The sequence below is a fragment of the Neolamprologus brichardi genome, chromosome 13 (genome assembly GCF_056152115.1).
Source record: "Neolamprologus brichardi isolate AB-2024 chromosome 13, ASM5615211v1, whole genome shotgun sequence".
In the NCBI taxonomy this organism is placed as follows: Eukaryota; Metazoa; Chordata; class Actinopteri; order Cichliformes; family Cichlidae; genus Neolamprologus; species Neolamprologus brichardi.
Window position 1 is genome coordinate 13,809,385 of NC_142116.1, and position 69,632 is coordinate 13,879,016.

The 69,632-nt window shown below is 40.3% G+C and overlaps 7 protein-coding genes and 1 pseudogene across 8 annotated transcripts; 4 read left to right on the forward strand and 4 right to left on the reverse strand.

Annotated features, from left to right (window-relative positions):
* Positions 1-3,498: 3,498 nt before the first annotated feature.
* LOC148099911 (uncharacterized) lies at positions 3,499-6,813 on the forward strand. Its single transcript, XM_087849703.1, has 4 exons — positions 3,499-4,023; positions 4,066-5,047; positions 5,474-6,092; positions 6,186-6,813. The coding sequence occupies exons 1-4, from the start codon at positions 3,736-3,738 to the stop codon at positions 6,547-6,549; spliced, it is 2,253 nt and encodes a 750-aa protein (XP_087705829.1). The 5' UTR covers positions 3,499-3,735; the 3' UTR covers positions 6,550-6,813.
* A 576-nt stretch (positions 6,814-7,389) lies between these two features.
* On the reverse strand, positions 7,390-8,950 carry LOC102779548 (polymeric immunoglobulin receptor-like; annotated as a pseudogene).
* A 7,039-nt stretch (positions 8,951-15,989) lies between these two features.
* On the forward strand, positions 15,990-20,441 carry LOC118453717 (polymeric immunoglobulin receptor-like). The gene is made up of 10 exons (XM_087849704.1): positions 15,990-16,035; positions 16,235-16,555; positions 16,800-17,099; positions 17,290-17,311; positions 17,446-17,537; positions 17,664-17,698; positions 17,796-17,852; positions 18,184-18,240; positions 20,161-20,229; positions 20,406-20,441. The coding sequence occupies exons 1-10, from the start codon at positions 15,990-15,992 to the stop codon at positions 20,439-20,441; spliced, it is 1,035 nt and encodes a 344-aa protein (XP_087705830.1).
* Positions 20,442-29,562: 9,121 nt separating this feature from the next.
* On the forward strand, positions 29,563-33,138 carry LOC148099912 (polymeric immunoglobulin receptor-like). The gene is made up of 6 exons (XM_087850499.1): positions 29,563-29,608; positions 29,831-30,157; positions 30,337-30,636; positions 31,182-31,216; positions 32,342-32,416; positions 33,073-33,138. Exons 1-6 carry the CDS (start codon positions 29,563-29,565, stop codon positions 33,136-33,138), a joined length of 849 nt encoding a protein of 282 aa, XP_087706625.1.
* A 791-nt stretch (positions 33,139-33,929) lies between these two features.
* Positions 33,930-40,156, reverse strand: LOC102797902 (histone-lysine N-methyltransferase SETDB1-B-like). Of its 2 annotated transcripts, none has more exons than XM_006783778.3 (8): positions 39,654-40,156; positions 38,575-38,730; positions 37,984-38,343; positions 37,712-37,879; positions 36,796-36,997; positions 36,539-36,612; positions 36,194-36,384; positions 33,930-35,248 (listed from the first exon to the last, which is right to left on the reverse strand). In XM_006783778.3, exons 2-8 carry the CDS (start codon positions 38,723-38,725, stop codon positions 35,144-35,146), a joined length of 1,251 nt encoding a protein of 416 aa, XP_006783841.2. In that variant the 5' UTR covers positions 38,726-38,730; positions 39,654-40,156; the 3' UTR covers positions 33,930-35,143. The 2 variants fall into 2 exon arrangements, with proteins under 2 accessions (XP_006783841.2, XP_006783840.2); XM_006783777.3 differs by having other exon boundaries at positions 33,932-35,251; positions 39,654-40,152.
* Positions 40,032-45,282, forward strand: vdac2 (voltage-dependent anion channel 2). Its single transcript, XM_006783776.3, has 9 exons — positions 40,032-40,177; positions 41,187-41,258; positions 41,360-41,409; positions 41,544-41,696; positions 41,905-41,957; positions 42,558-42,785; positions 42,992-43,142; positions 43,244-43,301; positions 44,272-45,282. The coding sequence occupies exons 2-9, from the start codon at positions 41,192-41,194 to the stop codon at positions 44,361-44,363; spliced, it is 852 nt and encodes a 283-aa protein (XP_006783839.1). The 5' UTR covers positions 40,032-40,177; positions 41,187-41,191; the 3' UTR covers positions 44,364-45,282.
* A 971-nt stretch (positions 45,283-46,253) lies between these two features.
* LOC102797306 (uncharacterized) lies at positions 46,254-49,665 on the reverse strand. Its single transcript, XM_006783775.3, has 3 exons — positions 48,626-49,665; positions 48,420-48,544; positions 46,254-48,013 (listed from the first exon to the last, which is right to left on the reverse strand). Exons 1-3 carry the CDS (start codon positions 49,547-49,549, stop codon positions 46,792-46,794), a joined length of 2,271 nt encoding a protein of 756 aa, XP_006783838.2. The 5' UTR covers positions 49,550-49,665; the 3' UTR covers positions 46,254-46,791.
* A 2,242-nt stretch (positions 49,666-51,907) lies between these two features.
* On the reverse strand, positions 51,908-55,676 carry comtd1a (catechol-O-methyltransferase domain containing 1a). The gene is made up of 7 exons (XM_006783779.3): positions 55,571-55,676; positions 55,366-55,484; positions 53,933-54,038; positions 52,835-52,953; positions 52,477-52,531; positions 52,252-52,385; positions 51,908-52,136 (listed from the first exon to the last, which is right to left on the reverse strand). The coding sequence occupies exons 1-7, from the start codon at positions 55,623-55,625 to the stop codon at positions 51,984-51,986; spliced, it is 741 nt and encodes a 246-aa protein (XP_006783842.2). The 5' UTR covers positions 55,626-55,676; the 3' UTR covers positions 51,908-51,983.
* Between the last annotated feature and the right edge of the window lie 13,956 nt (positions 55,677-69,632).

The window sequence follows — 69,632 nt, forward strand, 5'->3', positions numbered from 1 at the left end:
TACAGTGGTGTAAATAGTTCACAGAATAAACCCCATGTTTTCCCCTTGACTTCCGTGTCGTGTCTTCACCCACAGCTTCGTGCTCCGTGCTCTTCGCTCCAGTGTGTCCCCGCACCCCGTGCTCGCTGCTCTTGTCTTCCCCGCTCCTTCCTGGAGAAAAATAACAAAGAAGCAACTTGTCAGGACACTCGACTACCGCGGGCATGTACTCACTGGACTGGGTACTAATGACACTAACGTGGAGTCAAACTCAATAATCCAGCGTCGGTGGAAGCTCCATCACTCTTCTAAATAGTTCCACCGACGAGCCCAGATGAGGAGCAGGTGTGCGGCAAGGACTTCGGGTGTGGCCAGCCCTCAAGTCAGGCCACGCCCCCAGGGCTGAAGGTGCCTGTAACTTGGCCCCAGAAGACAGGCAACACAGCCACCTGCCTACATACAGATGTGCACAGGGGCAGTGCAGACAACACACCAAATAATAATGATAACGATAATAATAATAACAACAATAACAACAATCCTAGTCCCCACTGCCCACGGACCCCGAGTCCCCAGAGCCGGGTCCGTGACATGTGCATGTTTAAGCCCTGAGTTCGTTTCTTTTCTTTGTCGCATCATCCGTCATATTAGTGTGCTGAGTGTATTTCCTGGTTTTTGTTTGCTTAAGACTAAACTGCAGCACTTTTAATCTAGTTCCCCTTACTGTATGGTTTGTAACATAGGCACTAAAGCTGATCTGCCAGAGTGTCTTACTAAAGAGGATGGTTCTTTGGATAAAAAGGGGGAGCAAGCAAGTCAGTAACCAGGACACAGGGATGATGTAGGTCTGATCAGAAACAATTTATTCCCAGGCCAGGGAGCACAAATAAAATAAAACTCTCAAAAAATGTACTCAATAAAATGTTATCAATATACTAAAATCCCCCAGGAATAAACTCAATTCTAAAACTGCTAGAAATAAAATTTTCTACATTCACTAAAATCCTCTGATGTAATTGTCCCACAAAACCAGATAAATGTTCATTTTTGGTCCACCAGCAGGCCAGAAATTCCCTCTCCAGAGCGGGGTCCACGCCAGCCTCGTCCCAGAGAGGGGTCCACGCCAGCCTCGTCCCAGACAGAGAAGGAGGAGCCTCCTGTCCCCCTCTCGTCCCTTCACTGGGCCCATCACATCCCAGCCCAGCTCGCATTCTACACCGAAGTCCGTCGTGGGATGCCACCACGGTACCCCTCGCGTCAGCACAGATAAGAGCCAGAAAAATCATCCAGGAAGCATATGGTCTTCATTTTAGTTACTTGTAGACTGGGTGTAAAGCCAGGCATCTACAAGATATACAAGTGTTTATTTTTTTGTTTTGGTTTTTTCACCTATGTTTTACGCATAAATTCAGATCATGAAAATAGATGACATGGACAAAAGTACTAGGCCAACAACACATTATGGTAATTTTTTTATTTCAACATGTGAACAATATACAAGTACATTCAGAAAAGAAAATAAGAAAGAAAAAAAATACTATACAAAAAAACCGTTCTGATTAATTTACATGTTGAAAGGGACTTACAGGAGCAGCACAGCCATGGAAAACCATATCATGAAGCTCCAGAAGGCACAGTTTTTATGCTCAGGTTAATACCAGAGGTGTTTCAGAGCTCTGCAGTGACCGGAGAGCAATGGCAACGTTTATGCAGTATATACTTCAGAACTCGGTGAACCTTTTCTATAGATTTACATGGTTTACCACTTCATAGCTGAGACGCTTTAGTTCCTAAAATGCTTCCACATTACAATAATACTATTGTATGATTATGGAATATATACAACTATCTAAGAGTGCACAGTCCAACAGTCTACAAAGCTTCTTTATTACAAGAATGAAAAGATATGTCAATGATCTTGAAAAAGAAGACACAAAAACAGCTCAATGAATAAATTTGCAGCTATGCAGGAATGAACTTGTTTACAAAACAGTTAAAAGGATTAAGGTTAAAAGTTACTACATAACAAGTAAATGAAGGAAGATAACAGAGGAGCAAATACAAATACTCCAGTAATAAAAGGTACAGAAAAAAGAGATACAACTCCAAGAAAAGTTATAACATTAAAACGTTTCAGCTAATGTGCTGTATGTAACTTCCGCAGCTTTTCTGTCACCCTGTTGGAGAACAGAAGCAAATGATAATTAGAGAGAAAAAGCAAAATATGACCAAATTCGAAGTGAAACATGTCATATCAGGACAACAAGTAAAACAATTTGATATCAAGAAAAACACAGGGAGTGAGATACAGCAACTGAACTGTAAATGATTTCCACATCACTTTCAGCAAATGAACTCTGGAAGAGAAGAAATATAGAAATTGGACTATTTACAGTTCTGCTGTGCTTTAACAAAAATAGATTAAACTCTACTTGTATTCTAAAGTGTAAATGTGTAGTTGTAGTATGTTAGGACAACCTCGGGTGATATTTCTTCTGCATTTACAAATCTGGTGTGTACTTCTCTACTATTCTAGTACTTTCACTAGTTTAAGTGCCAGGTATCAGTGTTATTGACAAAATACCAGAATTTAAATGAAAGAGAAGGGGTAGAGGTTTGAATCTTCAGAAGCAAAATACAGCTTTGTGATTCATGATCTAATTTCTTCTGATAGCTGTTGTTGTATTTTGCAAGTTATAAAAAATACAAGAACAGTTTCCCATATGAGGATTCATTTTTCTCAGACATATTAGAAATGAATCTGCAATAGATTACATATCCAATGTACTCTCAGATGACCGGTATGTTCACTGAAAATTCTTAGATTTGAATTGCTTGATGCTGCTGCAGTTGGTTACCTTGGGTGAACGTTTTTTCTTGGGTCTGACTTCAGAGTATGTTACTTCAGCCTGCGTTGAACAACAACACACAGTTCAAACATCTGCCAAACTGTAATTATGAAACTGTTTTACTTTCTCTATTCTTTTAGTATCATGTACGATGCCCACATAGAAATAAATCAGTACAACTTACTATTGCTGTGGCTGATGATTCTGCTTTGTTCTGCTCTAATAAAACAAAATGACTGTTACTGATTCTTTGTAACAATGCACAATAACTTAAATGTTGAACTATTTCTAAAGATTTGTAAATACATTTGAAATGGATTTTAATCAAATTTCTAGTAGACTTACTGTGTGTCACGGTCCTGGGTCGGTGACCCAGCGCTTTGAGTTTTGTTATTAGTATTTTCTAGTTTATTCTGTTTTGTATTGGTGGTTGGGGTTTGGTTGTGTTTATTTTCCCTACCTGCGTCTCCCTCGGTGCTCTGTTCATGTCCCCGTGTTGTTATGTAAAACAGTCTGTGTGTTTCCTGTTTTACTTTGTAGGGTTGTGTCTCGTTATGTCCATTAGTTCCAGCTGTGTCCCCGCCTGTCTGCCATTACCCGATTACCCTGTGTGTGTGTATATATAGTGGGTGTCGGTCTGTGTTGGTGGTCGGCTCGTCTGTGTTTCATGGTGTCCGTTCCTCGTCTGTGTCTCTCTGCCTCCCACCCCATTTGTATGATCCGGTTTGTTATTTAGCTCACCCAGTTTAGGTTTATGTTCTGTCCTGCCCTCAGTTCTGTTATTTGTACACTGTAAATTAAACCCTCACTCATATCATCATATCGGCTGTCTGCATTTTGGGTCCTCCGTTTCCTCCACACCACACGGCTCACCCCGCCAGCCGTGACAGTACGAGCCGACCACAAGATGGATCCAGCAGCTTTGTCTGGGGAGAGCGACCTCGCACGCATCCAACGCCTGATGGACTGGGTAACCCACACCACCAACGCAAGTGCGAAAGTGGTGGGGTTAAAAGCCATCGAGGCAATCCTGGAAAGGAATTCCTACCTCTGCCAGTTCGAGGGACTTTCGGACTTAATTTGCAACCTGCGTAAAGCCCGGGAGGTGGTGCAAGCTCGGGAATCCACAGACTTTGTCCAGCAGCAGCGGACTACGGCCGCCCCGGAACAGCCACGTCAGCTTCTCCCGCCGGAGGTTTTGCCCGGCCCGCCGGAGGTTTTGCCCGGCCCGCCGGAGGTTTTGCCCGGCCCGCCGGAGGTTTTGCCCGGCCCGCCAGAGTCGTCCGCAGGGAGGAGGCGACGATCGCGCCGTCGGCGCGTCACCCCACAGCCGGATACTAGGACTATAGCACTACAGGCTGTGGTGAGTGGACAAGACACTCTTTTGGTTTCACCGGAACTAGTGACTGTTTATACCGGGGCTGTGTTTTTTGAGCCTGCTGCACAGCCGCAAGCTCGTTTAGCTGCACAGCCGCAAGCTCGTTTAGCTGCACAGCCGCAAGCTCGTTTAGCTGCACAGCCGCAAGCTCGTTTAGCTGCACAGCCGCAAGCTCGTTTAGCTGCACAGCCGCAAGCTCGTTTAGCTCAGCCCCCGGTATCCCCACTAGCCCAGTCATCTATGCCATCTTCACCGACTCCCTCTGTACGGGAGGCTGCGTCTGTGCCCCCCGTTTTGGACTCTTTTTCTATTACGTATTTTTTGCAGAGAGACACACCAAACAATCCTGCAAACGTTCCTCAAGAGCTGGCCAGTTCTGAGACTGAGACGCACTCCAGGGCCTCCCCAGAGGCTGGGTTTCAGCCCCCAGCAGACTCTGGACCCCTGGAGGTAAAGAAGCCAGCTGAGGACTGCACCCGGCTGTCGCTGCCTGAGCTGAGTCAATGCTCGGTGCAGTCGGCTTTGTGTTTGCCAGAGGCCACTGTGCCTGCTGGTTCTGATCCGTTCCTGCCAGAGGCCCGTGCGCCTGCTGGTTCTGTTCTGCGCCCGCCAGAGGTCTCCGCGCCTGCTGGTTCTGTTCTGCGCCCGCCAGAGGTCTCCGCGCCTGCTGGTTCTGTTCTGCGCCTGCCAGGGGCCCCTGTGCCCGCTGGTCCCGAGACTCTTCTCGCTGGAGGGCCCGAGGAGCGCGTCCAGCCGCCTGTCTCGTCCGCTGGAGGGCCCGAGGAGCCCATCCAGCCGCCTGTCTCGTCCGCTGGAGGGCCCGAGGAGCCCATCCAGCCGCCTGTCTCGTCCGCTGGAGGGCCCGAGGAGCGCGTCCAGCCGCCTGTCTCGTCCGCTGGAGGGCCCGAGGAGCCCGTCCAGCCGCCTGTCTCGTCCGCTGGAGGGCCCGAGGAGCCCATCCAGCCGCCTGTCTCGTCCGCTGGAGGGCCCAAGGAGCCCGTCCAGCCCCAAGACTCGTCAGCTGGAGGTTCAGGAGAACCCAGCCAGCTTCCTGCCTCGTCAGCTGGAGGGCCCGAGGAGCCCGTCCAGTCTTCTGCCTCGTCAGCTGGAGGGCCCGAGGAGCCCGTCCAGTCTTCTGCCTCGTCAGCTGGAGGGCCCGAGGAGCCCGTCCAGCCGCCAGCTGCAGCCTTATCATCCTCGCCGCCGGCAGCAGCAGCGGCTTCATCCTCGCTAGCTGCAGCCTCCGTGTCTTCATCCTCGCCAGCTGCAGCCTCCGTGTCTTCATCCTCGCCAGCTGCAGCCTCCGTGTCTTCATCCTCGCCAGCTGCAGCCTCCGTGTCTTCATCCTCGCCAGCTGCAGCCTCCGTGTCTTCATCCTCGCCAGCTGCAGCCTCCGTGTCTTCATCCTCGCCAGCTGCAGCCTCCGTGTCTTCACCCTCGCCAGCTGCAGCCTCAGCTTCACCCACGCCGTCGCCTGGTCCAGCTCCGGCTTCTTCGTCGCCTGGTCCAGCTCCGGCTTCATCGTCGCCTGGTCCAGCCTCTGCATCAGCTTCGCCTGGTCCAGCCTCTGCATCAGCTTCGCCTGGTCCAGCCTCTGCATCAGCTTCGCCTGGTCCAGCCTCTGCATCAGCTTCGCCTGGTCCAGCCTCTGCATCAGCTTCGCCTGGTCCAGCCTCTGCATCAGCTTCGCCTGGTCCAGCCTCTGCATCCGCCTCGTCTGGTCCAGCCTCAGCTTCCGCCTCGTCTGGTGCTGCAGGGGCCACGCGACCTTCAGGTCCCAAACTGCCGCCTCGACATCGGCGGTCATCTGCCAGGCCGCTTGTTGGGCGTCATCGTCGATATGGACGTCCTCCCAAACGCCGCCGCTACCTTCCGCGCGGCCGGCCTCCGGACTTGTGTCGCCGCCGCCGTTGCTGTCTGCACGGTCGGCCGCCTGAACTGTTTCCCCGTCGCCGCCGCTGCCGTGTGCACGGTCGGCTGCCTGACCTGTTTCGCCGCCGTTGCTGTCCGCACGGTCGGCCGCCTGAACTGTTTCGCCGCCGTTGCTGTCCGCACGGTCGGCCGCCTGAACTGTTTCCCCGTCGTCGCCACTGCCGTGTGCACGGCCGGCCTCCTGAACTGTTTCCCCGTCGTCGCCGCTGCCGTGTGCATGGCCGGCCTCCTGAACTATGTTTTGGGACCCTGTTCTTGGACTCCAGCATGTGTGTTTGTGTTTTGGACAATTCGCTTGGTTCGCTGGAGCTTGTTTTTGTTCGGTGTTGGTCCCTCCGTCCTGATCCCCCCGCCGCCCGCCCTGGGTTGGTCGTCTGTTTTTGTTTTGGGCTGTCTGGAGCCAGCCCTTGAGGGGGGGGTACTGTCACGGTCCTGGGTCGGTGACCCAGCGCTTTGAGTTTTGTTATTAGTATTTTCTAGTTTATTCTGTTTTGTATTGGTGGTTGGGGTTTGGTTGTGTTTATTTTCCCTACCTGCGTCTCCCTCGGTGCTCTGTTCATGTCCCCGTGTTGTTATGTAAAACAGTCTGTGTGTTTCCTGTTTTACTTTGTAGGGTTGTGTCTCGTTATGTCCATTAGTTCCAGCTGTGTCCCCGCCTGTCTGCCATTACCCGATTACCCTGTGTGTGTGTATATATAGTGGGTGTCGGTCTGTGTTGGTGGTCGGCTCGTCTGTGTTTCATGGTGTCCGTTCCTCGTCTGTGTCTCTCTGCCTCCCACCCCATTTGTATGATCCGGTTTGTTATTTAGCTCACCCAGTTTAGGTTTATGTTCTGTCCTGCCCTCAGTTCTGTTATTTGTACACTGTAAATTAAACCCTCACTCATATCATCATATCGGCTGTCTGCATTTTGGGTCCTCCGTTTCCTCCACACCACACGGCTCACCCCGCCAGCCGTGACAGTACGAGCCGACCACCAACACAGACCGACACCCACTATATATACACACACACAGGGTAATCGGGTAATGGCAGACAGGCGGGGACACAGCTGGAACTAATGGACATAACGAGACACAACCCTACAAAGTAAAACAGGAAACACACAGACTGTTTTACATAACAACACGGGGACATGAACAGAGCACCGAGGGAGACGCAGGTAGGGAAAATAAACACAACCAAACCCCAACCACCAATACAAAACAGAATAAACTAGAAAATACTAATAACAAAACTCAAAGCGCTGGGTCACCGACCCAGGACCGTGACACTGTGTCTCATTATAAACCAGATGAACAGCATCACAATTACAATCAAGGTCAACACACTCAGAGGGATGATAAGGATCTTTGGGTCAAATGAAGATCTACAACATGCAGTTTATAAACAGAATTTAATTGAATAAGTAATAATAGCATCTGTAAAATGTTTGTAGAATCTTTCTTACACAAAACATTTTACTGCATAAAAATATAAAGAAATGAAGAAAAAATTATCTGACCTGTGTTCTTTATTTTCTTCTACTGTAGAAATGTTCCATTGTTCCACTGTAGTAATTGTTCCACTTCCAGTAACAGTATGAGTAGTACTACTGCCAGTAGCAGTTGTAGGGGTAGTGGCTACATTTCCAGAAAGAACATCATCAGTACAGTACTCTAACGATTATTATGCTAATACCTCTTACAGTCCTAACACTTAGAATATGTAGAATTCATGAATTTTTTTTTACATGTATTATTACCTGCAGTAGTAGTACTAGTAATTGGCTTCTCTGTAATATTTAAATAAATTGGTATCTGAATGTCCCCTTCAGCACACCAATACCAGCCACTGTCCTCTGACTTTAGTCCACTCATGGTCACTGTGAAAACATTTTGTTCTCTCATATAAGTGGTCACTGTTGTTCTATCTGTGGATCCAAATGATCCTGTCACACAGTTCCTGTCCAGCCTGCACCACTTCATTGCTCCAGAGTTACTGTGGTGACATCTGATGGTTATCCTGTAATCCTCTGATGAGCGACGTAGACACTAGGGGTACCTTACCGGTAAAACAAATAAAAAATGAACAGATTTTAAAAAGTGCTCAATAAAAAATTCATTGGTAATTCAGACTTCATATCTAATTAATTAATTAAAAATAAGAGCACATTCAGTCTTTCTGAAAAACTTACATTTTTCTGACGGAAATGCTAAACTATTTGAAATGTGCATGAAAATAGGCACTTACCACTGATAAATAACAGTTGAAAATACTGTCCATAATCTGGTCCATTATCAATCTCCACCACACACCAGTAATCAGTGTTTTTATCTGTCAGCTCGTTTATAGTAACGGTGAAAATTTTCTGGTTTTTGTCATCAGAGATTAAATATTTTCCTAAAGGGTCTGCTTCATTCGTTTTTACTACATCTCTGCAGAAGTCCCATATATGTCCTTCACACAAGTACTTCACATGGTCTATATATTGTGACTCATAGAGACATGGGATGGAGATAGATTTTCCAGCTTCAACTGATACTTTACTGACTGTAGTTATGCTGTGAACTCCTGCAACAAGAACAAATAAATAAATATAAACAAATTAATAATCTTCATGTTTATGTTTAATTAAAACATTTTTCTTTCACTTGTCTCTTGTACATGTGCACACTTAGAGTATTGTTAAGTACAAAAGTGAATAATACAAAATGTCTTTAATGTAATAATCTGCTGAGATTAGTCACTGAAACATGAGGTATTTAAATGATTGCTGTGACCGACCTTTGAGCACACTGAAGAGGAGAAGAACGATGAGATGAGCAGCCATGCCTGTGAGTGAGTAGAATTAAAACACATGAACCACAGTCAAGTCTGGATCTATTTTTGAATTCATGCAACGTGCAAATGCAACACTTCAAACTGCCTTCCTTCTAGTTCCTCTACTATAAGCTGTATTTTTTTTCTGCTGCAGACAAGATATAAAAATTATCATCTACAATATTCAAAATCTTTATGGACTCATTTACTAATAAGAATATGCATTCTCATAATATTATAACACTGAATAACATTAAAAGTGCAGGAATTGGGAGTGATATAAAAACAAAAATGTTTAAAATGCGCTATGAGTTGTCACAAAATCTGAAAATAGAAGTTAGGATAATCCTTTGATGCTGATGCTTACAGTTTATTGGGGATAATGAGATTTTTTTATTTATGTTATGTTATCACCTCTTCCTGACTGAGAAAATATAATTTACAGAAAGATTAAACAGTGTCAGCCTGATCTCACTTGCATTACTGAATTACCCCTAAGTGTTAGTTTCAGAGGGCTTCGCAGCACTCAGCATTTTACTCCCAGACATATTTACTTATTGAGTATAATATTTCACATTGTAATTTATTATTCTTTTAGTACCATGCTCACAAGGAAATAATTCGGTGCAATAAACAGAGTGCAGCCCTGTGGGTTTTTGAGAGGCCGTTAATGACTGTTTTGCTGTGTTTTTGGCTTAAAAAAACTAATCAAAAAAAAAAATGTTACTTCTGTTAAAGCTGTAAAGGATTTTCCCTCATTTGCATCTTTTAAGGCTGCCTTGCACCTGGAGAAAGCATGCCCTTTCAGTATTTAATTAAATTTGTATTAACATTTCAATTAAAAGCTACTTATTTTGATGAACTGGTGTTAATTATATTTTTGTAAACTTTGAAGATTGCATTGAATGATTGGCCCAACAAAATGTCAACACCACCTTGTCCAACAAGAACTTTTATGTTTAATCTAAAGATATGCTAATATTTAAAGATTTACTGACCCAGAATTCATTTTTCATAATTTCATAATTTGTAAAAACAGACAAAAACAAAAAAACAAGGGCTTCCTTCAAGTAACTAAAAAGAAATCACAGTATAAACAATGCAAACACAGAATAAAAACTCTGCAGATCTGGCTCTAAATAACTTCCTGGATTGCCATGTGGGCTCCTAATGACTTCATCCTGACTCATTTGAGTGACTCTATCTCTCATGAGAGATACACATACTTTCCCAGTGCTCCCACCCCTTCTGGCCCACAAACATCTTTCTTTAATACTTTTTATACATGATGTTTACTTTGTATTTTTCTTTTCTAGGCTGAAACAGACAGAATACCAGGACTCACAGATAATTGGTTACTAATATTTTTATATTGATTTTTCACAAGGGGTCCACCTGACACTGGAGTTAAATGTGCTGCTACTCTTTAGAATATTTCAATATAAAGTAGTGATCTGACCAGTGGAAAAACCAACACTGCCATCCAGCACATGCGGTGAAAATGTGTACAAAGAACAAACACTTCAGTGTGTGAGAAACAGTGTTGATGAAGCATGTACCCTCTGTGTGGTTTACTGAACTACAATAACCACAGAGCTGTATACCACATCCTCATCATCACATTTAGCAACTTAGCTCTGAGCAGAGGTGGAAAAAGTACAGACATTCTGTGCTTAAGTAGAAGTACAGATATTAGTGTTAAAAAATACGCCATTAAAAGCTGAAGTACTGATTCAATTCTTTACTCAAGTAAAAGTAGAAAGGTACAGACTCTGAGATGTACTCAAAGTTAGAAAGTAAAAGTAGCTCCTTGAAGAACATTTCTAGCACCTTTTATGCAAAGCTAATATACCTTATGCTATATTATTGTAATGATATTAGTACATAGGAATACAAACTTTATTTCAGTCAGACTGTTAAAAACAAAATGCCATATGTATAGATCCAATATCTAATTTAAAAACATGAGGACTTACATGTAAGCTTTAAATTTCCACTTTGTCAAATTCCACTGAGCATCCTTAATTTTAAATCTAACCTCTCTTCTTCCTTTCCTTTCCTGTCTTTCTTATCTTTCTCTGAGTGAAGTTAGCTGTCTTTCTTTTCTCTCCCTGTGAAAAACAGCAGTTGCACCTTTAGCTAGCAACACACAGTGTGACAAACTGCACACAAACACTTTGTATGTTTGTTGATGTTTGTGGTGTCCTCGGGATTCCCACATGCTTGTTTGCCATTCACCTAGGGACCATTTTTGATTCAAGGACACCACAAGGGTTACGCTGATAGAAATGCTGTATTTGAAATTCCCTGGTACTAATATTACTCACTTTATTCGCTCTTCTTCTGTAGGGCTAGCTATAGTTGCTGAAGTACTGCATCTGCAGTTATGGACACCTGCAGTCATTCAGTGTCGTGTCAAAATAATAATTAACCAGCCCACTTTAACCTCTGACCATAGCACACAGTTTGCTTCTTGATGATTAACACACAGGATTGCCTTTCATGTGTTACTGTTTGACCTCAGATTGGTTTGATGTTTGAAGGCCCGCAGTGATGTGAAATAGTAACTCTGCTCAAATGCGTCAAACCAGAAGTAACGAGTCTGTTTTGACAATGTAAGCAGTATATATATATATAATAATGTAGGAGGTAAAAGCAAAAAGTTGTCAGAAAAATAAATACTCATGCAAAGTACAAATACTTGAAAATTCCACTTAAATAAGTAACAAAATATTTGTACTTTGTTACTTCCCGGCTCTGCCTCTGAGAAACAGAAACACGAGAAAGTAGCTAAAGATAAGAAATATTTTTTCTCCATTTTTGTGGTAAAATATGCAATTACTTGCCTAATTATGTCTGAGATATTTTTTAGGGATTAAAGACTTGTTACACTTGACTGAATTATATCAGGATATGCTAATTTACCAACCAATACTTCTCTTTTAAAGGGTAGGTGTGATTTGAGACAATATTGTAACTTTCTATATAAAATTAGCATTTCATATCATTGCACAAGAGAAAATATTGGTCATTTCCTTCACATATTGATCCAGGCAACTACATCACGCATTTGTATGCCTACTTACACCACTTTTTTTCAGAGTTTGTACTGTGAAAAATGATGCTAATGTTTCCTCCATTAATAATAATTTATCATTTCTGTGCCACCCTACTGGGAAGAGCTGAGGAGAGCCCCAGATGAGGGGTCACCCAGCAGCCACGGAGCAGAAGTCAGAGGGGGCTGCAGTGGCTTGCCAGCAGCCAGCTGTGTCAGAGTGAACCGAGCCACAGGCCCAGAGGCCGGAGCCCTTAGGGGCCCCCAAATCCCAGAAGAGGACCGACTGAGCCACAGGCGGCAGGCCCTGCCATGCTGCCACCGGGAGTGAGCAAGGTGTAGTAACTGTTCCAACAACAGTATTAACTGTATGTACTGTAAGCACAGAAACCCATAGTCACACATACCGTTGTAAATGGTAAATGGACTGTATTTGTATAGCGCTTTACTAGTCCCTAAGGACCCCAAAGCGCTTTACACATCCAGTCATCCACCTATTCACCCACACATTCACACACTGGTGATGGCAAGCTACATTGTAGCCACAGCCACCCTGGGGCGCACTGACAGAGGTGAGGCTGCCGGACACTGGTGCCACCGCACCCTCTGACCCCACCAGTAGGCAGTAGGCTCGAACCGGCAACCTTCCGATTACAAGGCGAACTCCCAACTCTTGAGCCACGATCGCCCACAATAGATTTGTTACCCTAACTCTCTTAGCCCTGAGACAGACAGGTGCCCCTGTACTCTGCCAATGTTAACTTGTTTTTTCTCCTTGTTATTATGTGTTGTGGTTTATTGCTGATTGTAATTTGGTTGTTTGCTCTGCGCAAGGATCTGTAGATAAATGCCAGTGTGTTCCTTGGTTTATAGGCCCACTTGTAATATTAGTTGGATTGCAGATAGGGGGCAGGGTTTAATAAGAATATTTTTCTTCTTCCTGCACCTTTTCACGCATGGTTGCAGTGTTATATCAAGGTAACGCATAGTTTTTGTGTATGAAAAGATAAAGCTGTTTCAACTGCTGAACCAAGTTTGAAATAAATAAATACATGAAATGAAAGGCCCTGACAAATGTGCTCTGTACATGAAGGACGTATATCACTGTCAGCACAATTTCCCTATTCATATTTAACTGTTTTCAGTTTGCCAGGACAGCCCTGCGGAGTCACTGTCCACATGGGTCAGTGGGAACAAGAAGCACTCTGCACAAGTGTGCACTCTGACCAGCAACATCCAACCAGACGTAATGCTCCATCTCCATGCCAGAGTTTTTTGTGTGTCTGTGACTGGAGCATCTCACACACACAATCACACACACTAGCTTACATGTAAATATTAGCATATCCTCAGAGAAAATACAAATGTGCTCATTAGACAAAGAGGTCTTTGCTCCTTGCCAGCATAACTAGCATTTAATTCAAATACACACACAAGGGGGCAGGCTTTCTCCCAGTGCCACCCAGCCTGTCTGTGCAAATGACAGAAAATCTTTCACAACTTAAACAATAAAAGTAACCACTGCTTTTCTTATTTCAGCCAAAACCACAGAAAAACCACCAAGTAATGCTATCTATGTGCTAAAAATGTTAATAAATGTAACATAACCAATAAAGACACAGAGCATCACCCATTGTAGCACCAAAGCTACATAATGGTTTACTGGTCATCTCCCTTTTTACTTAACTATCCTATATACTGACACTTTCGATTCTGTTTGTCTCTGTTGCAAAATATACAGATAACAGATTGCAATATTATATCACTGGCTGTCATGGTCCTGGGCCATGTTGGCCCAGTATTCTTAGTTTTCGTGTGTTTTGTATTTTGTTCTTTATTTATGCCTTGGTTCCTAGGTTGTTTAGTTAAGATGTTCCTTATTTGGTTGCCCCCTGTGTGCCCCTCTGTGTATCTGTGAACCCTTGTTTCCCCTCGTGTTTTATTCCATGTTTTCCCCAGCCCGTTATGTCCGTGCTCTCTCTCCTCCTGTCTGAACCTCTGTGTACTTCCTGTTTTACTTTGACAGTCTCCCGTCAGTGTTGCATTTACTCCTGCCGTGTCTTGTTATGATTATCAGCGTCACCTGTGTTCCCCGTGTGCTCCCACTTCCCTCATTAACCCTCTGTGTATTTATGTCTGCGTCTCCCTCAGTTCTGTGTCGCGTTCTCCCTCATGACTGTGTGCCCCTCCTTGTGTTTCCTCGTGAGTCAGTTCCTTAGTACTTCCCAGTTTAGTTTCATATTATTTTGTATCGCCTTTATCCTCTGTCAGCAATAAAGCTGTATTTTGAGTTCAGTCCTGTTTTCCCGTGAGTTTGCGTTTGGGTCCTCTCCTGCCTGCACACAGCCTGATGATGACACTGGCATGCTTGTTCTAGTTGGAGGAATCCACAGCAAGACTACAGTTTGTAAAGGTAATATTGAAGGCAGCACAGAAACCATGAAACAGTCTAATTGTTGTTGGTACACATTTATTTATGCAGTTAACACAAACAAGCCACACATTTCAGGAAAATTATGTACTTTCAAGCACTACTTTGTCAAAAGCAGAAATTAGTGTTGACATTTCAGAACACATATTCATGGAATTATTTTTAAAGAAAAAGCATTAGTCACATTAGCACGCGTACAGGACAGTAATATAACTGTTTCATAATATTATGATTTATTCTTTATATGCCATAATTCAGGAAGCGGCATACTACTGGCCAATGTCTTGTGTAGGCTACTGATGTGTTTTTATTTATTTCTGGGGGCTTTAAACTTTACCTCGATTTCAAATACAGCCTTTGTGTGTTGAAGTATTAGGTTGTTTGGTATTCATTGGCCTCTCAACACCAGACCAGACATTTTAACAAAGGTGGTGGCAGTGTCACCCATTTAATATAAATAAGAAACCTGAGTTCTATCACAGCACCTTTGAGGCCATTTTCATAGACGTTTTGATCTGCCACAGTAGAAAAACTACATGGCTACACTATAAAAAGTTAGTTCCTTATGAGCATGTTACACAACACTAAATGAATAATAAATTACAGTGTGAAATTTTAAATTTAAGAAGGAATTGATGTCTTTGAATAAACTGCTGAATGCTGTGAAGCCCTCTAAAACTGGAACTTAATAATTGGCATCCAGAAAGTTAACATGTGACACAAAGCATTGCTGATTAAACATCTGTGACAAGTTGGACGTGAGATCAGGTAGACACTATTTATTCTTTCTGCCAATTATATTTTCTCAGTCTAGGCAGGAAGAGGAAGTAACTTAAAACAAATGGGTTTAAAATTATCTCAGTTATCATCAATATACTACCACCATAGTTTTGTATTTAACCATAGTGTAGACTTAAAATTACTTTCCACCAAAGTGCAGCATAATAAAACTTTTAAAATGCTTCAAAGTGTAAAGCTTTCGATTTCTGTTCCAACATGAAGGTGATTTAATCAAAATGATGTGGACAGCATGTACAGTTATGCTTCAATCATAAAAGATATGAAAAGGGCAAATATTCAGCTTTCCATTCTAATTTATTAGAATAATAATTATTTATTATTCTTGCAAAGCAGGAAAGTTTATTGCAGAATTTCTTTGTTACCATTTCCTTTCGTTAAGATCACGAGCTTTCTGGTTTAAAAGAAATAAAGAATTATCAAAAGCATCGACACCAAAGGATAATCCTGAACCCTATTTTCAGGATTTGTGAGAACTCATCATGTATAATAGAGTTGTTGTTTTTTTTTACTGTTTTTGCTTCCTGCACTGTCAGTGCTATTATATATTATGAGAATGCATATTATTGTTTACTTGTAGTAATGTTGTGGATGGTAATTTTCATACTTAGTTTACAGCAAAAGACAGCAGAAAAAAACACCTTATTGTATGACGAACTATCAGGAAGGCAGGTTTTAAGTGTTGCATTTGCATGTTGCTTAAATTCAAAAATAGAACCAGACTTGACTGTGGTTCATGTGTTTTCATTCTACCCACTCACAGGCATGGCTGCTCATCTCAGTGTTCTTCTTCTTTTCAGTGTGCTTAAAGGTCAGTCACAGGAATCATTAAAATACTTCATGTTTTTCAAAGGTTAGTGTCAGTAGATGATAAAAATAATGGCTTTTAATAATTTTTAGTTTATTCTGTTTTGTACTTAACACTCTAAGTGTCTACATGTACAAGAGACAAATGAAGGAAGAATGTTTTCATTAAACATAACCAATAAAATACTTTGTTCTTGTTGCAGGAGTTCACAGCATAACTACAGTCAGTAAAGTATCAGTGGAAGCTGGAAAATCTATCTCCATCCCATGTCTCTATGAGTCAAAATATATAGACCATGTGAAGTACTTGTGTAAAGGGTATATATGGAGCTCCTGCAGCTATGCAGTAAAAACAAACAAACCAGACCCTTCAGGAAAATATTCAATCTATGATGACAAAAAAGAACAAATTTTTACTGTGACTATAAAAAATCTGACAAATCAAAATACTGATTACTGGTGTGTGGTGGAGATTAATAATGGACTGGACTGCGGACAGTATTTTCAACTATCAGTAACCAGTGGTAAGTGCACATCTCTAACATTTCAAATTCTTTGCAATGTCGTTTTTTTTTTTTGTTTTTGTTTTTGTTTTTGGAAAAAAAAAAGAAAAAATAACATTTTTTTAAGACTGAGTATGCACTTGTCATTCAAAGCTAATGAGAATCAACATGAAATCTTAATCACATATATATTTTTTATTCAGCACTGAAAAAAGTATTGGCATTTTGGGTTTTTTGCTTTCTTTAAACTGAATTTTACTTGAAGGTACCCCCAGTCTCTATTTGGATCATCAGAAGACTACAGGATATATTGGAGAAAACATAACTATTAGATGTCACCGGAGTAACTCTGGAGAAATGAAGTGGTGCAGGCTGGGCAGGAACTGTGTGACAGGATCATTTGGATCCATAGATGGAACAACAGTGACCACTCATATGAGAGACCCAAATGTTTTCACAGTGACCATGACTGGACTAAGGTCAGAGGACAGCGGCTGGTATTGGTGTGCTGAGGGGGACATTCAGATACCAGTATATTTAAATGTTACAGAGAAACCAATTAACAGTGAGTATTGTAAGTTATCAAAGATTTTACATGTAAATGAATTCAATACTTTTATAAATATTTGTACTCTAAGAGATTTTAGAGAGTTTATAACTGTTACAGTACTCTTGTGATAATGTTCTACTTCTATATCTACTACTCATACTGTTGCCATAAGTAAAACAATTATCAAAATGGAACAAATCTACAGTACAAGAAAATAAAGAACACAGGTCAGATATTTTTTATATTTATTTGCAGTATTTAGACGTAAAATATTTTAAGGGATTATGCATACAAATTTTTACAGACACTATTATTACTTGTTAAAGTAAACTAAATTATGTTCTCAACCTGTATGTTGCAGAGCTTCATATGACACAAAGATCCTCATCATCCCTCTGAGTGTATTGATCTTGATTTTAATTATGGTGTTCATCTGGTTTATACTGAGTCACAGTAAGTCTTAATGAAGCTTGATTTCAATCCACACTAAATGTATTAATAAATATTAAGAACTGAATTAATAGTTAGGTTATTGAGCATTGTTACAGTGAGTCAGTAACGGCAATTTTGTTTTGCTAGAGAAGCGCAAAGTAGAATTATCAGCGACAGCAATGGTAAGTTATGCTGATTTATTTCTCTGTGTGCACAGTACATGATACTAAAAACATATTTATGGCAGATGTTTTAATTGTGTTATGTTCTTCAATGAAGACTGGAGAGGATGTAAGATACTCTGAAATTGGACTAAAAGAAAATAGTTCACCCAGGGTAAGTGCTATCAAGAAATCAAGTTTCCAATTTTCAGCAAAGATTTCATCTGAGAGTTTGCTACAGATCTAGACTACTTGATAATAAAAATCCTCTTAGGGTAAACTGTTCTCGTGTGTGTGGGGGGGGTGTAACAACTCACAAAATAAAACAACACCTATCACATGAAATGAGAGCATGAGTCACAAAGCTGTATTTTGCTTCTGGGGATTCAAACCTCTGCCCCTTCTTGTTCACTTAAATATTGGTATTTTATTAATTTTGGCATCCTGTGCTTGCCACAGGGCACTCAGTGTGTCTAAATGCATTGTATTATGCTCATTTCACACAGGTGGACAAAGAAGTGATATACTCTGAAATTAAACCTAAGAAAAAAAGTTCAACCAAGGTAACCAACTGCAGTGCTATCAAGAAATGTTTACAATTTTCAGTGAACATATTGGCCATCTGAGAGTATACAGTAGGTGTAGACTTCTTGATGCATGCTCAATCACCCAGGTAAGTAAATCTCCAAAAGTCGATTCTGTTCATGTGGATGTAGCGTTTTCAGTGGGAGAAACGTTTCGTCACTCATCCAAGTGACTTCTTCAGTCTCAGCTGACTGCAGGTTTCCCCAACCTTATAAACAGTACATTTGCTTAATGACCGAAACTAGAAAGAACAATGGGCTGGAAGTTCAGTTCCTTGACCACTAATATACAAATACTCATGACCATTGATCAACAACCACCAATCAAAGACCGCTGATCAATGGCCATGAGCACCATTCACATAGAGTTGGGGAATGGCTGCAATCACAGCATTGTAAGATGGCGAAAGATGTACTCTTGGGCCCCCTCCTCGATTCAGAGATGGTCTTTCCCTTTTCACGTAAATGTCTCCCATTACTGATGGAAATCTCAGTCTAAGAAGGCTAACCTGCCACTTTTCATATCCTCTCTGGTGAATTTGATGTGTCAGTCCACCGAGTTAATGTGGTACGTACTGAGATTTAATTTTCACCCAGGTGTCATACACATACCTGAACCAATGACTTGGTGGTGTAGGATAACAAAGCCCTCTTTTCCACTTCGTCCATGTACAAATTGGCCACGATGGGTGAAACTGGGGAACCCATGGCACACCCATGTTTCGGCCTGCAGAACTGACCGTTGTATGTGAAGTAGGTGGAATGAAGACACAGTTCCAAAAGCAAACACACTTGGTCGATGCTGAGGTTGGGGTCATCCTGTAATCACTAAAAAACTACCTCCAACGCTGACTGGGATGCAAGTGAAAAGAGATGTAACATCGTACGAGACCATGGTTTCATCTGCCATCATAGTGACATCTCTCACCTTCTCAACAAAATCCAAGGTGTTCTGGATGTGGTGTTCAGAGCTGCCTACCAGCGGGGTGAGGTTCGAAGCCAGAAACTTAGAGATGTTATCGGTGACGAGTTGATCATACAGACAATTGGTCTTAAAGGTGCACCCTGTTTATGTATCTTTGGTAAACCATACAGACTTGGTGTAGATTTCCCTGGGTACAGCCTGTGGTATAAGGTCCGGTCGATAGACTGTCTGAAGCAGTTAGAACAAGACAAGGCTATCACCCTCTTCCTGTAACAACTTCCTGGGTCTCGTTTCAGGGGCTCATAAGTATTTTCGTCACTGAGCAATGACACAATTTTCTCATGATAGTCTTTCTGGTTTTGCAAAACTGTGCACCTATCGTTGTCTGCCGGAAGGATGGTAATGTTGTTGTCATTACTAAGTAATGTGAGTGCCTTCCTCTCCTCATTGGTGATGTTGGCTGCTGGGGGCTTTGCATTCCTGAGAGAGGCCGAAACCGTCGTCTGTAGTTGCTCTGCTTCCACTTCTGCAATATTGTTGTTTCGACATTGCAGTCAGTTAGACTGAAGAAGTCAAAGATGAGAGACAAAATGTTTCTCCCACTGAAAACGCTAGGTGCAGGTGAATAGAAGCAACTTTTGGAGATAGGTTTAGTCTATTAGAGATTGATTACTAATATGTTACCTCATATAGTAAACTGTTCTTGTGTGTGTTTTATAACTTGTAAAACACAGCAACAGCTACCAGAGGAAGACATAATTTATGAAGCTATATTTTACTTCTGATAATTCAAACCTTTAACTCTTATAATGAATTTAAATATTGATATTTTTCAACAACACTGACACCTTGCAGTAAATCACCTGAAGTAACCCTAACACACTACGATTGCAGATTTATATATAGGAATACTTTTTTTCTTAAAGCTCAACAGAAGTGTAAAGTGCTCAGTTTCTGTTTCTGTTTCCCCCTAGAACTTATTTGCTGAATGTGATGTGGAACTCATGTACAGTTCTGTTGTTAAGAAACAGCGTATTAAATGGGTAAATATTAAAAGACCTGAAGCCAACCACACACTAGATGTCACTTCCCTTTGTCTCTTAATTTCTTCAATTATTTTGCTTGTTGTCCTAGTGTTTCATGATTTCTTTTTTAATTTCGTCACATTTTTCTTAGCTTTTTTTCCCTAATTGTCCCATTTGTTTCTGTTCTCAAACAGGATGAAGGAAAAGATACAGAAGTTTCAGAGCATTAGAGCATATCAGCTAACAAGCGTTGAAATGTTCAAACATTAAAATCTTTTTGCAGTTTTTACTTTTTTATCTGTACCTATATTACTGAAGTATTGTCAGATAAATGCTGCAATGTGTCAGGTTGTGATGTAGTAGTTTTTTTCTTCTCCTTTTAACTGCTTTGTAACAAATTTTATTCCTGCATAGCTGCAAATTTATTCAAAGAAGCATTGGCCAGTTTGCTTGTTCTTTTTCAAGATCATTGATGTGATTTTTAGTTTTGTAATAAAAAAGGATTGTAATCATCAGCATCACCATTTCTATTTTTCTGTTAGATATATTATGTGTTATTATGTTTATGAATATATTGTTTGTGGTTTGTATCGATCGATCGATCGATAGATCGATAGATACCTGTGCACTGCCTGGATTGACTACAAGAAGGCCTATGACTCGATGCCCCACATCTGGATCCTGGAATGCCTAGAAATATACAAGAACAATAGGACTCTAAGAGCCTTCATCAGGAACTCAATTCACTATCAAGTGCGGGATCTACCAAGGAGATGCTCTGTCCCCACTTCTGTTCTGCATAGGCCCGAACCCCCTCAGTGAGATCATCACTGGCTATGGATACCGACTACGGAGTGGAGCAGCTGTTATAAGTCCCGAAGAGTCAGTCGAACAGGCTATTAACACCTATGCTCTGCCCCTGATCAGGTACCCTGCTGGGATAATAAGCTGGCCAATAGAGGAGATGGAAGCCACTGACATTAAGACCAGGAAGCTCCTGACCATGCATAGAGGGTTTCACCCCAATTCCAGCACCCTGAGGCTGTATGCTAAGTGGAAGGAAGAAGGCCAGGGAATGGTGAGTGTCAGTACCACAGTCCAGCATAAGACAACAAACATCCATGAATACATAAGGAAAATGGCTCAAACTGATTGCATGCTCAGTGAATACCTCAGGCAGCAGAAACCCAAGAAAGAGGAGGAAGCTTCATGGAAGGACAGGCCCCTGCATGGTACGTACCACTGGCAGATCAAGAAAGTGGGTGACATCCAGAAATCCTACCAGTGGCTAGACAAAGCTGGACTGAAAGACAGCACAGAGGCACTAATCATGGCAGCATAGGAGCATGCTCTGAGCAAGAGATTCATAAAGGGTGAGGTCTTTCACACCAGGCAAGACCCCAGGTGCGAGCTGTGTAAAGATGGCCCTCAGACAATTCAGCACATAACAGCAGGGTGCAAGATGTACGTGTATAAAGTTCTTGTATGATGGATATTGTTGGTAATTTGCTGCTGTCTAATCAGAAATATAGTGCATTTATTACGTGTATGTAGTTGAGATCAATGGAAGGTCAGATGACATGAAGTATTGTTATATATGTGGCACCAGTAAGTACATAAGTACATTTCAGTATATTTTATTATATTAGTTATGATTTTTTATTTTACTTTTTTTCTTTTTACATTTGTTCAGAGTAAGAATGTTGTAGAGCTGAGACATTTACACAAACCAGATTTTTATTTGATCTTATTTTATTTTTGCTTTTAAGTTGTTTTCTTAAATTAATGTTTTTGTTGTTTTCTCTTTTTTTCTATGATTATATTATGATTATGGATTTACCTATTTTAGTGCAAGACTAACGGTAGGATTTTGTTGTCCATCTCTAGAAAGAATGCCCCCTCTCCCTTTAATGAAACTATTGGCTGCTACTAGTCCTACTGCTGGTGTGAAAGAAGGATGCAATAAGGCTCCATCTTGTGGTGGGTTTGATATGTAGTTAGAAATTTAAACTGAGAGAACTGAGTGACATTACTAATTATGATTGAGTGGATCTGTTGTATGATTGAGTTACTGGGAGGAAGGGGGGGGGGGGGGGCTGAAGTGGAAGAATGGCTGATCACAACAGGAGACCCAAATATGATATCTACATGAAGGAATGTTCATTTATTTAACATTTCTCCATGAGTATGGTACATGTTACCAACTAATGTCACATATGCTACTAAAACCATCACTAACTACTGCAAGTGATTAGAAATTCTACATTAATTCCAAATATTAGTAAATTTTAGTACCTGAAGACAGAGAAGATACTTTCTTGTCACAGGAGGTCACCACAGCAGGTGGTGCCACATGTTTGATTTAACAGAAATTCATACTGGATTTCTTTTCTGACATAATCTTAATGAAGATTTGTGTTTTTAGATGGAACTGAATCAGCAACCTTTCACTTGCCACATGAATATACCGTAATATGGAGCCACTCTTAGAGAGAGAGAGATTAGAATACATTCGATTACCATACTAATTACTGCCTTTTTTAAATTGTAGATACTACTCATACTATACGGGAGACAGCATATTTAAAAAGGGGCAACCCAGCTCGGATATCTTTTGTATTTTTCTGCATTATTTCTTTGTATTATTCCAGTTACCTGTCCATTATTCTATGGACAGATACATGTTCATCTAATGAAGTGTTTCATAAATGTTTTACTAATGTAAAGAGACTACATTAGAAAAAAAGAGGTTTTGTCTGAATACAGATACAGAGGTGGAGAGGTTAGAATAATAAACAAAAATACAATGAACCCGATAGTCAAAGGAGCTTGCAAAGAAAAGCGTCTGGACTTCTTTAAGTTACTTGAAGACGTTTCACCTCTCATCTGAGAGGCTTCTTCAGTTCTAAGGTCAAATGGTGGAGAGTCCCAGATATAAACCTGGTGGGAGTGTCCCCCCACAGAGGGACAAAAGGACCCCCTGATGATCCTCTAATCGCCTGAGCCAAGGTGTGGAACTGGGTGTGGGTCCCAATCAGCCAGAGTTTCGGGTGAGTTCATTGTGAAACCTGGCCCCACCTTATCATGCGAATTCCTGAGGTCAGATGGCCCAGGGTGTGAGTGGGCGTTAAGGCGTCTGGGAAGGGATCTCAAAACTGGATTATAGATGGCAGAGAGTTGGTGTCGTAAACCACCGCCTCTGTTCAAAGATGGTCGCTCACAGTGGACATAGATGGCTTCTTTCACTCCTCTTTCAAACCATCTGTCCTCTCTGTGAACATTGTGAAATGTGAACATTTTGGACCTCTCTCTCGGATGAGAGGTGTTCACATTTTGGACAGAGAGACACCTTGGCTCAGGCGATTAGAGGATCATCAGGGGGTCCTTTTGTCCCTCTGTGGGGGGACACTCCCACCAGGTTTATATCTGGGACTCTCCACCATTTGACCTTAGAACTGAAGAAGCCTCTCGGATGAGAGGTGAAACGTCTTCAAGTAACTTAAAGAAGTCCAGATGCTTTTCTTTGCAAGCTCCTTTGACTACGATGACCTGGATGACTGTGAACCTTCACAGACAATGAACCCAATACATATAACAAACTTTATAAACAGTAACAGCAACAACATTTCTAAAGTAACCAGTAGAAAATACAAAGTACCAGAATGACAATCGAACCTATAGAAAATCAAAAAATTTATATAATATAAATAATATATAAAATATAATATAAAGAATCATGGTTGAACAACACCACAAATAAACCAGAATAAAGACTCATAATGTAGATTTCTAGGACAAATGTCAGGGTCTATGACAACTACACTGACAAAAACAAAAGTGATTTGTTATATGACACAAGATTTAAAAACCAAAAAAAAAACTTCACTGTGACAGTTAAAAACTCACACGTGAGGTCAGTCATTACTGGTGTTTTGTGGAGTTTCAGGTACATGAACACCAGACATGGAAGACAAGCTTCGTCTGTCTGTCACCAGAGGTAAGACTGCACATTTCAAATAATCAACTTTCATAGACAACATTTATATATGTTATAATAAAAATATTTAACAAGTGTTGAGGGAGCTAAAAAGAAATCATATATGAATAATAACACAACAAATTTCTACTTTTTTCCATCAAGGTTCATCCAGTTTCTATGTGGATCATAAGAATATTACAGGGTTTAATGGAGAAAAATCACCATCAGGTTTTACAGTACACAAACTGGAAAAATAAAGTGGTGCAAGTCAGGCAGCAAATGTGTAGCACAGTCGTCTGGATCAATAGACGAAACAAGTGTGAGCATTAATGAAAGTGATCTCCAGCTGCCAGTGCATTTAACTGTTAATGGTACGCTTACAACCAATTAAGAACAACTGTAAATTTAAAATATGTGTTCATGAATATTTCTCATGCACATTGGTTTGTAATGTTTTGTTATAAAATCAGAAATTGTTATTGTTGCCTTTCTTTACAAATCCTTTGTAGAAAACTCACTCATTCCTGAGTCACTGAATCGCACTGTTTGTTTATTATTTCTTTCTTTATACAGATGAAACACTTACTGGAAATCAGGATGAAAAACCAAGGTCTGAAGGATTGTACTAGATATACAACTATGTTTATTTTATGGCTTATAAGGAATCTTTATGCATGTATATTTTGTCATCATGTGAAACCCTGTGTCGTGGTTTTGTGTTTTGGGGGACTTGTGGGTTTTTTTTTTCTATTTTAATAGGTTCGATTGTCCTTGTATTTTGGTTTCATATTCTAGAGTGTCTATATTTGGTCTTTTGTTCCTGGTTTCAGTTTGGTTTACAATATTCCTTTAATTCCTGTGTTTCCATGTTTGGCTTAATCTTGTTTCTATTTTTGCTTAGCTTTCTGTCTCTGTGTCAAGTTTGAGTTTCTGTTCCCATTTTGTGTCACTATTTATATTTTGTGTCTAGTTTAACTTTGCATGTCTTTGGTGATTAGTCTCAGCTGTGTTCCCACAGGATTCTGTTTGTGGGCTTCAGCTCTGCCTTCAACACCATCCTTTCAGACCATCTCCAAGGCAAGCTTCCCCAGATGACTGCGCCTGATCCCATCTGCTGGTGGGTCAATGACTTCCTGACGGACAGGAAGCAGCATGTGAGGCTGGGGAAGAATGTCTTGGACTACTGGACCATCAGCACCGGCTCCCCCTAGGGCTGTGTTCTTTCTCCTCTGCTCTTCTTGTACACCAACTGCTGCACCTCCACCCACCAGTCTGTCAAGCTAATTAAGTTTGCAGATGACGCCACTGTTATTGGACTCATCTCGGATGAATGATGATATTGAATTCTAAGCATGTGTAGTGAGATAAATCACCTAAATCATAGAAGTTATATTTTATGAAAGTATAAGTACAACATATTCTCTGAAATTTTTTAACTTGATTTTGCTCACCAGATTGTTAAGCAAAAGACCAACATGGCATTCTTGTTCCTATAAATAAATAGTAGTTCTGTCAGCATTAATCTAGTTAAAATGATGTTAACGCTGAGCTAAATAAATGAAATTCATTACAGTTTTGTTTCCTCTTTGTTTTTATTGTCCGTCTGTCCATCTAATTCAGGGTCACAGGACATACATTTTTGTAAGTTTAATTTTAGAAACCAATAATTTCTTAAAATACACAACAGAGTAGACCCAGCTATCAGGGTGAACTGTAACAGGCTGGATATGGGACCCAAATGCACAACTCAGCAACAAGGGCTATAAAACTCAACAACAGCTTTACAACAAATTACAAAGAAAACAGATCAGGTACAAAATAATTTGAATCTATAACTCTTCTAGGGAAACACAAGGTGTTCAGAAGTGGAGCCGGGGACTGCTATAGGCCCAGTAAAGAAGTGGACAGTGCTAAACATCAGCACTCTGAGAAGATGCAGCAGCAGATCTCAGACAATGACTCGGCCTCTGTGTGGAAAAGTTTTAGGAAAAGTTTCTAAGCGTGTTCCCACATGCTTAGAATTCAATACAAAAGAAGTTTAAACTCTGTTTTGATTTCCGTTTCACCTCTCATGTTTCTTCTTTGCTTCCCAGAGGTCATTTGCAAACGGTGATGAGAATGTGACATACAGCTCTGTGGTTTTGTAATTCAAACACACACTCATCCCCATCCGAGATGAGTCCGATAACAGTGGTGTCATCTGCAAACTTAATTAGCTTGACAGACTGGTGGGTGGAGGTGCAGCAGTTGGTGTACAAGAAGAGCAGAGGAGAAAGAACACAGCCCTAGGGGGAGCCGGTGCTGATGGTCCGGTAGTCCAAGACATTCTTCCCCAGCCTCACATGCTGCTTCCTGTCCGTCAGGAAGTCATTGACCCACCAGCAGATGGGATCAGGCGCAGTCATCTGGGAAAGCTTGCCTTGGAGATGGTCTGAAAGGATGGTGTTGAAGGCAGAGCTGAAGCCCACAAACAGAATCCTGGCGTAGGTTCCCGGGAAGTTCAGATGCTACAGGGCTATGGTGGATGACTTGAAGCAGCCAGGCACATGACACGTCTGCAGTGAGGAGTTGAAAATGCCAGAAAACACTGGGGCCAGCTCATTTGCACAGAGAGTGGCAGGAGACACACCGTCTGGGCCAGGAGCTTTCAGAGCATTCAGGCTTTTAAACTGCTTCCTCACATCTGCTTCATAAATATGAAGGGGTGTAGTGGGAGAAGGTGGTGTGAAATCCTCCTTGGTGTGGGGTGAGGAGGGGGGTGTTGTGGGTGAAGTCTTTGATGATGGTGATGGCTTTGTTGTGGAGGGAGAGGGGGAGGTGGGGGAATGAGTGTTCACGGTGTCTCTATTGTTGGGGCTGATGGAGGTGTGAAGGCTGCTTGATTGCTCATCAACACGGCAGTAAAAGTCGTTGAGGGTGTTGGACAAGTTTTAGGCTTGTAGTTAGTGATATTCCTAAAACTTTTCCACACAGAGGCCGAGTCATTGTCTGAGATCTGCTGCTGCATCTTCTCAGAGTGCTGATGTTTAGCACTGTCCACTTCTTTACTGAGCCTATAGCAGTCCCCGGCTCCACTTCTGAACACCTTGTGTTTCCCTAGAAGAGTTATAGATTCAAATTATTTTGTACCTGATCTGTTTTCTTTGTAATTTGTTGTAAAGCTGTTGTTGAGTTTTATAGCCCTTGTTGCTGAGTTGTGCATTTGGGTCCCATATCCAGCCTGTTACAGTTCACCCTGATAGCTGGGTCTACTCTGTTGTGTATTTTAAGAAATTATTGGTTTCTAAAATTAAACTTACAACAATATATGTCCTGTGACCCTGAATCAGACGGACAATAAAAACAAAGAGGAAACAAAACTGTAATGAATTTCATTTATTTAGCTCAGCGTTAACATCATTTTAACTAGATTAATGCTGACAGAACTACTATTTATTTATAGGAACAAGAATGCCATGTTGGTCTTTTGCTTAACAATCTGGTGAGCAAAATCAAGTTAAAAAATTTCAGAGAATATGTTGTACTTACACTTTCATAAAATATAACTTCTATGATTAAGGTGATTTATCTTACTACACATGCTTAGAATTCAATACAAAAGAAGTTTAAACTCTGTTTTGATTTCCATTTCACCTCTCATGTTTCTTCTTTGCTTCCCAGAGGTCATTTGCAAACGGTGATGAGAATGTGACATACAGCTCTGTGGTTTTGTAATTCAAACACACACACACACACACACACACACACACACACACACACACAGACACACACACACACACACACACACACACACACACAAGCTATTTTTAAAGAACTCCACATGGTTTCTCACACAGCGAAGTGTTGCTCCTTTTACACATTTTCACCACATGAACAGTACGACTCAATGGACAGCAATGTTGGTGTGTTTGCTGTTGGGAAAAATGGTGGGGGCACTGGGAAGCTACGGGCACTGATTTCTGGTGAGTCATTCATTCCCAGTAAGATTTCCGAGTCTACATGAATCAAACTTTTGAAATACAGTGTGTAGAGAAAGGATGGATTAAGGTGCCATTTTGTGTGGGGTTCTGTAATTGCATGTTTAATGTAAGAGAAATAAGAACGATAATCACTAATTATGACTGAGTGGATTGTTGTATCTATTTCATGTTGTTTGAGGGAGTTACAGTGGAGAAAAAAGCTGATGGGGAAGAATGAGCGATGAAAGTGGAAAAAGGTGTATATTCTCTATATGAAGGGATATTATTTCTTCAACTGTTGCTAACTCAGTATTTTAAATATTGCTTTATTATTTGAGTGCCAGATTATTCAACTTCCAGAAGACATTGAACGCTTAACTATATGGGACTGATGCAGTTCTGAAGCCAGTACTAAAGGCAATAATATTATTTGTTGAGTTACATAATAATGAAGAGAAATCATGGAGAAATGAAAATTACTGCTGAAGCTGCAGATCTTGACCAGCATGTATGTTATATAGTTTTAGAATAATTGAATAATTCAACAATTAAAAATAGGGTTAGGGTTAGGGTTAACAATAAATGAAATATATATTGCACATGACAGAAAGTTCACACTACGAGGTCAAAACTGTTCAAGGGCTCACTTGGCTCTTCTGATGCATCTGGAAATGGCAATCTCCTCCAGAGAGGGCAGAGAGCATCTGATGATCTTCTGTGATGTGTGTATGACCCTCTGCAGTAAGTAATGACACTCTTGATTGTGACATGGTAGAAGGACACAAGCAGCTTCTGGTTCAGTCTGTTTTTACTGAGGATTCGCAGGAAGTACAGACACTGTATCATCTTCACTGCCATCACCCGTGTATTCTCCGACTATGACGGATCATTTGAGATCATAATCAGAAGGAGGCCATTGTCTCTACCCAGTCTCCGTTTATGTAGAGAGGGGTATAATCCTCTGGAGTCTTACAGAAGTCAAAGATGACCTCCTTGGTATTTGTGGTGTTTAGAAGCAGATTGTTGGCGGCACACCATTCTGTCAGCAGCCACAGCCCCTCTCTGTAACCAGCCTCTTCCCCCTTTGTGATGATGTGTAAGTTCAATAAGGAAGATCTTCAGTCACACATCTGTGTGCTTCCCAAGTACTGGCAGCTAATCTAAGCTTTAGATCATTTCCACTTTCCCATGTCATCAAGCTGGCTGTGACATCACTGTCTAGTCCAATCATCTTTCTGCTGGCTTTTTTCAGGCCAGTCAGCCTTCACATATACTTCAAATGTCACTGCATATCTGTCATTGTTCCTTGCAGACACCATCATGCAACTAATAGTATAAATACAGTATGAGGAACTAGCAGTAAACCACATAACTAGACTAGTTTGTGTGGTTTAAGTCTATTCACTCACAGGCATGGCTGCTCATCTCATCATGTTTCTCCTCTTCATTGTACTTAAAGGTCAGTCATAGAAATATTTTAATTACCTCGTGTTTCAACAGCTAATGTCAGCAAATGATAAAATTAATGAATAGTTTTTTTATTGGCACTTTCATACTTGCCAACGTTCAAATGTGTGTAGATGTATAATAGACAAATCACATGAAGGAATAATATTTTAATTAAAGATAACCAGTTTAAGTAAAAATAATCATTAAAGTACTTTATTTGTTCTTGTTGCAGGAGATCACAGCTTAACCACAGTCAGTCAAGTATCAGTGAAAGCTGGAGAATCTATCTCCATCCCATGTCTTTATGACTCCCAGTACGAAAATGATCTCAAATATCTGTGTAAAGGATACTATTATCGAGAATGCACATATGCAGTAAAAACAAACCAGCCAGGCCAGTCAGGAAAATATTCAATCTCTGATGACAAAAAACAAAGAATCTTCACTGTGACTATTAAAAAATTAAACGAAGATCAGGACAGTCATTACTGGTGTGCTGTGGAGATTCCTGGGATATGGAAAGATGTGAGAGTCTATTTTCATCTGTCTGTCACCAGGGGTAAGAATCCATAAGTACATTCAAGTACATTTCAAGTAAGCCAAAATATTAGGAAAGACTTGGTTGTAATATTAGAATCATTATGTCAGTCAAGATAAACATGTTTTTAAAAAATGCTCAAGAAGCTATAAATGTAAAGTAGAAGACTAGTAACAACTTACTACTTGTTCTCCATCAAGGTTCACCCAGTTTCTATGTGGATCATCAGAATATTACAGGTTTTAATGGAGGAAACATCACCATCAAGTTTTACAGTACACAAACTGGGAAAATAAAGTGGTGCAAGTTGGGCGGCGAGTGTGTAACACAGCCAACTGGATCAATAGATGGAACAAGAGTGAGCATTAATAAAAGTGCCCACAATGTTTTCACTGTCACCATGAGTCGAGTGACCACAAAGAGCAGCGGCTGGTACTTATGTTATAAAGGAGACCTCCAGGTGCCAGTGCATTTAACTGTGAATGAAACTTTCACACCCAGTAAGTACAACAACTCTGAACCTGAAATATGTTTGCATGAATATTCCACATGCATGATGATTAGCAATGCTTTGATGTGATATTAGAAAATGTTATTCAGTTCGTTCTTGCTCGTAGCCTCAGTCATTCGTCACTGAATCTCACAGTTTTTCTTTGTTTATTCATTCATTGTCTTTCCCAGATAAAACAAGTATTAAAGATCAGGATGAGCAACCAAGGTCAAAAGGACTGCACTGACATGCACTAGCTATACAACTGTGGTTACACGCTATGTATTTATTGCCATTATGTGAAAACTTTGACCTATGGAAATGATAATTGTTTGTTTTTCTTCCACAGTGGTTCCCTAACAGTTCTCATCATCTCTTTGACTTTGTTGATCTTCTTTGTAACAGTGAGCTTGGTCATTTGGTTTTTGCTCAAAAGATCCAGTAAGTTTGCGCTCACCGTTGATGAAGCCAGTTCGTTCTTCTTACATAATTTAACGTTAAATGTTGACGACACTGCAGACGCGCTTTGAGAGTAAGTTCTTGTTTCTCTTTCAGAATGGACCAAAAGAGAATCATCAGGGACGGCACTGGTATGTGATGCTAATTCATTATGAATTCATTTTGTTTCTAATTAATTTTTCATTATTTAAGAACAAGAATAATCTGGTAAGAAAAACCAAGTATTCTTTGTAGATGCAGTAGTGCAATACAGCTGCAGCACATGAATAAATGGTAATCATATCACGTAAATAATTTCCTTAATAATGGATATCTGTTGCATTACGGTTTCTCTTTTGGACACAGGCTCATGAGGAAGTGTATATGTCTGTTAAACATAGAAAAAAAATTGGTTCCCTAGTTACAAAAAATGAACACTTACAGAGTGAGGAGAATCCCATTTACAGCAGCAAATGCAGAAGTGAAACATAAATGTGACAAACATAGAGGAAAGGACTATATCCAATCCTGCTGCAATAAAGAGCTGTGGTTAACGGTTGTTACTGGCACTGTAAAACAAAGTGGGAAATCATATTTTTCATGTGTTTCACACCAGCTAGAGTATGGAGTGTAAATTTAAAAATAACATTACACTTTACTGTTGCTCTGCTTCCATGTGTGATATACTTACTAATAACGTTAAAGAAACTTGTATGTTCTGTTTGGAGATTTTGTCCAATAATTATTATAGATCATAGGACTGATAAATATTCACGGATGTTGCCCCTTGAAAAAGGATATACAAAGAAAACACATCTAATAGCTGTATTGGGTAAAACACATTATATATTCCATTTTTTAAAAGAATACATATCTTCCATCAAATTTATGTATATTTAATATTTGAATGTGATAGGAAGTCTTAAAGTGCTAGTATCTCATCTCATACTCTAACTTCTCAGTCCACATATTCCCCTTGAAAGGGAACTATTCATGTGAAGTGTCTCAACCTTAGTAAATTGCCACATTTGGTCTAGTGCACACTGTTAAAAAAAGTTCCTCTTTAAAATTGTATATTGATATCAGTTATCAGAGGGACTAAGATACAGTGAACAGTGTATGTAAGAAAAGTTCAGAAGTGACAACTATAAACATTCACAAACATAATGTTACACGCAAGTAATTTCTTATTTTACTACACGTGCTTGTAATTGGATAAAAAAAGGTTTAAAGTCTGTTTTGATCTGTTTCATATCTGTCTCTTCTTTCTTTCTCAGAGTTTCACTGCTAAATGCGATGTGGATGTGACATACAGCTCTGTGTTTACTATGACTCAACAAACCACACAAAGGGTGCGTTATAAGAGCTCTGTATCACAATGTTTCTCAGACATTAAAACTTCTTTTTTTACATCGTCACCACACAAACAGCATGGCTCAGTCTTAGTGTCTTAATCTTAGTCTAGACCACTGCTTTAATTCAGACCAAATACTGTAAATATTAGCAACACGTTCAACTCTAAATCTTCAGTGCTATATCAGTTGCACTACTGTGAAAAGGATCAAAGCTTAAAGAATGCAGACACTCGCTTGTTTATCGGTTGCACTAAAAGTCATTCATAAGCGAGTGCTATTGTTCTGTTTGTTTAGACTGAAATATTAAATAGCTAGATGACTGAATACTTTTCTCTGTAGCCTAAAAGGTAATAATTCCTCTTTTCATCTAGATCAGATTAAACCTTTTTAGTAATTTGTGATCAGGGCTGGAAAAAGCATTTGCATAGCCATCAGCTGTTTAGTGTTAACAAATGCTGGCATGTATGAATGCTGAATTTAGATGGTAAATAAAGTGACCATAACATATAAACACTGTATAGTTCTCTCTTTAGTTTAAGCATCACATGCTTACTTAAGCATGCATTCCAAGAGCTGATGTTGCGGTATCCTCTGGTCTAGCTCATCTTTACTCATTCTGCCTAAATCTCATCTTTGCTTCTGTTCTCCCACAGACTGAAAGAGGAGCAGAAGATGTTACATACAGCACTTTGGCTGACTACCAAGCTCAGAGCACCTAATTATTGGATGGTTTAAAATGAGTTATAATAATTTGTCAGTTTGTGCTTTGTTTGCTAACTACAGCCCAGTTGATGTGTTTCAGGCATCAGATTTTTTTTTTTTTACCATATTTCTCAGTTCAGGTCACATTCCCTGATCAGAGACTAATAACTAGGTAACTACAGAACAAACGTCTGTGCAAACATGCAAGAAACCAGTTATTTATTCTACTCGGGACGATCTGTGCTTCCCTCACACTGAGGCATGCAGCAGCGCTTGTATGAAAATAATAATAATAAATTTGCCGCAGAGGCAAGTCAAATATCTGGGTTATTATCTCAAAATTTCAAGTCACTGGCTCAAACTTCTCAACAAGCCAAATTTTTGAGATAGCCTGGAAATGTAACTTGTGGATATAATTGTTTTTACTGGTGGAAACAAGCTTCTATAGGGAAAGGACACAAAAACTGAGATTTTAAAAGCTCAATAGTAACTCAGTGGTTAGTAGCCATACTCAGGAAATTATTTTTAAAAAAATCAATGTATTTCTTTTGTAACTGACACAGCACTTACCAACCATTTACTAGTGCTATTGTAATCATAGATAGGCTGAATTAGTGATATATATCTCATATATATGCTTTTGAGACGCTTATTTTATTTTTTGTACAGTATAGATAAATTGATTTTTTTTTTCTTCACTTTTAAGTGAAACTGTTACAATCTAAAAGTAAAATATATTTTATTTCCCATAATTTGAAACATATCAATAAAACCAGATGTTTTAGGTGTAGTGCATACTATTAGAAGGATACAATTGCATGTTAATTAATATCAGTATGTCATCAGCATTCACTAACTTCTATGTTCATTGTAGGTTCATCTTTATTGTATTACAAAATGTGCCAATTTTTAAGTAAAACAACCTTCACACCACATAGTGATTCTGGCTTTTGTTTGATTTCCATCCACCCTTCTTCTACTGCCCCTATGGATTTTTTCCAGTAAAAAGACCAGAACAGCTCTCCTGGGACACATCCAGGAAGCATCTTTTCACAGAGGAGCTGAGCCCTTTACAAATTGCACAACTCCTCACCCAATCTCAAAGTGTGAGCCCCACTACACGCAACAAGACAAGAGAAAACTACAGGACTCAGAAACTATTTACAGCTTTGGAAGGTGGAACAAGGAGGATAAACACAACATTAGGCAACTGGTTTATTTTGGTGGCTAAACACTCAATACTATTCACAAAAATCTGCATACGCCCTTTCAATGTGGCAGAACAGAAAAATTACACTATTATGGTGGGCAGACATGAACTGCTTCACCCATGAGTATCCAATTCAGTTCCTGAGTTATGGAGTTGAAAAGTAGCAATAAAAAGGGCATGATGTCAGAACTTCATCAGAAAATCCTCCTGTGTGAAAACAGTCACTGAAAACGTGAGCAAGCATTAAAACTAACACATTTTAACTAATGCTTCAAAGCACAATCTCCATTCCTTCAAAATTCTCACTATGAAAATCTGGTTTTTTACTTTAGACATCTACAGGATAAAATAATACAGGGGGGATACCTGAAACCAAGTTACACAATGTTTATCCCGTCTCAGCACAGGACACATTTTAATCATAAATCAGTGTAGACTGCAAAGTGTTTAAAAAAAATTTTAAAAAAAAGGACAAAATGAGTGACTATAACGATTATTGGGTAATTTGTTTATGTTGGACAAACATTTGGAAATGCATTAATCCACCAACTACATATATATATATTTTTCTTCAAGTCTGTACATTAAAAGTAAATACAAAAAAAAGGAGAAATAAAACCTGTTTCAAGCTGGAACAGCTTAAAATGAGTATGAGTATGCTTGTACCATTGCATTCATTTGTTACTGGCTGCTGGTTCTCCACAAAAAAAACAACAACCAAAAAAAAAAGAAAAAGAAAAAGAAAAAAAAAATGGCATCTCGTCCGATTGTAAAATAGTTTCAATTTTTGCAGCTACTGCATCAGGGGACGTTCAGTCAGAGTCGCACTCAAGCTGTTCTCTGTGTTTCATCTCCAAAAACTTTGCCATGTGCTCCAGTCGTGACGAACCTCGGTATATCCACTCCTTATGTTCATTCTCCTATGAGAAAAAGACTTAATTAATAAAGCAACTAAGTAACTAATTAAAGGAAAAGAACCAGCAGCTGCTCATGCTACACATCAGATCCTAGTAGATGCAACTATGCTATCAATTTCAAAATCCTACTTCGCCTTATTTTCAAGTCATCTAATTCATGTGATTTTCTGAAAACTTCACCTCTGCCCTTTAGGTAGTGGTCACTAAGATTCTTATTTGTCACTGATTTTTAGCAGACGCACCTATCGCATCAATTTTATGTTTCTATGTATATAAGAAATTGAAATAGCAATACAAGTATAGCCTACAGCAGTGATAAATTATTTTATTTCTGCCTTTTTAAAAAAAAAAGCATATTGATGCAGATGTTTGTTAGAATGTGCCAACCATCTACAAGCAGATGCCACAAATATCAAATATTTTTCCACTAAGACACTAACTAAATATTTTCAACAAATTCTCTCAAGCGTGAACTTTTGCTTTGAAAGAGAACACAGACCCAGTTTCTCCCATGTTTGAATAGTTGGATAGTGCTTGCATCTTCCATGCAAACTACTGGCGACTACAGCATCTTTGCAAATCCAAGGATAGGGTGACAAATTTATCTAGCAACCTCCAGAAACCACTCACCAACCAGCTGCAGAATACACATCTCTCTTTAGTGAATCAAAGAACAGTTTATAAGCCTGCAAGATCAGAGTTAAAGCAATCGATTTCACAGCCTGCCAGCAACCATCTGCCAACTGGTTGGGGTATACATGCTTTTTCCTAGCGATCAGTGGTTGCTAAATCATCGACTGATCTCTAAGGCCTGTGTGACTGGAGCAACTCCGTCTCCATAAAGATGCTTTGTGTTAGTATTGTTCTAGATTCATAAATGTTATAAAATTCAGCTGAAAATCAATTATAAAAATTTTTAAACTAAAAGATAAATGAAATACTGACCTGAAAGATAACCTGCATTAAGCTGCAGTCAATAATCTGCACTTCACACTTTTGCAGGGCTCCGTTCAATTCAGCATTAAGGGTCTGTCCAAGCCTGTACTGGGTTAACTGAGGGTACGGCCACTTATTCAGGTAATGTTCTATGAAGTCTTTGTGAGGGCCCTCTGGAATGTCATCTGCAACGTTTTCCACTTTCAAACAGAATTAAAAAGAAGAAAGAAAAAGTTGGTTACTCGTTTTATGTGTCTAAGAGCTGTACAGTCAGTAAATAAAAACACTTGACAGGATTTCTGAGTATATGAATATGAACGCCCCACCCCAAAGTATAAAAACAATTCAACTTACAAGGTTTCCAAACCAAATGAATTAAAGGTAACCCAACATAGACCGGCGTGTGATCATCCAAAAAGATCAAGAACCTGGAATTGTAAAATATGTTAGCATCAAGTCAAACTTCTAGCGTTAGCAGTTCCTAACAGAAAATCTTGGCTAAACAGTCAAATCTGATTGCACAGCACGCTATAAATTTATTGGGTTAACCATGGCCAAAAGGGTACACAAAAGTTTTCTAGCAATTTTAATCATAAAATTGAAATAAACACCTTAAGCGGTTCTTTCTGCTGGGCAGCTCGCCTACGACACCAGGCTGGAACCGGTACTTGTTATCTTGACACTGAATCACCACACGGGCACCAACATACAGCTGCTCCACCTTTGCTGTGCTGTCAAAAGCAACGTGGTGTCCAGATACTAGACTCTTCCCTTTTTCTTCAAAACTGACTTTGTATTTTAACCGTCCGTCTTCTGCAAAAAGAGGGGGAAAAAAAAGACCAATTTTCACTTCAGTTTTATCAATTTATTTTAGTTCATCATCTCTTAACATTTTTGACTAAAATTTGGTTTAAAAAAATATTTTCAGAGAAGCAAAACTTTGAAAATTCTTTCTGCACTCAGCTCACTATGCCTACCTTGCTTCACCTGGCATCTAATCTCATCATGTCACATGTTTTTAAAAATCAGTCAAATGACAGCAAATGCACTTTACTTTTGCTATTTAAGGACAGGCAAACAAATTTCAGGTGCACTGCTTCCACCTTGTGGTGGTATTGGTGCCTTACATATACCCAGCCACCAGAAAAACAAAATATACAAAAATTGTCTTTTCCAAACTCATTCATTGCCATTAATGTGTACTGTTGTTCTTATGTCTAAGGAAAATGACGCTGTGACAAGGGGAAAAAAAAACAAAAAACTTTCAATTTCTACTGAGCATAAGATGAATCACATTTTTGCTGGGCCTAGAGTAAAAACCTCAAAAGCATTCACAAAAACAGAGGAGAGAGAAAAGAACAAAACACATCAGAAGATATTTCAAATCTCTAGATCATCTGAAACTAAATACAATTAACAGTTATCAATTACTTTCAGCCTTTTCTAATGCAGGATTTTGAATCAACTTTTTTCAATGCATGAATTCTTTCAAACATTACTGTAATATCTGGCAGAATTTTCTCTTACCCCTTGTAACTATCTCGACTATTTTCCCCCGTTGCCACCTCATAGGTCTTCTCCTAGCCAGAACTACCATGTTCAATTTGAGTTCATCCTTCGGTGCCTCAGGTCGGGCAGTTATTATTTCCTTGGAGGATTGGCCAAACACTGATGATATTATAACAGGAGCCACATCTGCCGTTGTGGGGGGGAGAACACAAATGTTTAAAATTCTTTAAACCACTGCTGTTCATCTGTAAAGAGAAGTTACGCTAATTTTATGGTGTCTGTGACCTTACCATTGGTGCTGGTGCTTGGAGGTGAAGCAGGTGGTGGTGTTCTGTCGCTCTCACTGCATTTGTTCATTCTTGCAGGTTTCTGTGTACTGTTAGAGGGTGAAAAATCTGAATCACTGGAATCAACTTCTGGCTCCCACTGCATATCAGAATCAGAGCTGCTGAGAGACTCATCTTCACTGTAGAACTGCTGAGGCGTTGGTGGTCGCAGAGATCTGACCTTATATTCAGGAAGTCTAGTCAACACTACCACTGGCTTTTTAAATGGTCTGGGACAGTCCAAGCCATTTTGGCATAGTTTCCTCTTTCTGGCAGTTTCATTTACACAGCAAACTGAGTCATTTGGAGACTCAAACGTATGTTCTGCAAAGAAAAACACATATGTGTAAAATGTGATGTGCAATTAAGACAAAAAAAAATACAAAATCAAAACTAAACTAAAGGGGAGGTGTGCGCCTGGTGGTCGGGCCTTGGCCCATTAGATCTGGCCGGGAGCAGTCCGAAGCAGGGATAAGTCCAAACTTTGGACTATAAATTTTTTTTGGCAAATGGTCAAGTGGAAGGCTCAAAGTGATATAACAACAACATACTTACTTTCATCCTCACATTCATAATCCAACAGGTTTTCTTCTGTCTTCAAGGACTCCTCACATTCATAATCCAACAGGTTTTCTTCTGTCTTCAAGGACTCCTGAAGTAACAATGTTTTTGTCTCCAACTGATCCACAGTCATAATCATAGCCATGGCCACTATAACAAAAATCAAACATTGGAGCTTTCAGTCATTTATTAGAGCTTCTGTACAAAGATACGTGTAAACAGAAGAGTTGCTGCCCCAAGGGGAGAAGTAACTTCTGCAGTGTTGCGGATTCTGTATTGGCCTTCGTGGTGAAGAGAGAGCACAGCATAGACGCAAAGCTGTCAATTCACTATCTATGACCATACCTTCACCTATGGTCACGAGCTGTGAGTAGTGAACTTTGCTATCCCCAAAGGTCAGCTGGACTTTCCCTTTGCAAATGACTGAACTCCTCACCCTTTCAACAGGGACAGTAGGGCCACTACTCCTTCGCACCAAAAGGCACCAGTTAAAGTGGTTCAGGCATCTAACCAGTTCCCCTCCTGAATGAGGTGAGGTGATCTGGGCATATCCTACCAGGAAGTGCCCTCGAAGGTAGTCCCACAACCTCCTAATTACATCTCTAGCCTGACCCGGTATTGCCCCAGGTGACCTGAAGGAGGTGGTGTAGTACATGTGGTCGGTCTGGGCCCAGGACTGAATAAACGACATAAAATGAATAGACTATCTGACACAAGAGTTTATTATGAGCACCTTGGGGTTCTCTTGTATCTGCTGCTGACCATGGTTTTCTAGTAACACGAAAAAAAGTAACTACGCCACTTTATAAAAAAAAACAAAAAAAAAAAAACACACACACACAGCTTAACCGGGGAAAATACTACATGTACTGTAGAAAATAAAGACATGCATGCAGGGAAAAAAATGAGTCAGTTAACACGGCCGTTTAATAAACGCGTTCACGTATGTTTTGACTTCTTTCCGTTAGCTTATCTTGAGTACAACAAATACCGTTAGCTTAACTGTTCCTTTTTACGGCTGAAAGTTAACCTAACGATCACGATTGTTCTTATAACCAAGCACACAGACTTACCTGTTGTTGTATCCCGAATATCCACCTCAAAAAACACAAAGGTCTGGTCCTTTTTGTGAGCAGAAACAATTAAAAGCTAAAAATCGGTTGCTCGAGCTAGCTAACTTCCTTTAGCACTGACAAGCTACATACAAAAGGAAACAAAGAAACATGCCGTTAAACTTCCTTTCAGATTTTGCATCGCAAAAGTATTTAAATTACACAAAACAACTCGCACTACGATTCTTTTTTGCTACTTAGACGTGTACGAAAATAGGAACCATTCCAAAATTTGCTTTCATACTTTGTGGCAACTAGGCCCCAAAACAAGTAGGTTGCCCGCGAGAATGACGCAAGTTTGATTTTACTCAGGCATCCTTGTGGATGCCTGGGGTCCTGAGCTACGACGTGATAGGTCAGGATTTGGTTGCAGTAAGTCTCCTTCAGCTCGCCCTCCAACCGGTGACGCCTTCCTCGGTTTTGCGTTGTGAGGAATATTTGTAATAAAAACCACTTTCCTACGCCGCTAGCATCATCTTCCACTGGTAAGAGACTCCTTAATTTAGGCTTACGATGTTATTCTTCTTCACAGCACGGATTAATCAGTTGTGAAGCGCTTGACACACACCGGCACTCTGCAGGCTAGCAAAGTTAGCTGCTAGCTTTAGCTGCGCCTGACACATGTCGCGTGGAATACTGGCCAGCTTTGCTGTTATGCGCTTAATGCTGGTAAAATGTAAGATGTGTGGCTTAAAAGCACTTTAGGAAAACATTCACAACTTTAACATTAGCTATGCTTTGGTTATTCACTACGTAGAATGGTTGGTTATCCATGCTACTAGAGGACTCCTTGTGCGAACGATCATTTTAAGTAACACATCTCCCTAATAGGAACAGGCATGTACCTTGCCACGCCTAGCTGTGACTGTCAGTTAATGCGGAGGAGTAGTTTAATTAGAGCCAGGCCCGAGCGAAGTTCCCAAGTGCCTCAAAATGGCTCCTAACTTCATAACCTTGCCTGTCGCCTGTCACACAGTTAAGTCTACCTGACGCAATTATGTTAACCGAAAAGTGAAACTAACGTAGTGATTGTGAAAGAGATTTGACAATGCTGAATACTGATACCTGCCTCTTATCAGCCAGACAGGCTGCTTTCACCATAGAGTTGTAGACTGTATTCTGACGAGTACAGTAGTACAAGTTTGACTTTGCTGCAGTGTACATTGCTCATCAGGTCATCAGCGGGATGGTGAAATGGTTATAACTCCTCAATAATGCAAGGCTTAGTTTTCATTACAGATGTCAAAACTTTAGAAAGAGTAGATGATTATGCCGAAGATGTCCTCCAGACTCTTGACAGTATTTCACACTTCGATGGGATAAAATGTGAAAGCAACATCTACCTATTATATTCATGTACAGTTTCCATTCGCATCATAAACAGACACAAGTACAGCTACCCACTGTGACCACTTGTGAAAAAGCAAGCAGAAAGGAGCTTCTTTTATTAAAAATTAAGATACTTTTACCACAGTATTTTAATTCTGTCCACAGATACAATGGCTGTGCCTCCTTCATATGCTGACCTGGGCAAGTCTGCCAAGGACATCTTCAACAAAGGCTATGGTATGATTTGATTTGATTTTTTAAGGTTTGGCCAATCTGTTAAAATTGTAGGAAAGCTTTAAAATAATTTGAAAAAAAAAATCAATGTGTCTTTCCTTAAGGATTTGGCCAGGTGAAGCTTGATGTCAAGACAAAGTCAGCCAGCGGAGTGGTAAGATTTCTTTCGTCATTTTATTTGTGAGGCAAAAACTGCAATAAGAGCGCAGCCTTATGGTAATTTGATGCCAAAGCAATTTGTCCTTATGCTTGTTGTTGGCATTTTTTTTTAAAAATTGCCTCTTACAGGAATTCAAAACATCTGGTTCCTCCAACACTGATACCAGCAAAGTCGTGGGAAGTCTGGAAACTAAATACAAGCGGTCAGAATATGGCCTGACCTTCACTGAGAAGTGGAATACCGACAACACCTTGGGAACAGAAATCACTGTTGAAGATCAGGTTAGGAATGTATTCATTTGCTGTTATTTAACAACATGTCACAGAAAAGCATATATATATATATATTTATATATATATATATATATATATATATACATACATACACACACACACACACACACACACACACACACACACACACACACACACACACACACTAAAGGTGACCACATAGCATTCATTAGTGATTTGTTATTGTTTATTACAGATTGCCAAAGGACTGAAGTTGACTTTTGACACAACCTTCTCACCAAACACCGGGTAAGTTGAATAAAATGACATTTTCTGTGAATTCTTATTGAAATCTTAATGAATGAATCTTGTTATGACCATCGTTTCTTTAGACTAGTAATTATAGGAGCCAGATCTTTGCTCCATGTCCTTCTGAGAGTTGTTGTTGCTGGCCATGTGACCTTAATCAGAGTATGGAGGTAGTCTTTTTAAAAAGCGATTACAGAGACTGGCTCTCAGTCATTCCTATTGAGTTATTTTTACTTTACTTTTTACTTATATGTGCTTTAACAGTTAGTTGAACTTCATTAGAAGAAATATGTTGGACTTTACTATGCTGCTCATATGGTGAGGCAACAACAAGTAAGCTTTCTTTCTGGAGTATATAAATCACATGAGGAAAGGGCACATGGCCCAGAGGAAGCGTGTCATCTTTCATAGTGAGGGTGGAGTTACGTGGCTACATGGAGACAGCATGTTTACAGCTACGGTGTCATGCTAAAACTAAACACCACTGCTGAGACCAATGGGTTTTTATTATTATACTATGAGAAATGTAACCTCTCAACTGGACTTGATTTAAAAGTTTTTATTTGAGTTTTACAAAACTGACTTTATTCTCATCAACAGCAAGAAGAGCGGCAAAGTTAAGGCTGCCTACAAGCGTGAGTACGTCAACTTGGGCTGTGATGTTGACTTTGACTTTGCTGGCCCCACCATCCACGGAGCTGCTGTCATTGGATACGAGGGATGGCTCGCTGGTTACCAGATGAGCTTTGACACCGCCAAATCAAAAATGGCCCGCAACAACTTTGCCATTGGCTACAAGACGGGAGACTTCCAACTGCATACCAATGTGTAAGGAGAGATCATGTTTTACACATTTGGATTTTAATTTTAAAATGTTTTCCCCAAATTTATAATAAATCATTTCAAAATAGTTCCAAAACCGCTGCCTAACTCTGAAAAATTGGAAGCATATGAGTTATAGTCAATTGACACTTTCTTAAGAAATCCCATATTTGGATTCTTGTTGCCTAAAATCTGTGTTATGATCTTTGAAGCAATGACGGTGCTGAGTTTGGTGGCTCCATCTACCAGAAGGTGAGCGACAATCTGGAGACTGCAGTCAACCTGGCATGGACTGCTGGCAGCAACAGCACACGCTTTGGTATTGCAGCCAAATACCAGCTGGACAAAGATGCCTCCATCAGTGTAAGTAGTTGAGCACAGGGTTTCAGAATAACGTGGAAAAGGAAAAGTGATTGTCTTACACTGACTCTTAAATACTTCTTTTTTTTCTCCCCACCCTTTAGGCTAAAGTGAACAACAATAGTCTTGTTGGTGTTGGGTACACCCAAACCCTTAGACCAGGTGAGTTGCTTTTCTACAGGTTCATCAACTGCTGAAAAGTTAATTAACATCTATTCTTACGACACGTATTACTCTTGTATCCTTTAATCTAACGCTGTTCCACACAGAAGTTTAGACTTGTTGATCTATATATAAATAAATGAACTGACCTAGGGCTGTTCGATATAACGATATATATCGGATGACGATATAAAAACGTCTATCGTTTCATTTTACGCTATCGTTTGTTTCGTGGTGTCGCAAAATAAACAGTTTATGGCAATATTTTTTCATCGTTTTGATGGTCACTGTATATTAATTTCTTAAAGTTCTCTCTTTCTCTTATATTTAATATAACCACACTACGGACGGACAAGCGCCTGTTTTTATGCGTTGTGGTTAGCAACAACGATGGTAACACCATCGCGTGTCCGCTTGTTTATGTTCCACATAAACCTTTCACAATAAAGCTCAAGATCCTGTTGAGACTTTTCAAAATAAACTGAATCACGTGAAAGAGCAGATTATTTACAGATGAGAAGTAAAAAGGAGCCGCCAGGTGCTAAAAAATAAACCTTAGACTCAAACGTTAGAACGGGCTTTTCCCCGCAGCACGCCGTGTAATAAATACTCACAAAGAAAACGGCGGCCGTTACAACTTATGTCTAAAAATGTATCGTTTCATGCATCTGTTAAAACACTCGACTCCAGCTACATGACGCGCAGCTGGAAACACTTCCCGCAAGATGAGCTGCCCGAGATTCACAGAATTTACAGAAAATGTTACATTTGTGTGATTTATATCGTTATCAGGACGATAGAATTCTTATATCGGGATATGAGATTTTGGTCATATCGCACAGCCCTAAACTGACCTTTAACAGAGACATTTATAGAAACACTTAACCACCTACGTTTTTCTCACAAGTATCAGAATGTGATTTAAGCAAGGAATGTTGTAACGGTTAATGTGAGTTCATCTTGTGTGCAGGTGTGAAACTCACCCTTTCTGGTCTGGTCGACGGAAAGAACTTCAACGCAGGAGGCCACAAGCTGGGTCTTGGCTTGGAACTGGAAGCCTAAGCTTTCCTCATACTGGAAGGACTAGGGAATATCAGAAGAACCTGGCCTTAAATGTCATGTCCAACTCAACCAGCAAGGGGATATCTTGGAGAGAATGGTTCAAAGGCTACTGCAACAAACTCTTGAGTACCACTTCAAGATGGTGCTTCTGTCAGTGGTACATTTTATCTTTTGTTGCTTTTTACTTTGTAGTTGCATCTGTTCAAGAGACAGTTCTTGGCATAATATTTATAAATCATGTCATTGTTCCTGTCCAGCACTGCCATAATAATCCGATAAATACAATCCATTTGTCATCAATTCTGTGTGGCTTTATTGTGATAATCCAAGACACTCCTCTTTATTTTTTTTAATGTGTAAACATCAATACATTGATCTGTGGGGAGCATTGTCATACTTGCTCTGGATTCACACTCATGACCATCTGATATTCCTTTGTCATCCAGTTATTTGAAACCTTGTTAAGTACACTAGTACACTACTTTTTTTTTTTCTGCTAGTATTTAAATGTGGTCGAAACCTACCTGTCGATGCACACAAGGACAAAATAAATCCCTGTGATGTTTTGTTTTGCTTTGTCCATCGCAGTTTTTCATGTCCTGTTAAAGCTGCACATGTTACCTTCCCTAAAACTTGATAGTTTGGGGGGTTGCTTAAAGTTGGAACTGCAAGTTTGAAAGACACCTGTGTACAAGGCCAACCAAACGGGAACAAGCATTTGTTTCTGTACTAACAGATCTGGGAGACGCATCATTGATGTTCTTAGTAATGCCAAACTGTCAATCTCTAGAACAAAAGTTCTCACTTGACGTTGCACGTGTACACCCTCAAAAGTACTTCCCTACTCAGAGCAAAGAGCCCACTGGAAGGTCCTTCTGTGTGTGTATTAATTTTCAATAAAGTCTTTGAACTCCACAAATGTACTCTAGTATTCGATGGTAGATTACCACTAACCATACCATATTTATTAACTGGTTAATATTAAACTTTGAAAGAGGATCAGGGTCTCTTAACTCAGTTCATTTTGCTTGCTTATCTGACGTGTGAATACCTCTTAAATGAGGCAAAATATTTTAAGAAACTTAAACTGTTAAGCCTCTGTCGAATTAAAGTTGTTCTGACAGCGCAGGAAAAAATAGTTCAAATATATTGCAAGAAAGGTAATTTAGTAATTCTGTAATCAGACTGTCAGTGTTTTTGCAGCACAAACAGCAGTCTCAACTTCCTTGAGTCTTCTGTGTGCTTTGAACACCAAAATTAAAGCACTTTATGCCATTCACCCTTCAGCCATCTAAGGTTGTCAGATTTAATGAGGACCATCAACTGCTTCAAGTCTTGCGAAGGTGATTGAAGTTGGAGCTAGCATGCCACTTGAGGTTTTTTTGTGTGTGTGTGTGTGTGTGTGTATGTGTGTTGCTTAGTTATTCAGAGTCTTTTAAGTGATATTTTGGGAAGGATGATAGATGATTTTACTGTCAAACCCACATTCATCTGATATATTTAGTAGACGGAAACGGGGGGGGAAAGCTCTGGAAATATCAAGTCCAGTAGAGAATGATATGGTATAAAATATCAAAAACAGATGTTGAGCACAGAGTGGTAAGACACCGTTGAACCTAAAAGCCACACTAAGCAATAAATAAATTGAGAGAATCAATCCTCATGGAAGCCTACAACTCCTTTCCTTTCCAAAAAAGTTGGAATTTTGTGTAAAATGCAAAAAATAAATACAAACTTATTTTTAATAATTTAAAAAGATAGGTTTTAAAATGAAAATACAGCTGATTTCATGTGATATGTCTCCTAATTGTACTAGCAGGTTTAATTCTTTAGGTATAGGCTTAAAAGGAAGGGTCACATTTATGCATTCAAAAATCAAAGTAAGTGAAGTAGCTTTATTAAAAGCGTTTAATATGTTTAGAGCATCACAGTAGCAATCGGTGTAAACAGTATGTATGTTACGAGCTAGCTGTTTCATAAATATAACAGCTCCATTCACAGTAAGAATCAGAGGATCTTTTAATCTCACATTTATTTGTCAGCACATACCAAAGCAGATAATGATGGACAAAAAAAATTTAAAGGCAGCTTTCATTTTACATTCATACATGTTTTGTCGTGATTCAAAGGGATTTTTTGATATATCACAAGCTGATTTAAGGTTCAGAGGCAAGACTCCAGCAAACGTTAGAGAAATTGTGTTTTCTGTGTTGGAAAAGAAGTTGCAGCCTTGAGATTTGTTCTCTTTGCTTGACTCTGCTTCATGCTTGCATTAAATAAGCCATTCTCTTTTTGTTTGCCTGATATTTGCCTGTTTAAACTGCTGTCTCATTAAATTCTTCACATCTTCCATAACCCTGTTTTGGTTTTATTGCCCTTGTGTTTCTCTGACTTTACACTGTCCACCTTCCAAGTATTACCTTAATGATCATTTACGATCGGAGTCATCAGACCCCTTTGGTTGCTGTGCTTGGTTTCTGTCTGCTGCCCCCTGATGAAACTCATTGATTTCTGCAGTTAAGGTTGTTTTTTCCTTTGGCACTGCAGATTGAACCGTTTGAATTCTATCCCCAGCATTTGCTTGTAGACTTTCCACTTTAGGAAGACTTTTTACATTAGATGTAAGAGATGATTCTTTCTCTTGGTCTTTATTGCTATCATTACTTGTATCTTTAATGTTTTTTGCTACTTTGTGCTCAGCTGCAGCATCAGATTTGCTGCTTTCCTTTGGCTCTGTATCAGCATGTTCCTTTCTCTCATTCACAAGTGCTGTATGTGAATTTGATTTAGCAGTCAAACCTATGGCCTTCTCATCTGTTTCAGAATTAACATTAACCTTATCCTGAACCTGAATAGCGTTGCCTAGCTCTTGAGTTTTTTCTGACTGTTCAGACTCATGAACAGAGATTTCGCCAACAGACTTATTTGTAAGAGCTGAGGTCAAACTTATTTCCTCACCATGTCCTTGATCACATGCCTCAGATTTGTTCTCAGTATTAACTTGGAGTTTATCATAAAGTTTAACAGAAAGCTCTGTCTGAGCCTTTTCCACTGTAACTGTTGTCATCTCCACCTTTTCTGTGCTTTCAGCTTTTTCTTGATGCTCAAGCTCTTCGACAACAAAGCTTTCACCCAATAAATCTTCCCTTTGTGCAACTTTATCTATGCTGTTCTCTTCTTCATTCTCAGCCACTTCAGTCTCCTGTGACCCTTCTTTATTTTTATAACCCTTTTCACCACCTTCATCCTGATCAGGACTCTCTTTACCCCCACCATCACTCCCATTCTCTTCATTTACCACTGATACTTGATTCTGCTGACTGTCAGATATCTGGTCACCTTCTCTCTCTCGAGTATCTTTACTATCATTCTCTTTCTTACCGCTCCCTCTCTCACTTTTGGAACATCCCTGCTCATTATTTCCCTCTTCTGAGCCTGTATCCTCAAATTCTGACATCTCAATTTCCCTGGTGGTCTCTGTTATGATTTCCTCTACAAACTTGTAGTGGGGCTCTGCTCGCCTGCGTGGGCCTCCCGGTCGGTTATGGCAAGGGAGCGTGTAAATAGGGGACTGATGGTAGATATAGGGCAAAGAGATGTGTGTGTCTGACTCTGTGGACAGCCGAGCCTCCTCGCCACAGAGAAGTTTCCTGCAGGACAAGAAAGACAAATCTTATGTTAAGTGTTGGTTGTCTTTTAAATGTCATCAAACACCTGACATTTCACCTAAAGTTTACCTAAGGCTGACCTCATACATGACATAGTCACTGTAATGTAATGTTCTCCATCTAGACCCTTAAAAGAACTGTTCTCATTACATTACCAACTGACTGTTGCAGTAACATCATTTCCACAGCACTGCACAGTCATTGATTTCCCGGGACAATGAAGTTAGCTTCAGTCTAGATAAATGCAGGGCTCTTAGTGCATGATTAAAGCACTATGAGCTGCTTTAATCTAAGAGTCTGAAAAGTGGGATCTATGTGGAAGTCTATGGAATACATAAATAATCTCTTTCCCACAGAAGACAAAAGTTAGCCACCGTGATAATAATACCTGTAAGACAGTATCTCCACATCCAAAGCCATCTTCACATTCAACAGATCCTGATACTCCCGCAGATAACCAGACATGTCGAATTTGCAACTAATGAGCTCATTTTCAAGTTCTTTGATTGTGTTCTAGGGCAGAAAAGATAACATTTGTTAAGTGAGCATATAAACAATGCGCACGGCTTAACTATAATATGAAAACCACTTTACCTGATAGTGAATAATTTCCTCCATGTGGCGGTCCTCGACGTCATGAAGTTGCTTCTCCAACGCTTCTCTGGTACCTTTAGCGCAATCCAACTCGATGTTTTTGGCCTGCAAGCTCTTCCTGTACTGCTGAATCTCTTGCTGGCTCGCTTTTAAAGCCTTTCTCTTGGTGTCAACTGCCTCCGTTAATCTTGCAATCTGAGATCGGAAAGTTTCTCCTATCTGCTGAATGTCGGACGCGCTGTGACCTTCCAGCTGTGCCCTGATGTCTCGGAGTGCCGCAGTGACGCCAGGGTGTCCAAATTCGTGGTCTTTCACAGTTACTTGCGCTCCCTGGATTTGGTCCAATATCTCTGCCACCTGGGCCTCATGGTTGTTCTTCAGGAAGTGGATTTCATCTACGAGGGACTGCGCTTTCTTGTCCAGGTGTAGTTTAGCTTGATACGCGTCGCTGACGTCCTTCTTCAGGACCATAATTTTACTCTCAGTATCGGATCTGCTACGAACCTCTTGTTCACATTGCCGTCTCAAGGTGGAAAGCTCTTCCTCTAAATTCTGATGCTCAATATCAATCTGATGCTTCTGATGTGCAATTTCCTGAACCAGCTGTCTCATCTTCCTGACTTCTTCTCCATACTCCTCCTCTAAACAAGATGCGGGCTTTGCTTTGCCTCGTATCTCTTCGATTTCTCTCTCCAGCTCGTGGTTCTTGTGTTCCAGCTGGTGCACCTTCTCTATGAATCCCGCCAGCCGATCATTCAAGCCCTGCATCACTTCTTTGTCATTAAACTTTGCATGTACATTTACCGGGTTGGTCCAGTTCGTCCCCCTGATGGCGACACCGCTATCCGGTCGCAAATGTCTAGCTTTTTGTTGTGAATCGAGCTCTTTTGCGATTCTGTGTGCGTTGCAGAGTCTGTTATCCATCCTGTGAATCGTGTCGGCGCTGTAAAGATGCAGTAAAGAGAGGCTCCACGAGGGTTTTTATAACCGTCGCCATATGCTAGGTATGCAGAATGGGGCTGTCCACGGTGCTGAGAGGGTGTAGCATCAGCTAATAGCTGATCAGCGCTTACACCACATTTTAAGCATGTGACGCCGGTAACATGACCATTCAACATCATCAACATCATCATCATCATCAACAACAACATTATAACAATCTGTACAGCGTCGTTGTATGTACCTATTCTCCTATTTTCATAAAGTAATCGGACAGATTGGCGTAATTAATTAGTATGAATTTTAGGAATATTTTTAATATTTCCAGAAATTAACTACATGTACATTTCCCCCTACCCTCCACCCTCAAATTCTGTTTTATCTTTTGAGATGCTTTACAAGCAGCTGCCTTCTGCTGCCTTCAGCTGCTGATTGTTTGTCTTCAAAGGTGATAGACATGCTCGTTTGCACTGAGGTCAGGTAACTAATTCAGCCATTCGACAACATTTCATTTCTTTGCCAGGTAACACCCTTGGATTGCTTTCTCAGAATGTTTTGGGTCATTAGCCATCTGTACTGTGAAGCACTATCCCATTTGGTTTTCATCATTTGACTGAATTTTAGGAGAAAGTGAAGTCTTGCATGCTTCAGAATTCATCCTGTGACTTCTGTCAGCAGTTATGAATAAAGGCCAGTGATGCAGGTCAAGGTTCAAAGTTCTTTATTGTCATCCATCATGGAGAAATAAGACAGGATGAGATGAAGTTACTGAGTCTCAGTGCTCATAATGATTAGAATAAGTAACGACCTAATTAAAATATAATAAAAGTAATGTCAAGCTAAAAAAAAAATATAAATGTAATTAAAGAATAATACTAACAGAAATAAAACACTTTTAAATGAATAAATGACCTATTAATTCCCTTAAAAGTTTATTAAGTCCATTAAAAATACAGAATGCAAATTGTGTGTATTCAGAGGCGTGGCGGTTGGGTACAGTTCAGCAGTCTCACAGCATCTGGGAACAAAAGCTGTTCTTCACCCTGGTGGTCCTCGACTTGATGCCGCGCAGCCTCCGGCCTGAGGGGATTGGGAAACAGTGCAAGGTGGGTGGATTCTCTCATGATGCAGGTTGCTCTGTCCTTGTACCTGCTGGGTAAATGTGTGAGAGGGGAAGTAAGCTACATCTGATGGTCCTCTGTGCATCTTTAACCACTCGCTGCATTGCCTGCTTCTCTGTCACAGTGCAGCTGCAGTTCCACACAGAGATGCAGGCAGTCAGTGTGTTCTTCACAACACACCTGTAGCGGGAACTGAGGGTGTTGGAGTTCAGCCCCACTGCCTAGGGCTTCCTTAAGAAATACAGCAATCGACGATGTTGTGTTCACGCCAGGTAAGGGTGTTGTTGAGGTGTATTCCCAGGTATTTGAAGCTGGGAACTCCATAACCGCCCCACTGATGTAGAGATAGTTTAATATTTGTCAAATTTAGCAATCATCCCTTAGTTTAGTTGATGTTTAAAATTAGGTTGTTCTCCTTACACCACAGCCCAAGTCTGTCTACCTTCTGCCTTTGGTGATGACGAGCACCAACACTGCTGTGTCACCTGTGAACTTCACTATGAGGTTATTGCCATAGTAAGCTCTGCGGTCATGTTCAGTTGTTGGTAGTGATACCCGACTAAGCCCCAGATGATGAGGTTTTATTTATGAGCCATGTTTTTTCCTTCTCCCTCTTCTGCATTGCTTCAGTAAATGTTGATCTCAGTTTCATATGTCAACAGAATCTTGTTACCTCTGACCTTTTGCTCACCAGTCTATGCATCCTTTAGAAGAACACACCAAAGTGTTGTTTTGGCCACTTAAATGTTCTGATTGCTGATTGAACTCTGATTGAGCTCTGTTCCCTTTTTTCTGCTTCACTTTCACCAGCTGCATATCAGACTGCAATGAGACATCATTCCATGAAAATGGAATCAATTCCAGACCTTTTCTCACCTATTTTCCTATTTCTGCACTTCAATCACATAATGATTGCTGCTTTTGAAATCCAATGTGGTGCTATACAGAGGCAAAATTGCAATACTTGATACCAGTGCACTCTACTCTGTATAGTCAAATTTACAAAAAAAAAAAAAAAAAAAACGAAATAAAACAACTTATGCAACTAAAAGCACAAAACAATTATCAATGACGTAGTTTTCGTCTTTCCACTGGAAATTAATGTTGAAATGTCAGCACCATAACGTGGACATTTTATCTTATAAAACACATGGAGACAGTAAAGATTGAAAAAAATATAACACTTAATTTGATGTTAAATACACCAACAAAAGACTCAATATAAAGAATTTATGTGCTTTTATTTGATATCCGAACTGATGCACTGAAAAAATATGTCTGACCTATAACTAGAGATGTTAGCGTTTAATAGCAATAGTCAGGCCATCCCCCACAGTGAGCATACTCAGTTCAATCCTCTGGTCCTTGTGTAGCTTCTTATTGAGCGCATCTAGACCTTGTGAGGTCAAGTCACTGGGAGCAGGATTCACAACTTTTCCATTCCACAGCACCTTCAAATACAACAACAACAGAGCTGTAAAAACATGCTGCCCACCTTCCCATTGTCAATACTGCAGCATGACTTCCCTAACAGAGTTTCAATGTGCTTCTGTGAAGTGGACTTACATTGTCAATTGCAATAATGCCCCCTTTTCGTATCAGCTCTAGAGACTTTTCATAGTATCTGTCATAGTTAAATTTATCAGCATCGATGAACACAAAGTCAAATGTCCCAGCTTCTCCAGCTGCTATCAGTTCATCTGGTGAAACAGAGATATAAATATATGTATTTATGGTTTAATTGCTTGTTTTTAAAGAAAGAAACAGAAACAGATTTATGAAAGTGTTTACCCAGTGTCTTCATAGCGATTTGATACCGAACATCTATCTTGTTTTCGACTCCCGCCTATGGAAAACGTTAAATAGCAGTAATTGAGAAAATCTGCAGGGATTTTTAAAGTGAGTGTTTGCAAAAGCTAAAAAAGGAATTGATTTTACTGCTCAGCCGTGCCTTCTAATGTGACACACTTTCCTGAACAGACACCTTTTTACTGTCCAGACCGCTGTGTTTAGTGAAGATACTGACAGTCTGAATGTACAGCATGCTGTCTTCTGCACAATTTAGCTCTGACAGAAGCAACAATCAGTCTTACTTAACTTGCAAAATGCCAAATTGTGGTGTTGTGCAAGTGTCTTGCGCTGTTCTTACCTCTTTAAAAAAGGGTTTGGCAATGTCTATGTAGGTGCTTTCTATTTCACAGGCAATCACACGTCCACTTTCTGGCATGGCCAAAGCCATATTCAGTGCATTGTACCCAGTGTACATCCCTGCATAATAATTTGATGGAGAATCACTTTAGACTTGGATCTTCAGCATAACATGGATAACAGATAATACACTATCGAGGACCTGAATCTACAAACAGTTCAATATCTGTCAAATGTAACTTTGCTGCCTTTTAAAAAGACTGAATTTGTAACATTTGATTTCCCCTGGTTAAATTTCCCAGTCACTAATTTAAATTTACAAAGTCTGAAAACCCCCAAACAAATCACTATATTCAAGATGATCAAACTAAGTTAATCTTTATTTAGTCAAAAGATGTGATTTAGTTGTGCGACTAAGCTGGTTGAAAAAAAAATCTGACAGCAAAGTTCAAGACAAAAAATCATTTTCAGACAAAAAAAATCAAGCAAGCATTAAATTATAATAAGTTGGAAGAATACTTAGAATGTCCATCCATCCATCCATCCATTCGCTTCTCCTTTTCAGGGTCGCGGGGGGCGCTGGAGACTATCCCAGCTGTCATAGAGCAAGAGGCGGGGTACACCCTGGACAGGTCGCCAGTCTGTCGCAGGGCCAACACACAGGGACAAACAACCATTCGCGCTCACATTCACTCGCACATTCACACCTAGTGGCAATTTGGATTTTCCAATTAACCTATCCCCACAAGCTGCATGTCTTTGGACGGTGGGAGGAAGCCGGAGTACCCGGAGGGAACCCACACAAACACGGGGAGAACATGCAAACTCCACACAGAAAGACCCCGGCCTGATGTTGAAATTGAACTCAGGACCTTCTTACTGTGCGGCAACAGTGCTAACCACCATGCCACCGTGCTGCCATTACTTAGAATGTCTTTATTATTAAATTAATAATATTAATAATATTATTATTATGGGATCAGTACTTTTATACTAATTAGTACATTCAGCATTGGTATAATGATGAAGTCATTTAATTCTACAGTAGTCTTTGTTGTCTTTTAAAATGGCCTTTCTTTTTCTTTTTGGTCTCACTCACCGATTTCAATAGCTTTAGTGGCATTAATCAGCCTAATGAGATTTGCCATCAGTTGGGCTTGATCACTGGCAACCATCATTGTACTCCACTGGTCTTCAAGGGTTCTCTGAATTGAAAATATAAAGCAATTTAATATCCAGGTGAATAACCAGAAGAAGAAAAAACATAGAGTTTCAATACTTGACATTTATCATCAGTTTTTGGAACTTTACTAGAAGGATGAAAGTCAGTTCTTCCTAAAGATATTGTTTCATTTGCTGTTTAAAAAAAAAAAGATAACAGCAGAGTGTGCTTTCGAGCACGACTGTCCAAAGACACCAGATGTCAATCCAGCCGAACAACTGTGACATAACTGAACAATATCCGATGGCTATAGCACATGTTTCAGTTCATTCTCAACAAGCCATTCAGTAGATCTTCATACATCAATTTGAGCATTATCATTGGGGAAGAGAGCATACCATAAGGGCTGAAATGTTTCATAACTGGATAAAGGTGGTAACTTTAGACAGCTTCATGTTGGCTTTGTCTCTGAGATAGTATACCCAGACTCCATCACCACACATATAATGGTTTAGCTTTTCCTTTAATTTGTTACCCGTCTGTATATAATGTCTGACTAACATAATAGACAACACGCTCATTGTGTTGTTAAACTGCATGAAACTAAGGTTGCATGCAGTTTGGTAAGGCTTTGTTGCACTATGCTGCCCTCTAGTGATCAAAGCTATTACTGCTTCAATCCTGTGTTAATTATCTTCTTTGTCTTCCTCCACTTGTATTGCCCTTGTTTAAATATATGTATCAATAGATCATAAAAAAGTTGACTCAAACAGAAAATACACTAAAGCAGGAAATACATTTTATTCTAAGCAGGTACTTTTAAAAAATATTCGGTGCTAGCTGTTGTTGAATCAGATGGCAGTGAGACCTAAAGTTTGGATGCCCCAACTTCAAAGACACTATCATCTTTAGTTTTTTAGCCTGGAGCATAAAATGACCACCCGCCCTACACCTGACCTAAATAACCTGCTGGTGGCCTCAGCATGTAAATTAATGCTGGCAAAGCACGACTGCGCATGTTAAGTGAAAGGTGTTCAAGAGAATCCTGATCAATCCATTTGCCATATCCATTTATTTATCCTCGAGGGTGACACTGGGTGAGAGGCCGGGCCAAACCAGGACAGGTCGTAAAGAGTCACCACCACCTGATTTACGATTTATGCTTTTAAACTCTGGAAGAAACAAAATTGCATTAACTGCAATTTAAAAACAACAAGGTGAAGGTAACAAGAGAGGTTTTGGTTGGTTTCATCTTACTGAAAAAAGTCACGTATTTCTTGCTAAGATAAGTGGCAAATGTAACAGTAGAAACATCATGAAATTAGTGATGAAGTTATCATCCAGTCTTTATGCTCGTCTGGTTACCTTACCAGTCTGAGTTTGGTGAGGACCGGGTGCTCCCTCAGTGAGTTGTTAGCTACATACTGAAGCACGGGATCAACATTCTCTATACCATGGATTTTCCCAGTAAAGGCAGATTTTCCCACACCTGACCAACAAAATATGAAACAGATGGAGATAACAGAGATATCCAAGAAACTGCAACCACATATCCTTACTTAAGTCATCGCATACCTGTTAGTATGAGAGCGAGTCCAACACAGAAAAGCGCTTTAATCTCTGAAGCCATTATCTTACTGCTGTGGGCTCTCGTAAAGAAACACAGAGCAGCTTCTTTGTTTGAATCTACCAGTTCTCACTGTGTCAGGCCTTTTTGTTGCCGCCTGTATTTGTTTTGGTTAACCTTTAACAGGGTTTCGCTCAACGTATTGATTTGTAATGATATTGCAAAAGATAGCACAAAGTTGATGCATTTAGGAAAACACACGATGGAATGAAACTTTAACCAAACGGCTTCATTCCCAAGCAAGATGCAGATTTGCAAAGCTGTAATATATGTAAGCGTATCACAATCACGACTTTCATTTTCATATAGCCATCAAAAATCAGCCTTTTCATTTATTTCTGACAGCTATCTCTAAGATTTCATATCCGTTTATTGGGAAGATATGTGATCTGACATTTAATAATCCTTCATTGAGATTCAAGCACATTTTCTTATTGTTTTCTAGCCTGCAATGCTGCCTCCTAGTGGTAGGCTGGCTAAAGAGGCATTCTTTTTTGTTTTTCTTTGTAGTGTACTGAATGCATGTACTGGTACTGCCCTGCTTAATCCGACAGGCATTTGGGTATGTTGAGCACCACAACAGAGACATTAACAAAAATAATGAGAAAGTTAAGACCAAATGTTAAAGTTATTGTGATGTGGAAAAAAATGTGGTTTCTCTGAAACTTGATCTATATTCTAACCTTGTTGAAAGGTGTGCATGAGCTGAACCTTATCAAACCACAGAAATTCCACTTTTACTGTCCTGTTAAATTTAAGTCCTAATATTTTTATGTATTGGAAGATATCATGGAAGAAGTGCAGTTTAAAGGGTGGCTGAGCAAGTCAGCAATTATGGCTACAGTATTTCAGCTGAGGTCATTCAGACCATCTGCAGTGTTTATTCAAGGGCAGTTGTCCAACAAAACCAAGCCAGTATGTGCAACCCAGGGGAAAGAAGTCAAAAAGTGGTGAAATAAATAAAGAATGAAGATAGGGCGAAAACCTATTTATGTAACTTTGGACAGCAGAATCAACACTTTTATCGTTTTAAAAATGACTCATAAGTGAAGTACATTCAGGAGTTTAGCAGCTTTACTGTCACAGGCTCACTTGTTCAGATGTTACCAGTGGGTTATTTTTAAATTTGTTAATGTTGGCGTATTTTAGATAGATATTATAATTGACATTAATTGACATTAGCTGTCTTTGTATGTCTCCTCAGCATGTACTGTGTACACATCACTACTAATTTAGTTACACAGTTACATAGAGAGTGATCATTATAGGTTAAAAAAACCCACCAGTAACAGTGTCAAAGCCCAGGGGAGGATACTCTAGTTATATAAAAAAAAAAATCAATGGTGAAATTGGAACCTAAGCAAAGCCTAGCAAATCATCAAACCCATGTTCAGTCAAGGCTGAGCTCACATATAGCACTGAGGAAATAACCAACACAGGGCCACACGCTCAGTATGATATTGTCAAATTACAATCAGAAACACTGAAGACTTATTTAGGCACCAGTAACAGTAATGACAGAGTTGCATGTGCATATTTCCTCTGGGACATTTGATAAAAGGTTGGTACTGACAGTAGTCAACAATTTTGTGGCGGATACAAGCAAGTTGTAGAGTCATCTGGGTCACTTTCACGATCTCTCCTGTCCAAATACTCCAATTTTAGGATGATGACAGATACCTGGCATCCCTGGCAGAGATTTCAATGAACCAATCTTGACAAGTGACTCCATACCTTTGCTATGCTGCTATTGATGTAGGCTTCTGGGAAGTTTTACATTCCGGAACAGTACCTATACACAATGACGACTCTCCAGAAGTCCAAAAAGAGCAAATTTTAACCTTGTCACAAAAAATCCAAACGATACATGGCGTGGTCTTCTGCTGCTGTAGGCCATCTGCCTCAAGCTTTAACAAGCTGTGCATCAAGAGATGGTCTTCTGTGTACTTTGGGTGTAATGAGTGGTTATTTGAGTTGCTGTTGCCTTCCTATCAATAGAATAGGCCTAAAACTATTCTGATAAAGCTTGTAGTTAAAGCTGAATGTGAACCATCTCTTTCATAAGCTCCTACAGGGAGAGGTGCCCGGGAGACCTCCAGTGATGAGCTGATGGCCCTTTGATCTACTCTTCTCTCTTTAATTCCCAGTACATTTGCTGTATACGTCAATACTGCATGCCATTAACTTTTTCTCTTCTTACTCATGCAGTTTGTGCTTTTTTTTATGTTCTCTTGTTCTGTGTGCAGGTATCTCTGGATTTGAAACTGCATGTTTTCTTCTTTGGTTGCAGGCCTCACCAACCTGTCCAGTGTTTATTGTTTACTTGCTGTTTGCTGCTCCACCTTTTGTTCTCCACTCATTCTTTGAATTGAACCGCTGAATGCACAGTAACTCAGAAAGCACAAGAATGGTGAAGTCTCCTTACAGTGTTATCCATGCTGGAGAGAGATGACTTCACAAACAGCATGGGAAGCAGAACTGACTGCAGAGAAATATCATTCATTTTGTCATTTGGGACTATTACATTAAGACGGACTTGAAAAAAGAAAAACTGAACCTACAAGCTTTGCGGGGAGTTTATTCTTTTTAATGTTTTGCATCTTCTTTGAGCTTATCTGTAAAGCAGGTAAAGTTTAACGAGCAGTGTTTCATAGAGCAAGTGCGACGGAGCGTGTTCAGAAAACACGCTTTCAGATCGTCTCGTCTTACAACTTCAAAACAGGAACAGGGAAGACAGTAGCCAGGAATGTTCAAAAAGGAATTTTGGGGATGTGAGTGGGATGCAAGGTCTCTCCAAGGACACAGAGCTTCCTCTGTCTATTCCCTAATTAAGAATGCACAGATACAAACAAAAACATGCCGCAGACAAGAACGCATCACTTAAATGAGCCATGACACAAACTGTCTCTGAAAAATGTTTGAGTTGTGATGGGGAAAGGAAGAGGATGTCTCAGAGTGTGCGCACAGCTCTGCTAAAGTCCTCTTGGTGAAAATGAGATGCCGTGTTTTTCCACCATCCTCTCCCGCTCCCTCTCTCCCGCTGCTTCAGGCCTCTGCTTATGTGACGCTAATTGTTTCTGCTACTTGTGCCAAGTACCTACTCTTCCTCAGCACATTCTACAGACAGGTCCTGGTCCCTTAGCTGCTTTTTGTGTCTGTTTAAGGAATGAAAAAATGTGTGCTGCCATCTGCAGCGTGCACACCACTGTTCCTCCTCCCGGCCGTGACTGTCATGGTGCCACAATGGTACACATTCACATACTCTCTCAGAGGTAGGAAAAAAATATTTGGTAAAGAAGCAAGAAAACAAAACTGACACGTACAACCGCTAATATGAAACAAAATAATTCAAGAGGTTCCTGTTTTGATGCATTTAGCGTTCGGGAAGGAAGACGGCGTGTGCCGCGTGAAAAGCCTTTTAAATTTTGCAGACCATGCAGAGAAGATATAGTAGATTTACAAACCGTCCCATATATGTGTTACTCACTACTATAGATTTTAACAGAAGCCTGCACAAAAATCTATGCCAATTTTAGGACTGTGACCCCATATGAGTTCACTCTAACTAGATAATTGAGTTAGAGTACTTTAAAGTTCAGTACTTTAAAACAGCCAGCAAGTGGCAATGTTGTTTAGCTTATCCACATTTGTGTCTGTGCACAAGCTAAAAACAAGCTTACCACACAAAGAGGCTGGCCTTCAGTCCTCTGTATGGGAAGGATATCACTTTCCTCTTGTTGAATTGACCTGTGACACCATCAGAGAGTGCAAGGACACCACATATTGACACTCTTGTAAAGCCGCATGGGTGTTATGTCATTCGTGTGTTTATCTCAGGAAGACTGCTTCACTGATGCACTCAAGCAGCCAGAGTCAGTTGGCACCATCTCAGCAGTCAGATAAGTGCGCATGAATATTAAGTGATGCTAATCACAATGGAGAGACCAACGTCTAGACGACTGACAGACATTTCTCAGCATTCAACCGGCGTGCTCAGATTTGTCCCGTGTTTGACAGCAGCATCGCCCAACATGACAAGTCTGTTTAAAGCTTCCAGAAGAGGCTCACACACGTGCCCGTGCACCAGCACGCACGATTAGAGACGCATTGACACTGATTTTACTCAAACTGGGCCAATGTGTATGCAAGACCTTAGGTAGTGTTTCTCGGCACACGTGCACACAAAGAGCGTCAGTTTATATAGGCCACTCAAGGGGATTGCAGAATGTAGATGAGGATGTTGGAAAATATTCTCAAGATCTGCTTTTCCGTCATGGAAATCTTTATTTGTCGTTTCTGTATTAAAATACAGTGTATTTTACAGCGAGAATGTTGAGGATAAGCCTTCCAGTTCATTATCATCCTCTCTTTGTGCATTCGAGCTATACAGAACAAAACAGTGGATCTGCTTCTGTGGAAAAAAAAAAAAGGGGGGGGGGGGGGGGGACAGAAATGAATAGCAGGTGTGGTTGTTTGACTTTCAAATCATCTAGGCATCTATTCTATTAACCTGCCGTGTAAATAAATGCAGAATTCAATTTCCATGGAGTCACGCAATAAGTTGACAGTCCTCAAGAAGATCAAACAGGCTGCTTGGGGGCACATGAGCCACAGTGAAGAAAATCTTGGGTATACGAAAGGTGTTGACACCTTGAGCAAGCCACAAAAAGAGACAAATGTCATATTCTTGGTAACAATTACCGGATGAACTTCTGGTTTTAAGCCAGCAGGTATTCTAGCTATCCTGTATACAGTGGAGCTCCTTCTGCAACACCTCACTGTGGCTGTCAGTCTGCAGTGTCAGAGGACACTTGCTCTTTTTAGCTCTTCTGAATACTAATATTTTAAAGGCCCATTTTCTCTTTCATAATATACTTCCTCCAACATTATGTGTCTCAACAAAGACAAACTGTGTCCATGCCTTTGCTTCCTGTTCTTCACTACATCCTCCCTTCCTATTAGTCTCACGCTCATCTGACTGCCCTGTCCCATTGTGACTGCACTTGAGGCGCTAATGATAATGTTATAACCCAGACCAATTTTCCATGGCGATCATACTCAGTTAATTGAGCTGATTATAAGCTCTCTGTCTGAGATGACCCCTCCAGACTTGGAAAAACTGAACAGAGAGAGAAGTGCAGATGGAGGGATGAAAGGTTTCTTCAGGCATTCCATCACAGCGCAATAGACACATGGGATATGACTGTTTGGAGGCATGAGCTGAGGCATATGTGAGTGTGTGTGTCTCTGTGTGTGTATCCATTAAAAAATCCTTGTGTGGGGGGTGTTGGGAGATGGCATGCAGGGAGAGCAAGCCTTCAGGGAGGTGTAAAGGAGGAGAGGAGTGGGACAGTGACTGAGGAAGAGGGTTGTGAGGCGGGGGGGACGACTGGGCTCGAGGTTCGAAATCACAACACAGCCTGTGTAATAGACACGGACACACACCACATCTGAAGTTAATCCAATCAGGGAAAAGCACAGCGCTCCCATACGCCTAAGACACACAAACATAAGGTCAAGAGCAACTTGTATTAACGCAGCAATGTCAGGGAGAAGTGGTGTAGATAATTGACTTTCAGCAATGTTTAAAAGGGTTAGAGAGAGACGGAGAAATTAAGTAATGCAGTGTTTTTTTAGGTAGAGTCAAGCAGATGTGAAATGAAGGCCTCATTAGTCATTATTTTATCAGCAGGTTGATGAGAAAAATTCCCAATTTGACTATTTTTCCATTTAGCTGTTATAGGTTTGCAAAAGTAGTGCCTTATTTTCTCCTCATTAGTGATTAATACATCCCAATTTCCAGCTGAAATGTATTAGTATTTAGTCCTTTGACTCTTTGGAAAAGGCACAAACAGCATCTAATGTCAGATTTCATAAACTTAATGTCCAAAAATGTCAGATTATTTTGTTTGAATTCTTGTAGCTTTTGTCCAGTTGAGTTTGTGTTTTAACATTTGAAACTCTTGATTTTTTTTTTTTTTTTTTTTGTATTTTTGGAATTTATAAAAACGGGGAGTTAGTTGTAAATGAAAAAAGATCATCAGAGTTATATGGAAAAAAAGAAATTTTACCTTCTTGCGATATAATATAGGTAGTATAAATGCAGTAAACTTATGGTGTCATTTTTACACACACACAATAAAAAATTTACTTTGTAAAACAAGTACTATTTTAAAGACCATGAGCTCACAGTCATTGTTTTGAAAAATGTACAGCTGAATGTCTGTATCTTTCTTTACGTTAGTAAAAATAGTTAAATTAGCATTATTCAGCATTTGAGTGGGTTCGATTATCCATGCTGTTTTTGGCTGAAGGTCTTTTGGCTCACCCAGTGCTGCAGTCTATAAGTATAATCTACTTGCCTCTGTATAACTCTGCTGCATTACATACAGTGCTGCTTTGTGTATACAAACCATGTGTGTAAATGCTTGCTTGGAATATAACAATAAGGGACAAGCATGCAGGGCTCTGCTGAGAATCGTACTGTTTTATTTACAGTAAAACAGGACACACTAATAAAAGACACAGAGCACGGTGCTGTAATATCTGGGGATGAAAAGCAAATGTGCTTTTGAGCGCCAAGTATACTGGTCCTTTTCATAGGCGACTTGGTTCCACCCATGATCGAATGCAACATTCTAAAAGGACTATTTACTCTTTTCATTTCCTCTTGTGTATAACAGACGAAGGAGCGTGTGGCTTGCTGTATGAAAACAGGACCTGGCCTAATGTTGCATGAAGACCATGGTGAATTCATATTGATGGGAAAGCAGCCTCTGAAGCCCAGCAGCCATGATTTTTTCATAAGCCACCGGGAACAAGAAGTCAGTCAGCTGACAGGTGCTAACTCCACCAATTGTGCCGTGGATAAGAGATGGGACATGGAGAAAAGGGGGAGAGAAAGAGAGAAAGCAAAGGCAACAACTGGCTCCTCTTTTCTAAAGCACTTTTGTGTGCAGAATGTGTACGTGCTGCGTTGTGTGTGCTCCGTGCACCCTGTTCCCTTCTATAGCTGGAGAGGATTTTACGGAGGAGACTGTGTAAACACCAGAATGCATGTCAAATATGATGAGTCTTGATAGCTGTAAAACATACCCAAGGACTGCTCCTCACTTATTATCTACAACCAGAGCCCTGGAGCTATGTCTGCATCCTTCTGCCTTCCCTCCACGCATGTCGCGCCACAAGTCCCTCTCTGGAAAGCATTGATTATTTTGGCATGAGCCAGGGAGAAAGAGAGGTGTGATTTCTTTTGTGTTTCCTCAAGAAAAAAAATCAGCAAAAATAAATATTTTTGTGAGCATGGTGCAGCCACAAGAAAAATATGAGCACATTGGGGAAGAAATAAAGATGATGGATTTGCTAGCTGACGTGAGCAGCATGCTTGTGTGTGTGTGTGTGTGTGTGTGTGTGTGTGTTTGAGCGCCGCAGAGTTTTGGCTGCTACAGTCAGTGCATTGTTTTCATTCGTGTGCATGTCGTTTTTGAACTGTACATCCAGAATAGTATTATCTGTATGTAATTGTGCGCCTCTGTTTGCAATGTCTCTGCTCTATGTGTGTGTGTGTGTGTAAAAAGAGGCAGAAAGACTGCTTGCTGAAGAGAGCGACCAAAGCTGCAGGCACTGTGAGGCTCCAGGGAACCACTTGAGATTGCAGGCAGAGGGACTGATAAGGCAGCTAGCCATTCATCAGGCCAAATGAAGGCAGTAAAGTTGACTGGAGGGACCCAGGCATCGCCCCAGGATGGCTGTCGGGCCTCATAGTAGAGACCTGTGACTAACACATGAAAGCAGGCATGCATGCATGTACATACGCACACAAATAGCCCAAGAGTGGTGAAGGAAGGCAGGATGAATGGACTGGGAGGAGGAATAGGATCCTGGACTCAGGAGAGGAAGGGGGTAGAAGTATAATAAACCTCCAGGAGCAGAAGCCCCATCTCCGCAGAGCTACACCCAGCAACTGCAGCTCCTGTTTGAGGCATGCGTGGCCCTTTCCACTCAGAAAACATCTATCAGACAGATATTACTGTAATCCAGAGGTGATACATTAGCTCGGGTGCTAGGGGGGCAGTGTGTGCTGGTGATGGATACCTCTGGAGTTCCCGGGTGTTGTCACAGGGGCCTCTAAGACAGAGCTTTGCTGCGGCAGCTCAGCTCAACACAGCTAATGCTTTCCTGCTTTATGTCATAGTTTGAATTTATTCCACTGTAATAGTCTTTGTATTTTATTCTTAATCACACCACCCAGAGGATGGAGACATATTTCCACAATAGGAAGTACTGCAAAGTTGCACACTTATGAAAGCAATACATTACTTAAGCACTTAGGCCAGCCAAAGAAGCTACTTTAGAGTGTTGCTGGTGTGTTTATAAGACTATATTAGTGTCTCACTGGTGCTTTGATAGAGCTTGTACCATCAATTTGCACAAAGACTCTATCTTTGCTTACATAAATCCCACCTCAGGGTTATTATGAATCTGATTTATTTGCTCCTCTTATGTTTATTATTGTGCTTTATAGTTTATATTCTGTGTTAAACACCATCAATAGGACTGCAGAGCATGTGTGTCTCATCCTGCAAGGGATAAAAATGTTTTATGGAGCAGTGAGTGCCAATAAACAGCCAGCCACAGCCTTTTGGATGTACATCTTTAATGTTTTATCCATGATGAATTCAATAGCTTAGCGCAGGTTCAAGGCCAAATGGTAAGCGTTGACAGGACTTCCCAAAGGCAGGTACGCTCTGCAGCAAGAGGAGATTGAGCTGTTTGCATGAACAGGGATCTGGTTATATTTTTTTGTTTCTCCTGGCTGCGCGTGCACCTGCCAAATGGCCAGAGTAAAGCAACTCAAGGGCCAAGCTGAACATACATGGTTGGAAGGTGAACCGGCCACCTTCCCCTCTGTATTTTGTGTTCTGATCTGGTTGTCTGGACACAGTCATTCTGATGTTATCTTGGACCAATGGAGAGGTGTGGTGTGCAAACTGAAGGCCGCATACAAGATCTGTCTCAGACAAAATGAAAAACAGACAGCTCACCAAGGACAGAGAACACATTGCTGTTATCACCAGTATAGTTACAGACCTTACAGCATTCTCTGACAGCCAATAATAGGAAAATAGAGGCAACTAGTGAGTTTTCTTTTAATAAATCGCCGCCAATTCTATCACAATATCAAGCACTGGAAATGTATGACTGGACTGTTTTCCTTAAATACGTGCCTCACTAAATGCTGTTGAAACCAGTCTAACACATAATCATAGTTGCAGATTACAATAAATAGTGAAATTACAGTGTAGAGAATGCAAGCGCAATCATGTGAATCATAAAAAAACACAAAAAAGCAATCTGAGTCAAAATCTCTTTTCAGCCGTTTACCACACTGCACTATCGGGCCTGCCTTTTCACTTCAGCGTGTTTATTGCTTCAAGGCCAGGTGAGAACGATCAGCTCCGTTCTAATTCACAGACCCACATTTCACAAAGTTTTTATGCCAGGTGTAAATGAGAGAATGTGTGGATTTCCTCGTGTTTCCACCCTGGCGCCTGTCTCTGCTGTGAGTGAGTCTTTGATAGCTGTTGCACTGTGAGACAGACAGGCCTGTGCCAAGACGATGGCATCAAAAAGCTGACGATTGACAGCTACTGACAGCCATCTTCCTCCTAAACACACTTCAGGTCCCCTGCGCTTCCTCTCTCTCCCCCCCTTTCTCTCCTCTCTCTATCTGTCTTTTTTCTTTCTGTCGGGGGAAATTGAGGAGACGCAGAGATAAAGAGAGCGATGTCGTAAACTGGCACCTGTCATCATGTTTTGTTTTGGTCAGGGCACTGAGAACATTCGTAAAGTTTTAAAAGACATTTTGAAGGATTTAGCACTTCCACAGTTACCATTTGAATCTCCAGGTGATGGTTTATATGTTTTTTCTTTTTGCTTTTTAAGATAAGCTCAAGCATAAGTGACGTTAAAACAAAAATATATGTGTGTCTGCAAATTCTAATGAGCTCAAAGGCTGACAATTATCCACGTGAACAATCAGACAGAAATTAATTTTTGACATTAATTTGGCTAAATATGCTAAGACAAAGTATTTACTGCAGATACTTAACCCTCTTAGTTTTGTTTTCCGAGACGTGCCGCATCAATGTGAAATGCTGTCACGGAGACCGAGATGCCTGACATGAAACACAAAGAACGTGAGATATTTGCCAGGCAGATATGAGCACGCGTGCACACACTCGCACAGAAAAGCGAGGCGTTCATGCGAGCGGTGCGCATTTAAATGAATGCCTGTATCATGCACGCACCTGAATTTCTCAGGTTGTTGCTGTGTTTCATCAGCTTCAGTTTGAGCCAGTGTTTCTTCGCCATGTTCAACCAGCGGAGGCATTATCTCCTGACACACGTATCCTCCTCTAAATGATTTATCTTCATCTTCTGCAAGTCACCTAATCAAAACTGAAAGAAGAGAGCTTAATGCCATTCAGAGATCCCAATGCTTTCAACTGCATTTACTGTCATTATGAAAATGAATGGCGGCAGCTGAGAACTCAGATGTTCTTTCACGTCATGACGAAGGATCTCTTAATGGGTCTTATGATCTTTGCCTTTGCTGCCTTTGACTGAAGGCCTTGGCTGGGGACTCGACTAATCACGTTACACATCTCGCACATTACATTCGGTATCTGTATCAACACTGCGCCTTCTTTTCTCGCCCGCTGTATGTGTCACCAGCATATGTGTTGCTCATCGAGATCATTAGTGCATAGTGAAAAGAGAAAAGACAGAAGGGACATATAAAGTTTCACCTGACTTGAAGTCGGTGGTCTCTTTGTGCAGTGACAGAACATTGGCTCTGAGGAGTCTAACAAGACGGGAACTGTCAAATCGCTCATTGGACAAAGGGTCTTTCTGCTCTGGAAATCTGGCACAGATGCTCACAAATGTTGCTGTGTTGTTATATGTCAGCACTGCACAAACAACAAAGTGGCAAAGAAAAGTGGAGGGACCAACTTTTTTCAAGTTATTTGCGAGAATTATCTTCAAGATGCTTGCTTTGTCTGCAAAATAAGTACAGCAAAGCAAGAAAAATTATTTCTGTATGAGCTCAGTGTGACACATAATTAGCTTTTGAGGTCGTCATGTGTTTGTTGAGGGGAGGTGTTGATGTTCTTTTGCACAACTTGTCTTTGGGTTGTCACCGCTGTAGTAACTCCTGCGCAGTGGAACTTTATTTAGAGACTTTTTTTTTTTTTTTTTTGAAAGAACCTATCACCAGCTGTATTTGTCAGAGTTATCTTCCAGATGTGCCATTGTAAGCATGGGATGACATCTCCATCTCACCCCTAATCCACAGCCTTCTGCTGGGCGTGTTTGCTTAGGTTTTATACATGTTTACAGAGAATGTAATTACCTCTCTTAGACATGCAGCTGTTAGAAAAACTGATTTTTATGGATCACGGCCATTGCCAAAAAATGTAAGCTCCCTCGGCTTAATCTGTCAATTATTAAATCATAATTACATTTTCTTTAAAGCCATTAGTTACAGAGGTTTAACAATCCCTTTGTGTCAGGCCAATAACTTTTCTGATCCTCTTTTTTTTTTTAAGAAAAAAGAAGAAATCATCATTTAAATCTTAATGATGTGTCTGAATTCTTCCCCCAATTTAGCTAACACAGTGCAGAGATGATTCATGGCAGATGAAGGCATGATTTATAATTAGATTATAGCTTGATGGAGTAGAATTTATTAATGATGATGAAGACACATACACAAAGCCTTTAATGCATTTTCCTCCACAGTGTCCCCTTTCCCTCGGACTTCATTGGCACATTGCTCACTCATCTATAGTCAGATGCTCGGTCCTGTTACCAATTTGTGGTAACACATTCTTACAAGAAATTATGCACAAGCACGGAGAGGCCAGCCTTTAAGTGATAGCCACAATACGCGTTTGCCTTTAAAACTTAAAGGGGGAGTTTAATTTATTGAGGGTGTCACATGGCAGGAATGAGTAATTATTCCCAACACCCCTGTGGACCCTAGTGGTTAATGTATTCCAGGGCCCTAAGGGGAGCTGTCAGCAAGAGGACGTCATCTCAGCTGCTTTACTCGCTGACCATGTTGGAAGGTTCAGGATTCGAGATTCACTCTGTACAACCACAAATCATTCTCTGAGGGTATGAATTTTTTTTCCCCCCGTGATCCTCTTCCCTTGGTCTTAGTTTCTGCAGCTCTGCAAATATGCTTGCTAAAGTTTCTCAGATATACTATTCAAACTTTCTTGAGAGGAACAAAAATTGCTACATGTGTTAAAGAAAGGCAACTGGAGAAGTCATAGCAGTTTTGCTTTTAAGCACCTGCTTTTCCAGAAAAGGAAACTGTTATGGATTTGTTGCTGTTTTTGAAGTCTGAACCATCAAACATTTGTCTTTATCACTTGAGAAGACTATTGTTGTGTTGACTTCCTGTATACTGTTTAGTGTGACGTTCTGGCAAGTAGTCATTTCTTGTGTCAGCAGCTGTTGACAATAACTTATCAAAAAAGCAGAATACAAAGTCTCCCTTTGATCTCAGCATTGTTCGGGGACATGGTCAGTAACTGGGTCAAAGTGTGTTCACAAATAGGTCTGCTTTTCTTGTAACCCACTTCGTGTACTTTAAGGGTGCACTTCAGTGCAAATGTTCAGTAGTTATTTGTAGTTGCTTTCGTTGGTTGTGGTTTGGCCACAGAACTCCAAAGAAATAATAGTTTAAATAAAAAGTCATTTAGCACATGCTGCCAAAGCAGCTTCAGCACACAGTATAGATCCTCCAAATCTCTGGACTCTTCAGGTGAGATATAACACCATTCTTCCAAAAGAGAATCCCCCTGATGATGGTGAACACATGTTGGTATTTATGGTCTATGGGTGACATCAATTTTTATATAGATGAGGCCAATGTTGTGATAGAAGAAGTCATTCCTATAGAAATGTGATAGAAATGTTTAATCATAACCTTACAGTCACGCTATGGGAAACAGTGATTGGCGGCACAATCAAAGTTAATGCCGCCATGTGAATTTAATTTGTGGTCTCCATGCCTTTGAGATGGTTGCTTTGAAGACAGTGACCCAGTCTGTGACCATTAACACTCTGCTGCCATCTACAAAACTACTACAGCATCAAGACAGACTCTGCTACTATCAGTCTGCTGTCATTTTGCCATTGAATAGGATCAAGTTGGCAATTACGCATAATTTTCTTTGTAATATTCCAGCAATTAACTGTGATAAATTTGCCAAAATTGCAAATCTGTTGCAGTCTACATACATAGACTTTCACATTTAAGAAAAGTTCTCATATATACTGCTTATGTCCAGCCAGAACACAGTAGAAACATGAATTCAGAAATTACTCCACAAATAGTGGTGTAGTTGCTGAAGGACGGCTATTTAGCTGCAAAATGAAACGGGATGTCAGCAACCTTGTTTCTGTATAGGAATATAACCAGAACCCAACCTGCTTGCAACCAGTTGAGTCGAGTCACCTATTGCAAAGAGATGTGTGGCAGATGAGTTGGCTCATTAGCACAGACTGATTGATGGCAGCGTATGAGAAATATGCCTGCATTTATAAATTAGATGCCAATTATTTGCAAATCTTCGCCAATCTGTCTGACAGTGACTGCAGTCAATCCAAGTCTGGCTGTAATTGTTTCCCACCAAGTGATCTGTGCAATCGTCTGAGGGTGTTGTACACTCTGGGCGTCCATTGCAACTACATGCAATCAGGAAAAAAAAATGCAATCACCGGGCAACCATCAATTTTTCTTAGTAGCAAGGAGGTTGCTATCCTACTTTGACTCTGGCTACGTTTCTTCATAATGTCCTAAACAGCAAAACACAGCCAACAGATCCTCTTACTGTGAGGGTCCAGGGTTCATGTTTTCCCTTTAATTTCTGAATTATCTGTATATTCGTAAATTATCAGTAGAAATACCTGACAGACAAAAGAACATATTTT

Excerpts from the sequence above, each read along its gene's own strand:
- LOC102797306 (XM_006783775.3), bottom strand. The coding sequence starts at position 49,549 with ATGGATAACAGACTCTGCAACGCACACAGAATCGCAAAAGAGCTCGAT. Across the intron at positions 48,545-48,625 it reads AGGAAATTATTCACTATCAG|AACACAATCAAAGAACTTGA; the intron begins GTAAAGTGGTTT and ends TTTCTGCCCTAG. Across the intron at positions 48,014-48,419 it reads GTGGAGATACTGTCTTACAG|GAAACTTCTCTGTGGCGAGG; the intron begins GTATTATTATCA and ends CTTGTCCTGCAG.
- LOC102797902 (XM_006783777.3), bottom strand. The coding sequence starts at position 38,725 with ATGGCTATGATTATGACTGTGGATCAGTTGGAGACAAAAACATTGTTA. Across the intron at positions 37,880-37,983 it reads TCCAAGCACCAGCACCAATG|ATGTGGCTCCTGTTATAATA; the intron begins GTAAGGTCACAG and ends CCACAACGGCAG. Across the intron at positions 36,613-36,795 it reads AGCAGAAAGAACCGCTTAAG|GTTCTTGATCTTTTTGGATG; the intron begins GTGTTTATTTCA and ends TTACAATTCCAG.
- LOC118453717 (XM_087849704.1), top strand. The coding sequence starts at position 15,990 with ATGGCTGCTCATCTCAGTGTTCTTCTTCTTTTCAGTGTGCTTAAAG. Across the intron at positions 16,036-16,234 it reads TCTTTTCAGTGTGCTTAAAG|GAGTTCACAGCATAACTACA; the intron begins GTCAGTCACAGG and ends TTCTTGTTGCAG. Across the intron at positions 18,241-20,160 it reads AGAAAAAAAGTTCAACCAAG|AACTTATTTGCTGAATGTGA; the intron begins GTAACCAACTGC and ends GTTTCCCCCTAG.
- comtd1a (XM_006783779.3), bottom strand. The coding sequence starts at position 55,625 with ATGGCTTCAGAGATTAAAGCGCTTTTCTGTGTTGGACTCGCTCTCATA. Across the intron at positions 52,954-53,932 it reads CACTAAAGCTATTGAAATCG|GGATGTACACTGGGTACAAT; the intron begins GTGAGTGAGACC and ends ATTATTATGCAG. Across the intron at positions 52,137-52,251 it reads GCATTATTGCAATTGACAAT|GTGCTGTGGAATGGAAAAGT; the intron begins GTAAGTCCACTT and ends TTGTATTTGAAG.
- LOC148099912 (XM_087850499.1), top strand. The coding sequence starts at position 29,563 with ATGGCTGCTCATCTCATCATGTTTCTCCTCTTCATTGTACTTAAAG. Across the intron at positions 29,609-29,830 it reads CCTCTTCATTGTACTTAAAG|GAGATCACAGCTTAACCACA; the intron begins GTCAGTCATAGA and ends TTCTTGTTGCAG. Across the intron at positions 31,217-32,341 it reads AATCATCAGGGACGGCACTG|AGTTTCACTGCTAAATGCGA; the intron begins GTATGTGATGCT and ends TTTCTTTCTCAG.
- LOC148099911 (XM_087849703.1), top strand. The coding sequence starts at position 3,736 with ATGGATCCAGCAGCTTTGTCTGGGGAGAGCGACCTCGCACGCATCCAA. Across the intron at positions 4,024-4,065 it reads GTCAGCTTCTCCCGCCGGAG|GTTTTGCCCGGCCCGCCGGA; the intron begins GTTTTGCCCGGC and ends GGCCCGCCGGAG. Across the intron at positions 5,048-5,473 it reads CGAGGAGCCCATCCAGCCGC|CAGCCTCCGTGTCTTCATCC; the intron begins CTGTCTCGTCCG and ends CCTCGCCAGCTG.
- vdac2 (XM_006783776.3), top strand. The coding sequence starts at position 41,192 with ATGGCTGTGCCTCCTTCATATGCTGACCTGGGCAAGTCTGCCAAGGAC. Across the intron at positions 41,410-41,543 it reads CAAAGTCAGCCAGCGGAGTG|GAATTCAAAACATCTGGTTC; the intron begins GTAAGATTTCTT and ends TGCCTCTTACAG. Across the intron at positions 42,786-42,991 it reads TTCCAACTGCATACCAATGT|CAATGACGGTGCTGAGTTTG; the intron begins GTAAGGAGAGAT and ends TGATCTTTGAAG.